The sequence below is a fragment of the Aythya marila genome (genome assembly GCF_965140915.1).
Source record: "Aythya marila genome assembly, chromosome: 1".
NCBI classification, from domain to species: domain Eukaryota; kingdom Metazoa; phylum Chordata; class Aves; order Anseriformes; family Anatidae; genus Aythya; species Aythya marila.
In genome coordinates, this window is record NC_139042.1 from 148,869,121 (window position 1) to 148,930,068 (window position 60,948).

The 60,948-nt window shown below is 42.2% G+C and overlaps 1 protein-coding gene and 1 long non-coding RNA gene across 2 annotated transcripts; both read right to left on the bottom strand.

Annotated features, from left to right (window-relative positions):
* Positions 1–803: 803 nt before the first annotated feature.
* LOC309891866 lies at positions 804–6,268 on the bottom strand. Its single transcript, XR_014319559.1, has 3 exons — positions 6,202–6,268; positions 4,944–4,994; positions 804–938 (listed from the first exon to the last, which is right to left on the bottom strand). It is a non-coding gene; the product is annotated as an uncharacterized lncRNA (long non-coding RNA).
* An 8,876-nt stretch (positions 6,269–15,144) lies between these two features.
* LOC309878259 (phenylalanine-4-hydroxylase-like) lies at positions 15,145–55,657 on the bottom strand. The gene is made up of 13 exons (XM_082760541.1): positions 55,539–55,657; positions 51,075–51,182; positions 41,161–41,344; positions 34,866–34,954; positions 32,641–32,708; positions 29,669–29,865; positions 29,084–29,219; positions 27,436–27,505; positions 24,552–24,608; positions 23,436–23,531; positions 22,946–23,079; positions 19,803–19,918; positions 15,145–19,063 (listed from the first exon to the last, which is right to left on the bottom strand). Exons 1-13 carry the CDS (start codon positions 55,578–55,580, stop codon positions 19,020–19,022), a joined length of 1,341 nt encoding a protein of 446 aa, XP_082616667.1. The 5' UTR covers positions 55,581–55,657; the 3' UTR covers positions 15,145–19,019.
* Between the last annotated feature and the right edge of the window lie 5,291 nt (positions 55,658–60,948).

Sequence of the window (60,948 nt, forward strand, 5' to 3'; positions counted from 1 at the left end):
TCATTTTCACTCAAGAAGAGCAAGGAGGTTTCAAAGACAGGCTTTCTTTAGTTGTTTCTTTAGTGTTCAGCCTGTGGCTTCATAATAATAATGCAGGCTCTCTTTCTCTCCAGCCCTATATTAGCCTGCCCACAACTAACAATGGGTAGGTCAGCCCTGCAATCATATAGATTCTTCTACCTGAGGCCAAATCTTCATGCAGTTATAGCCTAGCACCATGACTTTTCTGCTCTCCTGCACACTAGGTGCCAAACAGTTTAGACTGGTATGTGGGGTCATAGGGACAGAAAGAAGCAGTGGTGTTGCAAGGAAGCTGCTTTTTATTGACTAGCAGGACCTCCTGGAAATTGTGTTCCTCTAGCACATGTTGCCATCCTGTCTCAAGCAGCAGGAAAAAAAAAAAAAAAACCAAACACGTGGACCTGAGAGGTATTTACCTGTAGTTATGTTTGGGTCTTACTTACAGCTTAGTTGTAGAAGTGATACAGCAAAACCCACAGAAAAACTGTATGCTGAAGTCATGCTAAGAAGTGAGCTACTATGGTATTGGAATTAGCTGTTTAGTGCTACACCAACTGTAGTCACTGACAGAACAAACAAACTCAGTCACGCCTCGGTCCCTAAATATGCCTTGTATCAATGTCTTACTAACAGTCACCTTGCATGAGGGAAGTCCAACAGCTAACCAGCTCTGGTTACCATCTTGTGTCCTCTAACACAGCTTGTGTGTACATGTGGTGTACATAAATATTCAGGAAACTGTAGAATAAGCCATAATTCAAAATGACTGGCCTTTTAAAAATCTGGAGACATCCTGAAGTTGAGGTATGTTGTCCTCTTGGTAGCCACAGTATTGCTCCAACTGCTGGAAAGCATCTAGGTATTGTGTGCAAGCATGAGTAGGGTAGAGGCTGCTCAGCTTCTTGTAGACTTCTCTCCTGAAAAGCAAGAGCCATATAGCATGACCCACCACAGTAAAGTATTTTTCTGCTCTACCTACAGATCCAGAGAGACATGGACCCCCAGCATGAGTCTAAAAATGTGAGCCTGGGACACCTGGTGCTTGGAAGATGAAGTACGGACAGATGTAACTATGCTTGGGGCATTTTGTTTCACTTTTCCTTCATAAGGAGGGTTCTGTTCCACAAATTTGCTTTATCCCTTAATATACCCTAATTCTAATTAGGTTTCTAATACTGGTTTGGAAACATTGACTAGAAATAAAGGTATCAGAGGCACCACAGGAGCCACAGAGAGAAAAGTGAAGCTGTGGCCTTCTGCATTATACTATTTACATGTGGAATAAGTCAGGTATTTGCTCTCTAAATGAAAGTTCAGCTTGAAATGCTAGTCCCTCTACTTCCATGTCCAGCCTGACTGCTAGCCCTAAAAAATCACATTTTCTGATACTGAAGAGTACATTTGTACAGGCAAAGAGGTTCACACTGTTGCAGTTCAAAATGTCTGCCATGAGCTACGTATTTGAAACACATGACAACTTCTTGAAGCATTTAGCCCATCATAAGAAAGGAGACAGGCTGAAAAAAATTGATGTAACCATATTTTGTCACAGGTTTCAAGCCTCTTTCAGACTTGATGGTGCTTGGTCCTAGAGCTGTGTTTTGGAATACATTTAGCTGTTACAAAATAAACAAGTAGTAATAGGATGGCCAGAAACTTATAGAAATGGCTATTTTTGTTCAGACATAGCCCTAGGGTGTTAAAAATTTTATAAACATTGTTTTATGAAAATTGAGATCATTTTTGGAAGTGCTGTCTATGGAAAATGACCTTTTGTTGTTTTTGTTTTTATTTTTATTTTATTATTTTTATTTGTGTGTGTGTGTGATGCTATTGTTGCTATGGAGGTGATAGCCAGTCTCTAATGGCTCTCTCCATTTGTACAAATGACTTACACAGTGTGGGAGTAATGAACCAGAATGAAAGGAAACAACATAAAACAAAACAAAGCAAAAGTTAGGAGGAATAAAAATAAAAGAACAGACGGAACCAGTGGCTGCTGTCACTATTGCAAAAGCCGCAGGAGACTGGGCCATTTCCATGGAAGAATTAGGAAAAAAATAGGATGACTAGAGTTCAAATGTTGCCCTGCCTTATTCCCCATAGAATACTACTGACTTCAGTGGGATTGCATAGGATCTGAACCAGTACACAGTTCAGCCCCAGACTGGAGTCTAAAGAGGGCAGGCTTGTTTACACTTCTGCACATATGGTCTCTTTTATCAAAGTATCACTCTACTGTTTGTCCAAACATTGTCTACCACAGAAACATAGACAGTCTCAGAGAGTAGTGATGAATTATCCAAAGTCAAGCATCTGTCCTTTCTAAGTAGCTCTAAGGCAATCATCTAAGTTTACTCCAAAGTCAGTAGAGAGTAGCAGATATTTCCAAAGGACAGTTTAGCTTGCGCTAATATAGTGTTGATGTCTTACCATGTGGAAGTGCTAGTCTGGCTGTAAAGGATCTTAGCTCATTGGCCACCTTTCAGAAAACTGAAGTAGAATGAAAATATGACTACAGTAGGTCTCTCCTATTTATAAAAACAACAGCAACAACAAACAAACAATAGTAGAGCCCAGGAATACATCTTCAATGGGTGTTTGGGGCAAACCACTACCAACAACAACAAAAGGAAAAACAAACAAACAACTAACAACAACAACAATCTTCACATGCTTAAGTGGTAGTGACTCTGACCCTCTATGGGGATTTGGTTCTCTATCATCACATTGTTTTCAACATCCATTGTCTCCACAATCAGAAGACCATTAAGCTGCTATTTGAGGGTCATCCAGTCCAGAGAGGGAAAGAGAAAGTTTTGAAAGTGTGGGCTATGCAACACTGCAGAAATAAGCTTTCTATTGAAGGATGGAGCCAGTCACATGAAAGACTTCAAAGTCAATGCTTGTAGTTTGCATAAATACCCTTATTCTTTTAGATAAAAAGTGGTACTTCTCTGCTTTTTTTATGAACATGTGACAGGTGCATCCCCATAATTTTGGTTAAGATTCTCACTTTTTCTTGTGATAGCTTTTACCCACAAGACATCTTCTGTGACTACTTAGTTTCACAACCTTCCAAGAGTGCTGCTTAAAAACACAAACTCAGCTCATCTCTACCCTCTGTTTTCTGAAAGTCATATTTCTGCACTTGATTAGTTTTCATTTTTATAACCATGTTGCTACAAACTGAAGGCATCCAACAACTCTTCAGAGTGAACACCAAGGGAATTTTGGTCTGTGCTACAAATTTCCCTTTCAATTGCACTGAGCTCAATTAAGTTGTGCTGTAATGCAGCTGACCTCAGGGCACAGCCCCAGGGAGCTGTGATAACCATTGAGAGGTCTAATTTTGGAAACAGCTTCACATAACAAGACAACCTGGGTTGCTGGGACTGGTTGTTTGGGGAAATAGGCAGATACTGCTTTAAAGGTCTGTTCTGTTACCACAGTGGGACTAATTCTAGGTGGAGAAGGGCAGGAATGACGGAGGTTGGCAACAAAAGGGAAAAACAGGAAAGAACACAAAATTAAATTTTCTTAAATATGACTTTTCCACACACCATCCCATGCCAAGATTGCTGGCTGGTGGTAGCAATCATGAGCATGACACTGACTATCAATCTTTGACAATTGAAAGATGCTATAAAAACTTATTTGAGCTTAATAAAAATGTGATTGCCTGGGTGAGTTGGATGCAAGGTTTCTATGATTGTGGACAACACCCCTCAAGCTTTCTATGGCACAATAAATTTTATTTAAAGTAAAATAATCATTGAAAAAGATGGGATGACCCTGTGGTTGAGGTCCTGGCATGAGAGATTTAGAATATGGATTTAATTTCCAGCGTTGACATTAACTTCCTGTATAATTTGGGGCAAATCAGTTAAGCTCTCACTTTTTCAACTCCACAGTTAAAAATATTGTTATCACTGTCCCCTTCTCCCACCTTTAGGCTAACTTTCCATTTATGTTGTAAACTTATCTGAACAAAGACTCTATTATGTGCACATATGGTACCTTGCACAATCCTGGGGCCCTCCTCTTAATTTGGGGCATTTGGATATATTTCTGTTTGTATTATCATAAAAATGTATAATTATTGCCCCTTACTGAGAGTTATTAAAGAGTGGGAGAAAGTGGAAACTGAGGTATATGAGATAAGAACTCCCCTTTCTTTCAGATCTACCACTAATTTCATGTAAAGTCTGCAAACATACTGTGAATTGAATGAATGTTTGGCATTTTTTTAAGTGGCAAATCTTCAGGAGAAGCAAAGACCTAATAAAGACATGCTGCACCCACGTAAAAGTTGCCCATCATTTCATATGACCTCAAAGACAATGAAAATAATGTATTCTGGAAGGACACTCCAAAGTTTCCTTCACCGTCAGTTCAAGAGAATGACACTTATTCATGTTAACAGCAAAGAATATTTGCAGAAGAACAGTGAAGGCTGGTCTGTCCTATTAATATTGGATTAGCCACATCCTGTGAGTGAGCTGCTATTCCATGAGTGGGCACTTTATCTTGGTAACAGATCTGGAGAGGCAATAGTTCTGTCACCACCAGAGGCATGATTAATTAGAAGTCAATTAAAAGAAATCCAGGGAGGAATCAAGGTTGCTCTTGAAGGTTAAGATATTCTACTAGAAGCTCCAGGTGTTTTGTAACTTTTGATATCTTGATGTGATTGGCAGGCAGGGAGATGGTCAGGAAAACATGTTTTGCTCTATAAAGCAAATAGTTAGGGCCAGCCTAGAGAAAGAGTTTCTGCAAAACAAACGAGCAAAAGGAGTAAAATCATGGAGTAAAATTTGAGGTTTCTAAATGTGTCTTCAAAATAATTGTCTCATATTGCCTGTCCTTCCTGACACTGCAATGGAATGGCCCAGGATTCAGAGTTTAAGTAACAAACTCACCAAGTTGCAGTCTCCTGTGCTGTGTACTCAATGCGAGGCAAAGGGTCCCCTCTGTAATGAAGAGGAAATAATGCATGTTTCTAAAGGAGTTTTCAAATTCAGTCACACAAAGATCACTTCTTGTCTTGGTAGACTCTAATGTGTGTATTTTCTCCCCTGTTCAGTGTGGGGAGGAAACAGAAGAACATGGTAAGAAAGGGAGCCATATTCTGCTTCATAGAAGAAAAAAAAAACAGGCCTTCAGGCTTAACCTTATCACCGTTGAAGGCAATCAATCAACCTCCTTACATTGCATGTCTGGATGATCCATCCATGAGGATGTGATCAGCACAGTATTATCATCAAACTCATCAGCAGAGATCTGTCCAGGCATACACTGCATGCTTATCATTTAGTCCGCTGATGAAAGGTCTTATCTCCAGTTCTTCACTATTACTTCTCCAATAGTTCAGTCAGTTCAGTCTGTGCTCTTGTGCTGTTTTCTGCTAGACTAGCTGTGATATATAGTGGCAATGAGAAAACTATAGTCAAATAGAATTCTCTTCAGATCTCCTGACTTGGAAGATTTTACCATTTCTTGGACACCATGAGGCTGATAATCTAACAATTTATTTAACTCTAATATGTTCTAACAATTTATTTAACTCTGCCAGACAGCAGTGTGATTCTGAAGTTTCACCCAGAAAGATGAGAACACTTTCAATCATGCACATGGGAGATTAGAGGTTTTTAGGCTTTTTCCTCTTTCAATTAGAAAAGACAATTGCCCTGTAGCCCTGATAGCATTTCTTCAGTTAGGGAGATTTTGGTTGGGGATGGTAATCTACATGGACTTGGCCATTTTGTCAAACAAATATAGTAGTAAATTTATTTTCTTTGTCAAAAATATGTACTAAAAATTTGCCAAGGAATGTCCTAAAAATTGTTCCTCATAATTCCTTGAAAAAGATTAGCCTCATCTTAGGAGCTTGTCCTAGAAGGAACTGCAAGATTGAAATGAAAGACCTATATGGAGAAATTACCCCTTCTAACACACTGAATGAGATGTGAATACAACCCTATGACTTTTAAGATGTGTTTATTGTGTTGTGAGAAAAGTCTGCATTGTATGGAGGTAATGTTTCTATGTCTAAATTCTCTTTTCTAATAGATATCCCGACTGATACATCACTAAAAGATTTAGGTTTCCCTTGCACATGAGAATGTCTGAAAGCACACAGTGATAGTTTAAGTGCCTCTTCAGCAGTCTTGTACTTACGCTCTGTAATTATAGGCAAGGTCAGCAAAGAATGCCCTCCGTTTCCTGTACTCCAGGTCAGTGTATCCCTGAGTTAAAACATAATTCAAAAAAAGTTTCACATTAAGAGAGATTTCTGGGCATAAATAAATATGCTGGCAGAAGCATTCAAAATAACTAGGCCTCAGTTAGGTTGTTTTCTCTGAGGCAATGAATCTTGATCCTTATGAACAAGGCAAGCCAAAGTCTGCACTCAGTTACATCCATGACATTTTGCTGAAAATTTTGGGCCTGTGACCAGAAAGGAAAGTAACATGGCTTGGTAGGAAGGTTTTGGAGTTGTTCATAAACACTGCATCACTTATCACTAAACTTAAAGTCAAATTTTAATGAAAATCACATTAAAAAAAAAAAAAAAAAAAAGTAATTGAATTGGAGGTGTCTCTTCTGCTGGGAGGGAATTGAGTCTCCAAGGCATTGCTCTCCTGTGCTAAGCACGATGGTTTCAGTACTGGAGTGTGATGTGCATAATGGTACCAAGCCCAGTATAACCTCACCAGAGAAAGTACACTGCACCTGCACGGTGCTCTGCACTTTGGAAAAAGAAGGGGTATTCATTGGCTAGAAATCAGTGGAGTCACCAGTGAATCTACGGAAAGTATATGTATTCATCTGAATCTCCTTTTGCCCATTTATTGCCATGTTATAATAAAGGCAGATTCAGTGGTGTCTGTTCAAAAGGGCAGTTTACTTATTAAAAGCAATAATTCCCTCCCCTCCCTCCCTGTCCCACCTCCCCTGCAATGTTTACTAGAAATGGAGTTTCAAGCAGGGGTCTCCAGCTATTAAATATGAATAGACATGTGGAATCAAATTCCTTTGAATTTTACATCATTCATAATAGGAATAAAATCTGAAATCTGGCACTGTATTACTAATATAACTCATAAAGCAGCGTTGATCAACATCACTGTACAAATATTTATTATTCTAAAATATTCAGAACTTACTGGAACCACTTTACATTCTACAAGCCAACTTTCTCCCTTAGGTTTATTCACATAATTTTCAGTGTAGCAATAATACCAGTAATACTGCAGTTAATGAGTATTGTGTGCGTGAATCTGAGCAAAGAACTGGATCCCAAGAGCAAGTTTATTTTTTGTCATGTGTTATGGAAAACATGGTCATTCAAATGCCACCCTTGCTTGTCAGTAGCTATAATGTGTCCATGCAAAACACATGAAAAAGCCATTTGGCCAGAGTCTTGGTGCTATGACCTCTCAGCTTTGTCCCTGCAAGAGGAGCCTCCCCAAGGAAGCACCATACAAGTGTCAGGGTGCCCCAGCAACTGGTGTCATGGCTTTTCCAGCCATTAAAGAGGCAGTAAAGAACAAAGCAGAACTGTTGAGATGGATAGCCTAAACTGCCTATTCAGCAGTTAAATGTATATGCAAAATCTCTGCTGAGCCAGCTGTGGACATTAACGTTTGGTACTTTTCTTTAACCTGTCCACATTGAGCCATGGTCAGCAGCACAGTAACTGAGGCTGACTTGTGCCCCTGCCTGGCACAGATGAATGATTTCCAGTGCCCGAGCTAACTTGTTTCAAGTTTAGGTATTTCTACATTGCATCGCATTCTGCAGTGGTGACTGATCCTCACTCAGCACTTCAGTAACTCTACACCACTCATGCTTTCTCTCACCCTCTTCAGTACTCACACCTTCTCTTTGGTAAAGTAAAAGTAGAACGTAGATGGATTCAAGTAATTCCCAATGTGTATTCATTAATCTCATGGGAAACAACCTCAGAGATAGCTCAGGAAAAAACATAGGCAAATACTTGGAAGATTTCTAACAGAAAGATGCAAAGAAGAAAGAAAGATAGAATCACAGAATCATAGAATATCCTGAGTTGGAAGGCACCCACATGGATTATTGAGTCTAACTCCTGGCTTATGTCCTGTTTAAGCATGATATGAAGCTCTCCTAGAGATTTCTAGATTAATAAGTCAAAAATAGGAGATAGACCAGATTTTTTTATTTATTTTTTAAGCTACCATACAGAGCTGTACATAGGTAACAATATAAAGATAGTGCAGGGTACTAAAAGGGTCTAAATAGAATTCAGACATTTAAAGAAGGGAAGGATGAAATCACATAGATTCCATTAGCATCCATCTAAATCTTCTTTGCACATTTCAGCACAAAGCCTGTGTTTTTTCCTTTTCATGCTTCACTTCTACATGATGTTTTGCAGAACACTTCACAGCAGTTCCAAGACCTACCTTGGCAATCAGCAAAAGGTCCTTCAGATCGCCTTATTTGTCTGTACCTAACTCTTATATCTCATCTATGCTATTGCTAGTTGTTCTCGGTATTTTGTCTTAGAATTATCTTCACTGGAGAAAAATGTACTCTCCAGTGCATTTTTCATCTTCCTTTTCTATATTTTCTGCATATGGCAGGGCTAAGATTACATACATGTAACTGTTATGAGTAAAGCCCTTTCTGTGGCCCATTCTTAACCAAAACCTACTGCCTGAATCCAAGGGAAAGCCCATCACAAACATTCTAACAATATTTTGCAAACAGAGCAGTATCCATAAATACTGCCAAAATCCTGGTTTCAAAAACCTTGGGAAAAGTCAGATATAAATAAGGGTTTTACTCTTTGAAACTTGTTTCCAATTTAAACTTCAGGTGCTTATCTCAGTAGGAATCACTAGACATTTTGAGCTTCTTCAGTCACATTTAAATCTCAGTTCCAGTATTTTGTCCACGAATCAGTGCTGCCATGTATTTATCTTATTTTCTGTCTAGACAATGTTTGCAAGTTTAAGCATCTTACTTCTCTCTGCGGGATCTGAGGATCTGGTATTTATTAGTGACTAGCTCTTTGCTGCTTGTCCTCATTACCATCCACTGTACATCTGCACTTGAATGAGATTCCTGGCATTAGCAAAATTGAAAAGGCAAATATAAAGTGTTTGAAAGGTTGAGGCATAAAAAACACAAAACATGAAAGGGTGGGGAACTTGACTGTTAAGTGGACCAGTTAATACAAAGTGGGCATAATTCAAATATAACGGGTGAAATAATAAACAAGAGATTTTTTTTAAACTAAACAATGAAAGGTAAACACATGCTAAAGACTATATTGCATAGAAATGACTGTATCGTGTGCCTATTGTTAATGCTATTTGCTTTGGAGAATCAAAGCCAATAAGTTTTTCTCATTAGATTATTCATTCTGAAATCCTAGACTCCACTGAAAATCAACCTTTATCTGGCCCCTTTTTGCTGTCTTTTCCTGGGTATTTCTTTACTTCTAAAATTCTCAAAAAAAAAAAAAAAAAACAACACACACACACAAAAAAAAAAAAAAAAAAAAAAAAAAAAACTACATAGTTTCTTTTTGAAAAACAAACCAACAGTAGCCCAGTAACCTCAAACTTACAGGGTGACTATGGTCCAAACTAGGATCGTATGTGGTGATCAGATGGTGACACTTGTCCAGATCTTGGATTTTTCTGGGGAACCAGGGCACTTAAAAGAAAGTAGAAAGAATTAAATGAGATAGGATCAAATAATTTAAAAGAGACACAGAAAATAGAAGTTATGATGAAGATTGCAAACTTTACTTTCATCAATGAATATCTAAATACTCATATGTATATCAGTTATTGAGTTCCATTTTGCTGACCAAGCTGGCAGATTGGATGAAAAATGATTCAAAATTAACTAGTTATGATAATACATCAGTTTTAATTAACAGAAACAATATTTAAAGACAAAAATATTTCATCTTAGACCTAATGAGATGTTCTGTTTGACACAGCACAAGAAGTTTCTTTCTGTGTTTTTGGTTTCAAAAAATATTTTTATCTTGCCTAAAAAGTATCCTTAAATTTTCATACTTCTAAAAGTGAAAACAGCATTTTAAAAGGAAAATGTGAACTTTCTAGAAACAAAACAAGCCAAGAAGTATCTTGACTTCATTTCTTTCCCCTCTCTCTCTTTTTTTTTTTTTTCCAAACAAAAATTAATCAAGCATTAGCTGAATTTCCAAATAGTTTACTTCTCCTGAAGAGGGGACCTTTTCTGGTGACTAAAAGCATATTTGTACAGTACCCATTTTAATTTTAGTTCAAGCATTTATAACCAATTAATTAAAAATCAGCAACAGGGGAAAGGCAAAGTTAATGCTGCTTTCTGAGATCAGACTGATGTTGAGATCAGACTGTTGTTACAGCTGAGAAAAAGCCCTTTGGGGATTGCCTGAACCTGATACTTGACAAGAGGACACCAGGTATCTCTGTACTGAATGGAATATTTAACTTTAGTCCTATTAAATTACATCCAAGCACTGCAAGTGCATAAACATACAAGACTACAAAAGTACACAGATGCTGGGAAATACCAGCTCTATCATGCTGTTATAGTCAATGCTGCAATGAGAAGAAAGAAATACAAGTCAGACAGGTTTCTTACATCACCCTTTATTTATTTTTATTTTTTTGTCTTTGTCTTTGGCTCTGCTAGCGGTTCTATATGCAAGTCCCTTGTCATTCCATTTGTGACCATGTCTCCTCAAAACCTATACCTGATCATGAGTCATCCAGTGTATATCCCCATATGCGTCTTGCCTATCCTCTGCTAAGTCCTGGGAGAGGGCAGACAGGCTAAATGAGAGGGGAGAAAGGACTGTAGCAGAATCCTTGACCTTGTTACAGAAGTGCATGCAGCCAGTAAAACAGGGATGGTGCTGACAGATACCAGTTTGACTGTCTCTGTCTTTGCTTCATAGAAGCAGAGGTAACCGCTGCTTTTCTCCACTTCTTTTGGTTGGTACCAAGTTCTTTTGAGTTAAAGCCATCAAAGCAGGGCATTGTCCCATCACTTTCCTTAAGCAAACTCCTTGGGAGTACATGCAAATGAAAAGTTCAGGCTATCTACCATATTATTGCATTCCCATCAAGTGTCTGTGGTCACTCCGAAGAGCCTCATAGCTCTCAGTTTTCTGTCCAGGTCTCAGCCCACAGTCCTCCTGTCACTGGGGAGTTTCCAGTTTCACCTGAGCTTCATGTTTTGCTGCTCTATCCTTCTCAGCTCCCTACTTGATGGAACACTTTTCTCACCTCAGTTTCACTACCCATGCCAAAATGCCCCCCTTTCTACACCATTGGGAATGATCCCAAGGTAAACAGTCACATGCTGAAGAAAAGTGAATGTATGCTCACTTGTTTTCCAGACTGATTGAATTAATACTATTAAGAGAAAGCTAAAAAACCTACTCCAAATAGAAACAAAACAGTACTAACATATGCGTATGTTTCTTACCTTTGTCTTCTCTGCCAGTTTTCACATCCTCTGCTGCTCTCTTTAAGGACGTGATAAGGATATTAACATCAGCACTATGAACTTCACATTCAACAAAAATGTCAAGATCATCAGCAGAGTTCTTGGGCTTTTTGGCTTCCCTTGTTTCAAAGTGATGGATCTGAGTTTCAAACATCTGCAAGAGACAGATGTTGATATGAGGCTTGTCAAAAGACTGAAAAGCCAAATAAATCTAGAAGCACTTATACAATATCTTTAAAAGATGACTAAAAGAGGTATTAACAAGAAGTACATGTTAAGCAATGAAGCCTAGAAATGCTCAGTTTAGAAGGAGCTAAAATACATGCAGGGCTAAACAGTAAACATAGTAGAATTACGTAGAGAGAGATGGAGATGAAAGATGGGATACTGTTGATTGTAGCATTTCATCTGTGCAGAAATAGCACATGAGTGACTGGGTAACTCTTGAGAGCCTGGCAAAATGAAAGCAGATCTATTGATGTATAATAACACCATAATCATTAAATAATTGCAAACAATTAAAAATAAGTAACAAATACAATACTTTTCTTTTGAGATATTCATTTTCACAGATGAGAGTGAGCACCTGGTAGGGGTACTTCATGTGCCCAGAATATATAATGCGTATATGGTTTACAGCTCTTGTGTTCTCTATATCTCCTGCCAAATATGCAGGAAAAATCACTGGCTTCTAACAACACCACAGTCTGAGTACTTGAAATACTGGCCTGTTTTTTAGTCATGGCTGGCCACCACAATTGCTAGAAACAGACAATAGACTGGTATCTGCTATGAACAGTTCTTGCATAAAATGATGATTCTTCTAAATGATTGTGTCTAGCTGCTTCCTCCCTCCAGAGCGCTATCCTCCATCTAGAGAGGCCAGTCAAGCTCTCTAAGACTCTGAAGCACAATAGGGACAAGAAGGAAGGGAGAAAGCAGACAGAGGCATAACTCAGGGGCACAGGCAAGCAGAAGGACAGCAGTAAGAGAGGGGGAGATGCAGAGTAGGAGAGGTGAAGGCAATAGGGGCAGAAGAAGTGGGTCAGTGGAGAAAGGGGATGGAAGGTGAGTGGCAGGGTCTGTACCTCAAAGACTTTGGCTGCCCTGGAGAGCTCAGTCTTCCTCACATTGCAGAGGGTGAGGGTCAGGATGAGAGTGGCTCCATCATCCTTGGAGTCAAGGCTGCCTTGCCTGTTCAAGGATTGTATGCTGCGCATCACCTTCTCCTTGCTGGCCTCTTCCCTTTGGCCTGAGATCACCCCAAAGTCAGTCTTCATTGGGAGCCAGAACAGAAGACTGCAACTGCAAGATGTTCAGTGAAAACTTCCTGAGGTTGTGTGTAGTTCTACCAGAGTAATGGCTGGGGATTGTGATGGGACTGGAGATGCAGTGGGACTACGTGGGTGGTGAGACCAGAGCTGCCAGATGGCAGTGATGCAAGCTGGTTCCTACTGTGTTGGATGTAGAACCATTTATGTCAGCCATGCCAGACACATCAAGGGAAACTGCCTGCGTAGGATCTACGTAAGAGCCCAAGATAACCCCCCTCTTCTGGATAACTTCAAAGCAGGACCCTCCCCCTCTGTTTGAAGGTGTCTGCAAGCCATTCACTCCCGGAGATGGGCTCCTTTGAGGAGAGGCAATTAGCCTGAGTACCATTTATTTTTCCTAGTCTGGACTGCCCTACACCATTTCTCAGATAGCGCTTCCTCCCCATTCTCTCTTATCTCAATGGGGACCCATCTGCATTGGCCATGCCCCCAGAGAATCAAACAGGCTCTTGCCCCACTTCCTAGTCCAATCCAAGCGGTGTCCCCTTTGCACTGACATAATTGTGGGAGTGCCAGAAAGATCTATCTGAATCAAAATCAAATCTCATTGCCTACTTCCGAGCTCTTCCTGCCCACAGGCTGACCTGTCCTTCTCTAGCCCCACATAGGCTGAGTGCAGTCTGCCCATTAAGCTGGCATTTTAGCTGGCTTCCCAAGTTATAGCGTGCCCCTGTGAAAGTCATCTTGTAGGCCCAAAAGGAAGGCCAGCCACTGTTTTGTCCTCCCTTCACAAATGGAGCCATTTTCTGTGTGATCCTTAACTGGTCCTGGATGGGTCTCACACCTCAGTAATGAATTTCTCTTAGCTCCTCCCTGGCCTGGGAAGTTAAATATGACCTGGAGACCATGGCCACACTGCATTTCTCCTTAGCCCATGAGGCCAGGGAAGACCTCAATCCTCCTAGCTATTCCCTGGCCAAGACAGACAAACCCAGGGCGAATTTCAGAGCACCATGCCAGGAAGGCAGGTCTCAGCGTCCTCAGGAACACCCGTCCACCCAGACCTAGGGAACCCTGGGCTCTGCAGGGTGGATGAGTGCCAGCCTGGGAAGCAGGGTCCTCACAGCTGTGCATGGCCCAAGACCAGGTGCCACAGGGCCTGGCACTGCCCACGGGATGGGCAAGGCTGGCCACTGGCTGAGATCCTGAACCCAGCCAGGCTTCAGGATCTGGCATATTCGTCTGACATGGGCTGCCCCCAACGCTATACCCCTGGCCCTGCTTATGTCCCAAGGAGGCATGTCAGAGAGGTCTGTGCAGAGCCCACAGAAGCACCGGGCTTAACTGCATCTGTAAACCAAATAGGATAGGGAAGGTGGGGGGAAGAAAGTAGGCTTCAAGGGGGGGGAAAATGCTGTTCCCACACCCGTGTTACCATAGTAGAGGTGGCAAGGCTGGGCATGAAGGAGCTGAGACAAGTCTGACTGTCTGAATCGACTGGGCCTTCCCCAAGGAAAGTGGGTTCATGCATCCCCACATTCAGGTCACAGACATGGCACAAATGACAAGTGGCACAAGCTCTATTTTTCCAGCCTTTTTCCTGAGTCCTTGCACTGCAGGTGAAAGCCCTAGGTCTTGAGATGTATGGCTATGGCACTGGTCACAAGCATTAAGAGGGCAGAACCATCAGGCTCTTATGGTTGTCTTAACAACCTAGTGTCAGAGTCCCATATCTCCATACTTGTACAACATGAAGCAGAATGGTCCTGTGTATATGAATTGAGGTTTCTCAGTAGACCCAGACTGGCGTCATAAGCCTTAGACAGTTAGAGCACAATAAACAAAGCTTGCAGTGCAGCTTTGTAGCCCATTGCAGATCCAGCACAGAGAGATGTGTGTCTCAAGTGGTAACATGTCCTTCCCCAGCCAGTGGATGCTCTACTGCCACCTTGGATCCACACTCGGGACAGGCCCAGAAAGGCTCCATACATGGTTTCCTGGTGTAAGTCAGCTTTTCTAGGACATCCCATTGCCAGAGTGTTGGTTTCAGCACTTTTGGGGACCTCTAGGAGTACAGGAGAAGAGGTTTCAGGTTGAATGTTGCAGTTTAAAGGGCTATGCAAGGACAGAAACACAGTGTGTCCCACAGGGACAGGCAGCTTCTCCTTGCAGAAAGTAAGTCTCTCCAACCCCAAAAGCCAGTGGGTTTATCCTCTCCTGTGCCCTGAGAGGGAGGCCATGGCTGATCACCACAGACAAGCTGTCCATTTTTGAACTGTTCCCATTCTGGATATCTCTACCATGTATGAACACAATGCTATTCATATGAGTTGGATGTGGCATTAACATTTATTTTTATTTTTATTTAGGTTAATTTAAATGGTTACATTTCAACATTAAAAAAGTTTTCTCTGCCAATTGCCAGCATGGTTTGAAGAGCAGCAAAGCGACAGGCTTTAAAAGAATGAACTCCTGTGTGCTCTTCCTGTGCTTAACCCCTCTTTCAAGATTTTCTGCATCCTTTGAGGAATAAAACATCCCTACTGCAAGGCTGCTGTCAGATCTAGGCATCTTAAGATGCCCAGAGGAGACCACATCCCTATATAACTTCATGCTGATGACTTCCTGCCTCCAACACCATCACTGGCCTTGGCCAAGGTCACTGTAAAGGAAGAGGGCCTCATGAGAGGACTTCTTTGGTTACCTGAAACAAAGCTTGGAGACAAGGACATTAAGAAATGTGAGCATGGTAGGACAGAACTGAGGAAGTTTACCTAAAAGGTAAGCTTGGGATGGGTTAGTCAGTGTAGCATACAAAGATGTACAGAGTATGCAAAGGTAAAGTAATATGTTACTGTATATTTCTTGGTAATTACACACATCCTGGGACTTTTTTTTCAAATCTCTGCTTCCTGTTAAAGCTCCATGATCTTGTCAGGATGAGTGAAACTCAGTCACTGCAGGTTAGCCTTTTTTTAATTGGAGCACACCTCAGATGGTCTTTCTCTCTTCCCTGTGTATTTACTTCTGATTAACTTGGGTGTTTAACTTACCTATAAGATTTATATTGTCCAGATAAATCAAAGAGCATTTTGCTATACAGTTTTAATTTTCTTTAGCGTGGAAATAAGAAGTGGCCCATAAAGAAGTATCATTTTAAATGAAATTTACTTTGTATTATTTAAAGCACATTAAAACTGTCATTTTTCTTCAAGAAAATCTATTCTCAGTATATGTCCTCTACTTTTCAAATACTAAGCATTTAACTTTTTCTCATCTCTGAGTCTTTCTGAACAGCTATGTGATGATGCTTTGGCTGAGCTATTGTTCATTTACACCTGCATTAATGGACTCAGAATCAGACTTGTGTCATCAATGTTCTTTAACCATTCCACCTGCACAAAAAAGACAATCATGAATCCTGTGTTCTTAATATTTCTATAGATTTACCACTGCTATCGTGCATAACAGAAATCAAAAGCAGAGGAGCTTGGAAAGCTGCCTGTGGATTAGTTTGAAAGACTTCACCCTTGGGATGAAATTGTCTTTTTCGGTACAGAGTTACCTTATGGGTCCTATTATATAAAGAGAGAAAAATATGGGTTATTTTCACACTGAAAATACATGCCAAGAACTGAAAATTCTACATAGACCTTGTCATGGGAACAAAAAAAAAAAAAAAAAAAAAAAAAAAAAAAAAAAAACAGAAGAAGAAAGATACAGAGATAAAAAAAAGCTTACTTCAAAGCACCTAAATGATTCCATTTTGCATAAGTATACTTCTACAGAAAAGGTTTCCAGCTGGTATCTATAGATTAATGTTATTAGCCACCATAAATATAATGGAAACAGCTGTACTTTCTGTCTTCCTAGAGGATGATGCTTACACTGAAGCTCCACTGATTTTCAATCTATAAATACAAGAGTAGTACAATAGTAGGTACTGAACTTATGAATTTTCAAATCCCCCTTCATCTTTGGATCTTCTAACAAAAATATGACTCTTGAATCATGTTGGCATCATAATGCAGTACTGTTTCAAGGTGGAAATACTGTTCTGCATTTCTTTGGTCGATTTAGTTCTAATATACAAGTGCTGATCTCCTTTCTTCAACTGGGGAGCTACAGGAAGGTATTATACAATGTGGACCAGTCCAAGAGAGCATTTAGCTGTCTTGAATGAAAGTTATTGGAGAAAATACAGAAATAGGCTTCTGAACATCAAAGGTCTTCTATCTCTATGGCTCATCTGGGTTAAACTAGAAACACTCTTGTTTCCATTTTCTGCCTCAGTCAAGCTATACTCCAGGCAGAACAAAAGTGCTTTAACAAAAGGAGATTAAAGCTCAGGTAGGGGAAGGGAGGAGACTCCAAAAAGCATAATGATTGAAGATTTGTCTTGAATTATTCTGTCTGTGAATTTGAATACATTCAGATTGGGGACACAGGCTAACCCGTGTCTCCTATAGCGTTGGTGGGGACTCTAGCCACAGATAAGGTGAATTAGGAATCAGAAGGCTCTGATATCTTCAGCTGCATTAAAAGACACAATTCTCCTTCATTTCCAACAGGAAGGGTATTGTTATCCACCTGGATTATGAGCCCAAAAAGTTTGGAGATACCTTGCAGCAGTGCTGAATAAAGCACCCACTCTCAGGACACATACTATACAAGGTAACCTTCACACCTCAGCTTTCCTCAGTGAGTAGCTGAGTAAGTCAATTTAGAGAGCTCTCCCCTTTCTGTCAGCTTCTTGAATCAGCTCTAAGACAATTATGTTACACAAGGTTACAGCCATCACAGCTCTAAGATTGGGCTAATAAGGCCTTGATGACATGCTAAAACTTCTGCATGTTTTCTTACTTGCACAGAGTATTGGCAAAGTGACCTAGCATCCAACAGCAAGAAGCCACACAGATGTGTCTTTAGGTAACTGTTCTCTGAAAAGGCCTTTTTGTGGGTACTGTACTGAGGCATGGACCCCATGCTCTGGATAAGCAGTCTCAGTGCCTTGCTTAGGGACTCCATTCTGCAAATGGCAATGCAATGACAGAACACAGCATAAAGTATTCTTGACCTACACAGACCTTTTGGGGACTAATCATTGTGCAAATACAGTATATTTGTGTGTGGCAATACATCTTTGTTAATGAAGCTGCAGTATATTTGCTGTTTTTTCTACTAGCATCTATGCTGTTTATCAATGGCAACATCACACTTCTAGAAAAAAAAAAATCATGATAGAGGTGCTCATGTGTAAAAGCAGTACAGTTTCACCAAGGGAAGGTCATACTCTACAGGGCCAAACAGCATGTGTATATTCCCTGAAACAAGTAGAGTTTAGGATTTCATGGAGAATATGCACAAATATAAGGGACTGAGGGAAAGATGAATGTGAGAGAAAAAGGGTGGATTAGTCAGTGTTAGATATTACCATCCAGTCACTGTGCCAGGTGTGGTAATGCAACCCCATGTCTGCAGCAGATTGTAGTTCTGCATGGTGGACATCTCCTCCTTCTGCCAACCTTTGGCACAAGAGATACGGAGAGTTTCCCTAGATTCCTAGAACTAAGTTGATGTTTATGCTTTAGTCAGAAAAAAAAATGGATTAGCGTCTGAAGGCCAAAAGAGGCAAGGGTCACCTGCAAATGTCTCTTTCTCCTTTGAAGACAGGATGAAGCAGTTGGGGTTGTTCGGCCTGGAGAAGAGAAGGCTCTGGGGAGACCTCACAGCAGCCTTCCAGTGCCTAAAGGGGGCCTGCAGGAAAGCTGGGGAGGGACTCTTTGTCAGGGAGTGTAGTGAAAGAACAGGAGGTAATGGCTTTAAACTAAAAGAGGGTAGGTTTCGATTAGATATAAAGAAGAACTTCTTAACTATGAGCATGGTGAGGCACTGGAACAGGTTGCCCAGAGAAGCTGTGGATGCTCCATCCCTGGAAGTGCTCAAGGACAGGTTGGATGAGGGTTTGAGCAACCTGGTCTAGTGGGAGATGTCCCTGCCCATGGCAGGGGGTGGTCTTTAAGGCCCATTCCAACCCAAACCATTCTCTGATTCTTTGTCTGATAATCTGTGATAATTAAGATATATGACAAGCATTCAAGCAGTACACAGGAAAATAGACTGAGGCTAAGTGAAGACTGGTATTTGTATATGGCAGCTTCTATACTGTAGCTGATGATTAGCATGAGTTATAGATAATCTTCATTTTATCTTCTGAAGAGCATTGCAAAGGATGCCCATCTCACCTGCAAAGGAAATAATCACAGTAATTAATCCTACAGTTATCCCATTTCTAAAACCCCTGTATATATTTAACATTTATATTCATTCCCTGGAAAAAAAAAAAAAAGTAGTTGAGCAAATAAGTGCTGGATTGGACACATTTATGAGGGTCATAATGAAGTACAGATTTTAAAGTCAGTCCTTCACCTTCATCAGCCACACAAGGTTGGCTTGCAGGAATAGGAATGCTCTTAGCAGGCCAGTCAATATTAAAAATATTCCACATCAGAGAAAAAGCTAGAATGACAAAAGAAAATATGACTAAGCCAAGCTTTCCCTTTACTTCCTTGCTGAAAACAACTAGAGCCTCAGGTCAGAATCCATCACCAGGCCCTCTGGCCTTTCCTAGCACCTCCAGTAAAACTAGATATTTCAGATCACAGAATCACAGAATCACAGAATTTCTAGGTTGGAAGAGACCTCAAGATCATCGAGTCCAACCTCTGACCTAACACTAACAGTCCCCACTAAACCATATCCCTAAGCTCTACATCTAATGTAACAAACTATAGTCAAGTGGAAGTGCTGTTTGGAAGTTTAGCTAGAATTAGGAAGGAATTTTTGCACCATAAAGGAGATGTTTGATGACTGAATTTGGTCAAGCTCAAAGCACAAAAGGCGACCAGACAAAATCTGCTTTGTGGTTACTATTTCTGATTCAAGCTCTGAGGAATTCAAGCTAACAAATGTATAGTTCCTTACTGTTGATGGTGTCAGCTAAATTCTTCAGCTGCTTTGCATTGTCCAGGACTTCAATTCTCTGGGTATAGGGATTGTACCGAACAGAGAAAGGACGAGGGATCGTCTGAGCAAATTTCCTGAGGGAAAATACAAAAACACATGCAAACCTGAAAAGCTCCTATTTTCAGTAACTCTCTTTTTTTGGTTGGTATATGCATTTGCTGGTGAGGGTAATAAGAAAATCTGTGAAAGGAAATAACTGAAATTCCTGCTGAGTGAGCTGAGACCTACAGCATTCTGTAACATGCCTGAATGTTCATTTATCCTTACCACCTTTGTTTTTCCCAAGCAGGCCTAATTATGCTATTGGCATGTCAACACTGTTCCTGATATAGTCCAACTACATAGCTACTAAGATTTGCCAAACTTTAAAACTTCTTTTTCCTTTCAGGAATGCAAAAGATAGAAATCCTGATCCATGTTTTCAATTTCTGGGAAAGCAAGTACAAGTATCTATGCCATTCTGGCATATCATGGAGCAAGCAGACTTAATTTCTGGCATTGTTAGTAGAGGCACACAGGTCATTGCAAATATAGGAGATAGTCAGTAGAGTGAAGTTGCAGTCTTGCCACTCCTTATTCTCAGCTGCAAAATAGTTAATTCCACTGCAAAAGCAGTAAGAATTCAGTATCTTGGGAAAATACTAATTTGCATAACCACAGAACTGTAGAAAGGAAGACTCTGAGTGGGAAGAGATGGTCAGAGCTATTGTTCCAGACTCCTTGCAGACCCCAGCAGGATACTGGCTTATATATCTGCTTCAGATTACTGAAGTTATTGCTGAAAGAGGAAGGAAAGCACGCAGGAATTGATTATGGAACCCCACTATACAGGCTGTGACTCATCATGTTAAATCCCATAGGCCCAGAACAGTGGAATATGCTGGATGCCACCTCCACTTTGCTCCTTCAGTTTAGTCCTAATTATTATCAGCTAAAACTCTTGTCTCAAACAGATTTCAGTGTGAGCAGGCCACAAGGTGTGACGGTAAAAAAAAAAAAAATTAGGTTGGCTATGATGAAAGTGTTTTTCTAAGGGGACAGATCCACTTTAGAAGACAGTCTTCCTAAATCTCAGCTGAAAGTAAGATTCTTATTAGGAAATGAATTTCTTATTAGGAGATGAATATCTCAATATGAAATTTCCAGGTCAGCCTCGGAAGAATTTTTCAGGGAGATTTTCTGTTACACACACACACAAATGTGCACCCAGGCATAACCCGCCAACACAGGCATTGAACCAACCTGTTCACCTCTTTCAGTTTAACCAGTTCTCCAATTTGATCTTTGAAACAAATAAAGAAGACCCAAGATCCTTTTTATAGAGCAATGCAACATCTTACGTTTTTTTAAAGGAGCTTGCTTATCAGTTCTTATCAGTTCATTTCAGTGAGAAGAAGTACACAGAGAAGATAGAAAATGTATGCAGGATATTAATAGCATAAACCAGAAGAGAAAGCTATCTTTCTCAAGTATTGGCCCAGAGCAAATGGTAGGAGTAGGGGCTGTAAGATTATGATGACTGAGGAAAAAGCAGAGGAGGTAGCTAGGAAGACCCAGAAGCTGAGGAGCCTAGGACAGCAAAATGTCTTGGGTCTTGGTATGTGTTCATCTGTGAGAGAGAGAGAAAGAAAGAAGAGATGGCAGGTCTGAAAAAAGTCCCTCTATGGCATCTCATGTGAAAGATTTGTTGAGTGTGAACAAGGCAAACCCCCAGTGGCTTGGCTAACATCCAGAAAGAATGTTGTTGTTTTTAAACAAAAATAGAAATATTGCTGTGAGGTGGAACCCAAGCTGAACCACAGATGCAGTCTGAGCCAGTCCTGTTTCAAGAACCAGAACTGAACCTGGGCCATTACTTCAAAGTCTTGTTGAACTGGAACTGAATTTGTGTTTGAGTCACAGATGACTGAAACATTTACTGTGTAGCCCTGTAGGCTCGTAAACACACTGCTGGTAACAAGCTGGAGGCTCTGTATTAAGCTAACAACAGAGGTCTTGGGTTGAAGGTTATTAGGCTGGCTTGGACTTTTTTTTTTTAGCTGTAATAGCAATTGTCTAATGACCATGTAGCTATTACCTAATTTGTTTTAGTTTAGCTCAATTCTGAATAATTGTGTGCTATAATGCCCACTGTTAATAATTTCTGTATAGGCAGGAATACCACGTAGTTGTGCTGTATAGAGTGAACTAAGTCTGGCCCTAAAGTAATAATGAAACATAAAGAACTACTGTCATGGGCTGATAACAGGCCTTAAAGGCATGAGCATAGGATGATGCTGTGGTCCCTGGGCTATCAGGCTATTAGCAACTCTCCAACTCCCCACTGGTCAGTTACTCATAGTAACTTAAGAGCTGAGGAAAAAAAAATAAAGACCTACAATAATATTTATCATACATTTGTAAAGTCAGAAGTAAAACATATTTTCAGAACAATGTAGAAAAAGATATAAAGAATATTAGAGAACATAAAAATGGCCCTGAACACACCTTGGACTCAGGAGGAAGAAACAAAGCATCAAGAACATCAACACCTTCCTCCTCCTCAGAAAAGAGAGACAGAAACTATTTTCATTAGTATCACAGCTCTGCCCTGAAGACCTCAAAAAATGCTGATTACTTGACAACTCCACCCACCACCACCAGACTGAAACCATTGACTTTAGGACACAAAAGAAAGTGTAAGGGTGGGCATAAATTCAGTAGAAAAGGAGAATATACTGGGAGATTATTTTTTATAACAAATTTTAACTATAGCAATGTTAAAGAGACTTTTTATCTGTTAATTAGCTTTGAACCTATGTGTTACTATCAGTGCAATTGGACTTATTTTATTGGACGTATTTTTATACGTATTTTGGTTATACTGATGAAACTCAATTAGGATAAGCAGAAATTCTTGGCTTCATATAAAAGGCATGTTCCTTTCATTCCCCATAACAAAATTTTTAGTGTAACAACTGCTAAGTCTCTTTGAGCACTGAAGAATTTATTATAAAGCCTCTCAAAACAATACCTGTCAACTCAATACCTGTTATGACAATGGGTTCCATTGTGTTTGCAGAGGTCGAGAAATTGCATCATATATGGAATGACTGGATTACCTTAGCTTTTCTTTTGCATCTTTAAAACTTTCAGCAACAAAGTAGACAGGCTGGAACTCAGTAACAGGGTACTTCTGCACAGCAGTCTTCTCCAGGACAAGAGGCTGAATCTCAGGTTTACTTGATAAACAGTACTATGAGCAAAAGGGTAAGAAGTTTGTTTCAGTTTAAAAGTGCTTTAATTTGCTGTGAAAGAAAGATAGAGCTACTGCATACCACCCAGTTTCTCAGAGGGAAGACTTGCTGCTGTGGAATACCAATGACACAGTGACTTACTAGGAAAGAAGCAGCTATGAGCCCTTTGTCTATAAATACACTGACACATCTATTAGGTAGAGCACTTCAGTGAACTATGACATTATATGCTACTTGTGAGCCCAAAGTGTGAAGGAAAATAAGGGTTTGAACATATGTGGAAGAGAAAATTGAGCAATTATAAAAACTCAGTTATGAACAATGTCTCATCTTCAAAATGTTTTATAGAACACACCTGTAGCTCCCCAAATGAAGACAGCAGCCCTGCACCATATGCCTTTAGTGAATCGCCTTCCTTACATAGTCCAAACTCCACTGTAAACCAATAAACCTAGAAAGAAATTTAGAGAGAAGCATATGATTCCTTGATCAAAATGGGCAGGGACGCATCATTGATTTGAATGCATTTAGAATTTGCTTTTCTGTTTCAAATATTGCAGTGTGTCAAGTATCAACTGCATTAATACAATAAACATCCTCACAGACTGAAATTCTTCTTCTGGAAGGGCCACGGTGCAAATTGAGCTTCCTGACAAATGCAATTGTGTTTTACTGTGCTTACATTTGTCAGCAGAGCAGAGATAATGAAACTATAGCAATAAAATTTCATTTGGTCTGGCCAACTCAGTTAAGTTTGAACCTTTGATTATATAAATTTGTTTCCTGTTTTACACAGAGGCATCTAGCTGCAGCAGCACAGAGGGAATGAGCTGTTAGTGCAATAGAAGACATCATTGTGTGGCCTACCTTGACTTTTTGGTCTGCTACTATGTGTTTGGATACAAGGATATGTGCCCTGCCTCAGAAAAACTACCTCATCTATCAGAAACAGCAAAGATGCTGCAGTACTCTGCCAGGTGAGCTGGCACTGGGGACACTAATCTCATAGGCTAATGAGATCACTAATCTCATCTAGATTGTTAGATCACTAATCTCATCTCTCTCTCTCCTGATTTTCATTTGGAGTCGCAGAGTAGGATTCAGGTAAAGCATTAATTTATCTGCCCAGCAGGGCAGAAGAAAAGGAACACTAGCAGGTAGAACAGCTAAGGAGGCTGTCTCCCAAAATTCACTGGGGGCATGTAGTAACATGTAATCTCCTCTTGCCTAATATGTTTGTGCTGGAGGAAGTCTTGTCTGGCCCTCTGTGTTTAATCACAACTGTCACTTTGAATAAGTGGTGCCAAAATTATTTTTCTTTAATGTAACTGTTTCAGGGTGGGGTTTTCCAATTATGGACTTCACTCTGTTCCCATTCAACTCTATGGGAGTTCTATCAGTGACTTCAGTGGCAGCAGAATTAAACAACACAGGGTGCTTTGGAAAACTGGGCCCTCATTTATTAAATTACCGTAGCAAGTTTCTCGATGAAATCATCTGGAGCTCCCAGAGATGCCAGTCCAATTTCCTGTAACAATAAACCATTATTCTTCAAGCCATTTATTGCAAACATTCTTCCTGTCTTGTCTTATGTAATTTCTCACATTTTAAATGTTACCATCACTTATTACCACACACAAATGTTTACAGGACATATTCCTATCGTGCAACATCAATTTTAAACCAGAACTCTCTCCAGAAATGAACAAAAGGGTCCTGCCTAAATGTCATTTACAAGGCATAGTTCTTTGTGCTTGGTACAAAAGCCATTGAAGTCAAATAAAATTCTCCTTTTGCTTTGACAGACTTTTGAACAAGCCCACAATGCACACCCAAGAGAATGATACAGTCAAAAGAAGATAAATCAATCACATCCATACTGCTTAAATATTTATTTTTGCTTTGATGGGTCTGGATTGCAGGAGGTTTCTTGCAGTCTTGAAAGACATGTTTGTTTATTTGTGTTTTTTTCCTGAATGACAGGGCATGATTTGAAAGAGCTCATTCATACCTTGGGAGGTAATAGAAACTTTCCCAGGAGGCATGCTATAGCTGGATTCAGAAGCTACATGAGACTGTATATAACCAGGTACCTTTCTCAGTTTGCTCCCGTGAGGACTGCACAATGTAAAATCAGAGCCCCCACCCCCAGTACCCTTTCCCAAACCAAAAGCATTAGTGCAGCTATTGTCAAATATGTCAAATCCCAATAAGCCAAAGTGCAGTAGGGCCTATTTTGAAGGAATCCCTGGTCCTGGGGAAATGCAGAGCCCGCAGTCAATACTGAGTGCTAATAGCTACAGCAGGTTAATTTCTGTTTTGTGAGCAGGTTGTTACATAAAGGCTATGTCCCTTTCTTTCCCTTCTTCCGTACTTCCATCTTTCTGTCCTTCTTGACCTCCCATCCTTCTATCCTCAATCCTTCTTTCTGTCTTTATTTCTGTCTCTCTTTGTCTTTCTCTTCCTTCTTTTCTTCCTTCCTTCCTTCCTTCCTTCCTTCCTTCCTTCCTTCCTTCCTGTCTGTCTGTCTGTCTGTTTTTTCTTGTTTTTCTGGTAAGATGCAGCCTAAATTTACTCCTTCCCTGAGGTTTGGCTTCTTTTCCAGAGACATTAACACTAGCAAAGAGAAAGCTCTTCTCCAGCCGTCTCACACATTTGCAAATGGGACAGTTCCTCACTTGACATCCTCTGTGATAGACTTCTCTGTGACTTCAACAGAAAAATAAGTAAATAAATAAATAAAAATTCTTCACCTTCCCTAACGTTTGGGCTACAAGATGGTGCAATAACTCATTTGAATCATGAGCCATTTAACTTTCCCCAGAAGGATCAACATCTACAGAGAAGGTTTTAGATGAATTCTTTACAAAGGATTTGCCTGTAAAAAACAACCCACACAAGACAAACGTTTGGCGTATAGGTACATAAGTTCACACATGTGACTTGTGTCTAGATTTCAAGCAGTAAATAAATCCTGATTCACAGCCTTCATGACATCAGCTGTTGTCATAAATGCAGCAATGCTCTCCCCTATGTTCCGGTTTGTTTCTTTACTACTCTTAGGAAGCTACCAACTGCAAACATACAGCATTTGAATGGAATAGAAACATTAAGGTTGGAAAAGACTTCCAAGATCATCTGGTCCAACCATCCTCCTACAACCAATATCACCCACTAAATCATGTCCCTAAGCACCAAGTCCAACCTTTCCTTGAACACCCCCAGGGACAGTGACACCACCACTTCTTTGGTTAACCCGTTCCAATGCCTGACTGCTCTTCTGAGAAGAAATGTCTCCTAATTTCCAACCTAAACCTCCCCTGGTGCAACTTGAGGCCATTCCCTGTAGTCCTATCTCTAGTTACCCGTGAGAACAGGCCAACCCTCAGCCCCCCACACCTTCCTTTCAGGTAGTTGTAGAGAGCAATAAGGTCTGCCCTGAGCCTCCTCTTCTCCAGACTAAACAACCCCGGTTCCCTCAGCCACTCCTCACAGGACTTGTGTTCCAGACCCTTCACCAACTTCATAGCCCTTCTCTGGATGTGCTCCAGGGCCTCAGTGTCCTTCTTGTACTGAGGGGCCCAAAGCTGAACACAGTACTCAGGGTGAGGCCTCACCAGAGCAGAGTACAGGGGGAATATCACTTCCCTGGTCCTACTGGCTGCACTATTCCTGATACAAGCCAGGATGCCATTGGCCTTCTTGGCCACCTGGGCACACTGCTGGCTCATGTTCAGGTGAGCATTGACCAACATCCCCAGATCCTTTTCCTTTGCACAGATTTCCAGCCACTCTGGCCCAAGTCTGTAGTGCTGCATAGGTTGTTGTGGCCAAACAGCAGGACCTGGCACTCAGCCATGTTGAACCTCATCCCATTGACCTCTGCCCATCAACCCATCTAGTTTAGGTTCCTCTGCAGGTCCTTCCTACCCTCCAGCAGATCAACACTTCCTCACTTCCCTACAGCTTGGTGTTGTCTGCAGATTTATTGAGGGTGCACTCAATTCCCTCATACAAATCAACAGTAAAGATATTAAAGAGGATGGGCCCCAAAACCACCCCCTGGGGAACACCAATGGTGACTGGTCATCAGCTGGATTTAACTCCATTCATCACCACTCTCTGGAATACCTATCCATGACAATCTCAGATGACAAAACAGAAAGGAAAATAGCTAATACCATCTGCTATTTGGAAAAGGAGACTCAGTTGACCTCAGTCATTCTTAAACAATAAGCTTAAAGGTGAATTCCCTCCACACCATCCCATCCCTTGTAGCTCTTATTTCATCCTCTGAATTGCCTCAGCTCTGGTGTGTTCAGTTATAAAAATGGCATAACTGCTGAATAACTTACCTGAGAAAACTGAGCAAAACTGGGGTCAGCAAAAAGAGGCACATGTCCTAGCAGCTCATGGCAAATATCACTGCAGGAAAACATGACATCTGAATAACTTTAATTTAGGCAAAGTCCAGCCCTAGAGTCCACGTATAGTCAGGAGTGCAGGGCATGCACTCCTATCAGCAAATAATGCTCAGAACTCATGGGCAAACATTTTTGCTCTAACTTGACTCTTGTGAGGTCAAGGTTTGCACTCTCAAGGCTTTTTAGAGGTTTTATCCTCACAGATGCCTCAGAGGAAGGATGGTGTATTATTTGTTTTCCTTTTGGAAGAAAACTGTCCTTTCAACTGTTCAGGAAGATATCATCCCACCAAAGGAAATGTGCTTTTCAATCTCAAGGGCAGGAAATAGCTCTAAATGCAGTTCAGGCAACTAAGACAACTCACCATAGTGTCAACATACACCTCAGGAGCTCAACCCCAGCCCCTGTTCAGGTCCAGAGCCTCACACTAAGAGATGGGAACTCACTTTTCCTGGGGTAGGACTCTTTTCACTACAAGTTGAAGTTGGCAGCTGAACAGGTGTGTTTGGGGAAGAGCTCACCTAGGGACTGCTAGAGTTTTCAAAGACCCTGAAGCAGTTTAGTGAGACAGAAAGGCAAGATGGATGAGACGCTCCCAGGAAGGCAAGGTCTGTGGAAGACTTCTATAGGGCAGATTTGAAGAGCAGATATTCTTGAAGAGCAGACTTTCAAGGAGATGTATGCCCAGGAGAACAGCCCAGTCAATAAGAATTAAACTGGGGATTTGAGAGGCGAGGGACTCAGAGGGAAAGATGTAAGCCACACTGTGAAAGATGTCATTCACTGGACCTTTCTGGAGACAGTGCAAGACTTGCAGGCACTGCATAACAGCAGGGGCTGTGGTAAGGCTTTCCACTCTGCAGTCAGTCCCTATTTGCCTGGGCGTTTCGTGAGGAGAGGAGAGCAAGGCAGATTTCAGTGTGGCTTTGTACAGGATGGGAATAGGTTGAAGAGACACAAACAGAAAAATCGGAAGAAAAAGGAGTGGAAAAATGGAGGGGAAAGGGAGACTGTGGGAAGAAGTAGAGAGAAAAGAAATATTATAGATGGGGAGGAAGAATTGCAATAATATAAAGCAGAGGAAGAAGATAACTTTTTTTTTCTTTTTTTTTTTTTTTAATAACAAGTGGAGAAGGACGGGGACAGACAGAAATATTACAATATAAAACCAAAAAAGAGAAGGGGTCACTGATCTGGGCTTCCCCTATCTTGCTGCCAGAAGCTTGCTTGCAACATGTTGAGTCATTCCTGCACTAGATTTCACACCACTGCTTTGGGTGTTAATAGCTAAGTTAAATGCTTTTGTATGCTGCTCTCCCGCCTCCCAGCCACCACACAAGCATGTCTTCAGTTAGTAGAACTGTCTGATCAATCCCAGAAGAACTTGCAGAAGAGGATACAGCTTACTAAAAAGACTAGAAATCTTCCAAAAATGTTTTCAGAAGAGTGCAGTCGCTTGGCTGCTTTCCATTAACTGTTCCCAAGAGTGCTCTGGAGTCCCACATGGTTATTATCAGTTGGCCTGACCCTATTGCTAGTCTGCTATGACTTTATGTACTTTCTGTGCCAAAGTACTTACGGCTCTGGTGTGTACATAGGTTTTGATGCATGGCGAATATACTGTGTAGAGTGAAATACTCGGAATGCCAAACCAGCCAAGAAATCCCGAGAGGAGAGCAAGCCTGCAACAGGACGCAGGCGAAATCCAGTGCAGGCTGAAGAGACAGAAAGGTGGCATGTTAAAAGCAGCTGCTGTACTTGATTTATCCTTATCTGGACTCCTCACAGTAGAAGAAAGTTAATTGTTTTCTTTGCCCTCACTATGTTTTCTATGCCCTCACTATATGAATTGAGTTTAGTTGTGAAAGAGCAGGGAATTTTCTACCCATGTGTACCAGCATCATAGTACCTGAACATCCATACCAAGGTATTTCTGAAAGTTTTCAAGAGGGACCTGAGGCACAGGCTAAAGAATGTGCCCAAGTGCTCACACAAAGCCTACAATTGAGCAGATACTGCTTGTCCATCTGTGAAAACACCATCCCAACTGACAGAAGAGGCATGCTTATATATATATATATATATTTATATATATATATACACACATGTATACATGTGTTTTGTTTGTTTGTTTGTTTGTTTGTTTTATATGCTTCAAACTTACTCTGCAAGAATTTTGAAATATCTTCAAGCTGGGGAATGTTATCCTCCCGGTAGCCACAGTACTTCTCTAGCAGTGGGAACACATGGTTATGTTCATAACAAGCATGAGTTGGATAGAGACTCTTCAGCTCCCTGAAGACGGTGCCCCATGTTTTCTTTTCTTCTTCTGTGTAGGTGACTCGAGGAATAGGTTGGCCACTGAAAACAAATATGGATATTCTCCATAGGAGTGACAGAAAAAGTGTCCTATGCCACCAGCATCATACTCAGGAGCTCTACATGGGCTGGTCAGGAGCTGCTGGTGCAGGAAGGGAGATGCCTTTTCTTTGACATGGAGGTGCAAAAGGAGTCTCACTTGCCCCTAGGCACTGACTGAGAAGAACTCTACCAACCTCAGGTGCGATACTGGCCTTTAGCGAACCCTTGCATTACTGTGATACAAATAAATTAGTGCTTATTTGTCTTATCAAGACATTCTTCTAAAAATATTCTCTGGCTGATGGTTTCAATTTCTTTCCATTTCTAACCATGGAACAGCTGTTGTATTTCTTGCTCTAATGCACACTATATTAATTGTCTTTGTTACAACAGGGAAACCACCAGCTCCAGAAAAGTCTGTTTCATGGCAGTCAGAGAAATTCTGAGCTGTGCTTTATGCTGCAACAGATGCAGACTTCAGCCAGTTTGACTCTTTTTTTTTTTTTTTTTTTTTTTTAATTGTAATGAGTAATTTTGTGTCAAATCCCACCCTCAGGCCTCCATGTACTTAGCTCATGTTGAAGCTAGCACGAATTAGACAATCCCAAGCAATGTGTTTTGGCCTCCTGTGAATAGTCAATTTCTTAGCAATAATGATAGGGCCATAGGTGAATCCAACAGCTTTGAAAAATCAAAGGGTTTTAAGTAACTTAATAGGGTTAACATCACTGCTGGAATAATGCCGGAGCTTTCCAAGCCCCAGAGACCCATTGTTAAACTATCGATGACACCCTACCATCTCCCACCCCCTCATTTTCCCCTTGAGCCTCAGGGCAGCTCCTCTGGAGTACCATAATTTTCTGCATCTCTGTATCAGCCCTTCTTTGATTTGTGGAGCTTTAAACATCACATTGAATTACGAGGATTGCTTGGGGATTTTTGTTCCTATAACACTCCTAAGTAATCCTAAGTAATCCTCAGCCACCTTCCAGAGCTACAGGGGAAAATTATTGGCTTAAAAACTTTTCAAATTTCAATTAAAAAATTGCAAGAATAAACAGGGCCAGAAGCTAAGGAAGGCAAGAAGAAGGCAAAAAGAAAGAAGGCAAAAGAGCAAAGGCAGAGAGGAGCAAAGAAAGCAGAGAGACACAAACAGGAGGACAAAAGAAGTGCAAAAGAGGGGGGACACAGAAGAAGATTAAATTGATAAGGAGAAGTGTGAAAAAAACTGACCACAGACCTACCTCACCTTTGTAGCTGACTTCACAAGCTATGCATTTTGCTTTTTCAGATACTTTCCATAATGCCTCATAGTTTTGATTGTCCCTCTCTTCCTGCCCAGTTCTCTGTGCCCCTGTCTCTCCCTTGCAAGAGACACTCCCTTGGCCTCTGCTCGCCTGCTGCAGACCCTGTAAGTCATCTGCCATGTGTAGCACCCAGGGCAAGAACATTACCCATTTGGTTCTTCCTGAATCAGCATCCAAAGTCACTGAATACATGTACTTTCTTTCCACAAGACCCAAAAGCCCAAATGTGGGCTTTCACACTCTGTTCATTACTCTGTTACTGAAAGACCTTATTGAAAAGTCCAAGAACTTCACAGAGGTCCAAGCCTGTGTAGCCTTCAATGCGTCTGAGGATCTGGATATCAGACTAAATATTAAGTAGTTGTATCTTGGAATATAATGGTTTCATCTTCCTAAGCTGGTTTGCTGGTTTCAGGTTGAATACTGGAGGGGGGGTGGTTTAGAAGATGTGGGTATTATCTTATTTTTGTTTTATTTCTCTAGGATTTAACTAAAGCCTACAAACTAGAGACTAGAATTTGCTATCTGTTAAGCAGGAAAGGTAAATGTTCTATGGGATACATATAAGTGGAAACTAGAACCATTCATATTTGGCCACAAAGCCTTATCCAATTTTTTGAGCCACAAAATGGGCTCCTGACTTTTTTCACCTGACTTTTTTCACTTTGCATCAATCAGACCAATTTTGTCTCATTTTATGAGCATTATGAGCTTTTTGGCTCAGAGACTATCTTTTCATCACAGTCCTGTGCGAAGTGGATCCCTAAATGTACAACATATGTTACCTTATCCTTTGCAATCACAATTTTTACCAGTCTCAGCAAGAGTCAGGCCCAGTATTACTGATGTAAATGTGTGAGTGGCTCTGGGAGCAGAATTTTATCTCCTCCAGATTTGATCACTGAAAGCAATCAAGCAAGCCTGTTCTAAATGAATTTATCATCTCTATTCATTTATTTTTCTTGGGAAATGAGAGCCCAAATTGCTGATTGCAGCTGGGTCAGACATGATAAAAGTAGAGTATCAGGCACTGGATTAGCATCAGAACCATAAGTTATTCATTATTTTAATAGTGCATGCAGCTCCTGCTTTAATGTAAATGATAGGCACTCCTCCCCCAGTCCCAGTTTAATGGGGAGGATACCAGAAGCAGCTTTATTCAATGCTCAGGTCTTTGTAGTAGCAACTGAGTCTGCTGCTCAATTAGACAACAAAGCCAGGAGAAGAGGGGTGTTGTGGGGAAAGAGGGGAGGCAACGTTCTCATCTGAACGTGTGCCTGCAACAATTTACTTTTGTTTTACTGCTATTTGGGGATAAATACATGAACAGGAAGATTTAAACACATGCCAGAGAAAAGCCAGCAGCAGGAGGATGCTTGTGGAAAAACAGGGACTGCCAGCAGGACATGAGCCCCAGGAGAGAGCAGGAGATATAGGCTAGCTTTTTGCCCACACACTGAGCACTCACTGTCTGTAGTTGTAGGCGATATCTGCAAACTCCTTCCTCCGGGCCCGGTACACAGGATCTTTGAACCCCTAAAGAGAAACAGTGACATTCATTCCCCGTGTAAGTGCAGGTGGTAAACAGCCTTCCTCCTGCTGAGCACCCTTGGGCATGGCTGGTCCAAGGGAGCAGCAAGCTGCCTGGGGAGCGACAGAAATGTAGCAGGAGGTGTGGGAAGCTGCCTCCATCCTGCCTGGCTCCCCTACACCTGGCTTGCAAAGGGCACTGCTCCTTCCCTGTCTGCGGGGCAGCTGTTCAGCTGCAGCCTCCCAGCCCTTCTCACCCTCAAGCCCTTTTGTTTTGTCATTTCCAATTGCTACGAAAAAGGGAAACACTCTCCTTTACAACACAGGCAGGGTGCTACCACAAGAGCAATGCACCATATAAACAGCCCTCAGATAAAGACGCCCTTCTGGTTTGTCATGAAACTTGTCGCAGTTGCCAGCACAGCTTGGCTGGTCTAAAGAAGCAGAGCTAAACCATATTAGAAACACACTCATCAGTTCAGGCAGACCTTTTAGGTATTTTTTTCAGCATGAACAATATTTCAAGGTGCTTGTTTTCAAAATGTTAGAAGAATGGTAAGCACCTAGCTAACCAAAAAGCCCTATTAGTGCTACAAAATCAATCATTTGAAGGGGAAATGATTACTATAGAGAATGTGTAATAGATTTTGTGGTTGTCAGTTTGACCTCTGCAGCTAATTATCTGTATTACCAGAGATAAGAAATATAATCTGTAAATCTTCTCCTGGAATAACCATTCTCCTGTCCCAATGTGCCATTTAGTATAGGTTCCTCAGGGCTAGGAGTGTCTTCACCACCTAAAGTAGAGAAATGTCCTTCCCAGATAGAAGACAAATAGCAAATAGAAGGCAAAGCAAATAGCAACAACTCCGTGGGCACCGCTTCAGTTCATGAATGCACCTCAGAGGTGCATGGCACAACAGGACTGATTGGCCACGAAACACAACCAGGTACAGGAGATAGCTAAAGCACAGTGCAGATCAAAGAGTGCTAGGCAAACAAAGGCAGCCAATAGCCTAAAAAAAAGCACTGTCCTGGATTAACCTGGTATTTGTGGTTAAATCCCAACACAGGCTCTTTTAATTTATTTCTTTCTGCACACTATGTGCTGTCTTGCCTATTTACCCCAGCACTTGGGCTTCTTTTTAAGGTAACCTGGATAAAACTGCTCACAAAATAATTCTAGGAACTGAAGCAGAGATGCTTTATTCCTTTTCATATCTGTATATATTATTTTTTTCAAATACAGTCTTGGTCTATTCCCACATGACACACAAGGGGGCCATTGACTCAGTGTATCTCCTTTCATTCTGCCTTTCATACGACTGCACTGAATATCATGAATCATTGTATATGATACATAACACATCTTGAATTAAGCAATAGGTAGTGAATGACTAATCACCTCATCTCAATTAAACTAATAGCAGCAATTTTTGTTGCGCTGCATGTAATTTATTTATAATCATCCTATCTCAATTAAACTAATAGCAGCAATTTCTGTTGCTCTGCGTGGAACTCGGTGTGTTTTGACAAATGAAAATAAGTTGGTGTTTGCTTGGAGAGGGAGTAGAAGCAGCAAGTATTCTTGTATTTGGAAGAGCTGAAAAACCACTGAAGTAATTTTTTTTTATCAACTAGGCCAGCAAACAAAACTATCTGACACTACCATTTAAACCACAAACTTTTTGAAACAGTGACTTTTCCTTTTGTTCTTTCTCACCATACAAAAATCATGACAGATTTAACAACCACATAACAATGCACAAGCTCGATAGTTACCAACCACGAAAAAGCACTCTTCCTATCTCCAGGATATAATATGCTGCTCCTGAAGTTTTTGTTACTAGTGATTCACTGAGTCTGAAGTCACCATCAGAGCCATGCGGGAAAACCAGAAGTGTTCCTGTGGTGGCCTTGTACTCTGTGATGTCTGTGACTCTTCATGTCTATTAGTATTTGTTTAAATTAAAGCAACTTTTGGTCTGCTCAACTTCGTAGCAGGGATTGGGCTGATTCTAACCCTAGAAATGTGGTACCTTTCTTGTCCAAAAGCCTGAGACTTAGTCGGCTATATTTGTCTTAAGGAAGAGCAAACGTAAATCAGAAGAACATCAATCCCCAAACTAGAAACATGTTAAAAAGCAAAGCTCTGTTTCTTACAGGATGGTCAGCATCCAGTTCTGCTCCATAGCTTAGAATCTGATTGGCAAATCTGTCCAGCTCCTGGATACTTCTTGGGAACCATGGTACTGCAAAACAGAAAAGAAACGGAGACTGGTATGCTTCTTTGTTACTTGGTTAGGGACCTCCTTTTGGTCTTTCCATTTCTTCATCATAAAAATAAATATGTAGGGGTCTAACTTCTGACAGCATTGGCCTTTCCTTGTAATAGAAGGCAAGAGCAAACCCTGCAAATTTTCTTGAATTTGTGGCTGTTTTGTGCTGTTGGAATAATACAGAGCATCAGGAATGTCTAGCCTTTGGCACAGAGCTGGTTTGTAATGTTTATGATTTTCTGTTTATTATTCTGCTTTCTTGGCTTACCCAAACAGTATTTTTTCCAGATTATCCTTGCTTTCACAGTAGCTAGAATCAGCCATTTCAAAGGAACAGCAAGAAATCCCACAATAAGATGAATACAAGACTATTTGACCCCCTGAAAATCTCTTTCTAAGACTTACTTGGTGGGCTCACTTAGGCTAGGATGATGAAATAAAATTATATATGTCAGCCTGATAACTCAGACTAGCATTGTATTACTGCATTTAAAACTTGATTATTTCATTTGATGTTAACTAATTCCTGCACACAGACTTCATTTGTCCTTACCTTCTACAGGACACCTAGGATTTTATAGCTCCCTGTCATTTCCTCCATCTATCATCCTTCAACCTGGCTGACACTTTGCCTATGTATTTCTAGCACAGAAACCACAGCCTGTTCTTGAGCACTCTCATCACTTCTACGTACTGCTTCCAGTTCTGCCATACTTTTGCCGAGGAACAGGAACAGGCCCGTTTAAAGTTGCACCCCATGCTCAGGCCCTGTAATAATGTTCCATGTGCTCTCTATACCATATATAAATCAACTCCATGTATCATGAAGCTAATAACACCCAATGCTCTGTTGCTTTAAGCCCAACGTCTCTCAGAAGTCTATAAATAAAATGTTGGCAATTCATTTAGTGACTTTCTTGTGTGAACAGGGGTGACTTGCTCAGGCAGAGCTAGCAAAACTGCTCTTTGCTCTGTGTGGCTCTGCTCAGCTGGGAGCACTGCCTCTGAGCCCTACCTCCCTCCCCATGTGATTTGTGTTTTTTCCCAGGTGAACCTGATTCCTAGGAAAAGCTTCCCTCTGAGGATGGAGTCCTGGAGCAGTCTGCCAGCAGCTGCTACACAAGCTCCCCACAGTGCTTTGCTGACATGGCTCATCCTGGACCCTGACAGACCACCTATGGGATAAGAGGATAACTCTGCCTCCTGGACTATTCAGCCTTGCTCTTTCTGCTGCACGTCACAGCACGGAGGGTACTTGTGGTGCTGTGTTTCTGTGAGACACCTGCACCAAGGGGCTGGAGTGGCATGGGGAGCTCCTTTTGTGGCCACAGCTCAGCCCCACACAGATGGCTTGCTCCCCTGACCTGCTGTCCCACCACCAGCCCGGCTCCAGCCAGCCTGGCTCTATCCAACGCTTCTGCTGCGAGCCATAAGACTCATTTCCAGCAGGCCGGGCAATGCAGGGGCCTCCCCTAGCTCCTTAGTCCTTTCTGCTGTGCCTCCCCTTCTTCCTCCCAGCAAAAGTGGGCTTTGGTACCTGCTTTCAAGCTGCACAGCCTTCTGCTTTGCTCTGACAGACAGACCAGCACAAGTCACTAGATGGCAGCAGCAGGCCCAGGAAAAACTTCCTCAAGTGACTGCTGAGTTTATTGCTAGCTCTCTTAGTTTCCCCACCTTGCTGTTAGTAACCTTCCTGCACCTCCAGCCCCTCGAGTTAAAACAGCGTGAGGGGGATTAGAAAAAGGGGTGTCTGAGTTCTAGAGAGGATTCAGTAGAGACATACCTCATGAATGATGAGCCCACCCTACCCTCTTGCCCCTATTTTCTGTACACACAGCAGGGCAGGGGGTTCATCTCCCAGCTCTGGCAGTGGCCTTTACATGAAGGTAGGGGGATTGCTTCACTGCTTTGTGCTTCAGACTCACCACTGCCAGGGAAGCTGACACCCACTATCATCAGTGAAGCATCCTGATAAATGTTTTGGGCACTGGAAAAAAGCTGTCTGAGAGCCCACAGCAAAGCACTTGTCAGTGTTCAAGTGAGGAATCACTATTCTCAGGGAAGTATCATGATCTGAAAGGTCCAGACTGTGCAGACAAACCAGTGGAGGCTGAGGCCTGCAGTGGATTTCAGCAATGATATCTGTAGGGATTTGCTGCCTGGGGTCAAAAAGGTCTAGGTGGGCAGAGTTTGAAATATTCCAGCTTCAGGAAGCCATAGAATAGATGTATAAGAATGAATTGTTTTCATTAAACATATTTTATTCTTAAGCTTCCCAAAGCACTTGGTGCAGAGGTTGTGATAAACTCTGGGACAGACTGATGCACTGTCAGTCTCAGACTTGGAGATGGGTGGCTTGCTTTTCCTCTATGTAGGTGCAGCAGATTGTATAGGTACTGGACCTATTTTCAGCAGATTTCTGCCCACCTCCCAGCCCCCCCAGACACTGGTGATAGCTCCAGGAGTGCTGCTCTGAGAGCTGCTCTGGGTGAAAAGGTGCAAGCTGTAAAAGAATCATGAAGATTCTTTGTGCTATTTGCACCAGCATAGCTGGACTTTAGTCCTGAACATTCTCAGCTCTTGTGGCAACAAGAATCAAAGATGCTGAGCATAGCCCTGGCCCAGCCACCAAGCCCATACAACCCTGGCAACAGGCACCAGGGTGCAAAAGAGCTACTGCATCCTCTGTGTAGTTGTGGTGTGCCGGGAGGCTGACCCCAGCCCCCCCTGCAACTATTGAAAAGATCAAATCAAATTATCCCCTGGCTGAATCTCTCCCATATTTTGTTTGCGACATCCTCCTCCAGCCCCGTTCACCAGACTCGCTGTCTGTCTGCACGGCCATTAATGAATTGCCAGAGCAAGCTGTTGCAACACTGGGCCTCTGTGAAGGTCCGAGGAGCAAACGTGGGCTGATCAGTAATAAATATTGATTTGTCTGTAAGTGAAACGGCAGCATTTATGAGATTGTGCTGGACACCCAAGTGGTGACCAAATTACCATGGGGTCAAATGCTTAGCAGAATGCTAATAAGCCATTTATATGAGGGGCAGCAAAGCAGGGGCAGTGAGGACTTCTGCAGAACTCCTCCATTTGGACCATTGTGAGGAGGGTCAAAGACAGGTCTATGCAATTTATAGCAGTTCAAGGCCCAGGTTTAGCCCTTTTTTAAACAGTCCCAAATGCTTTGGCCAGCCTCAGGGTTTAGCAAACAAGGACCCTACAGAACATCAGCCTCCAGTCTGTCTCAGAAATGCAATAAATTGTCTGCATTTGCCTAATGCTACAACAGAATAATATTTAATTATTTTTATTCATGGGCTCCAAGTGGTCTGCAGATATCTAGCTTGTTTCCAAAAAGAGCTATGAAGAGATGCACTGTGTTTTCAGAACAAATCTTCCCATCTCTACAAAAGGCTTTTGGCCCAGTGACTGCTAGACCACCTCGAGTTCTGAAATTACCTTTGGATTTATGGCATTTTGCTGGCCTGCTCACAGCTAAAATTATACTGTCAATCCAAGCCTCCTATTTGTAACTCTTTGGGTTTGTAAAGGGAAACCAAAACTATATTTTGTTTTTGAGAGAGTAAAGACTATTAACAAAAAAAAAAAAAAAAAGAGTGTTCAGGTTAAAAAAGAAGGGGGGGGGGAGTTAACAACAAAGTGTTAAAGTTAACAAAGTGTTGTCATTAACACTTTGGCCAAAAAAGAATACATGTATGTTTAATGCTAAGCTATTCAGGAGGGAAAAGGCCAGTAATTTCCTTTGACTTTCCGCAAAGCACTGCTTCAGGAATGGCACTGTGTGCTTCCTATGGGAAACTGAGTAAAAGAAGAGGTTTTGTTCAAATCATGAGCGTGAGCTAAGTGAATCCCTAACAAGGAAGGACTGAAAGCATCTTTAGGCAGTGGTGAGAGAACTGGTCCCATGGGACCCCAGACTGGCTCCAAGAGAAAACATTCCCAGCTTTACCTGCCAACCTATCAGAGCATGAAGATATCCCCATGAACCATCTGCCTGAGATTTTGCTCCCTGGAGGTGTATTGCTCTCATTCTGTGCTTTGGGAATAATATTTCACAAAAGCATGTCTGTAGATTACAACCAGATTTGCCAGGAGGATACATTTGAAAGGCAGGCTGACCTAAAAGGCACCATGAGGCCTATTAATTGTTAATGCCATCACAGATAAAGGACAACATCTTACCACTCTTCCTACAGTTCAGTCTGCTCCCATTTCAGTCTGCCCATGTAGCTGCCTCAGCCCAGAATTTGCCACCCACAGTTCATCCCCTAAGCAGTGCTTCTTTGACCTTTTGAATATGGCTCTTTGGGGATTTCAGTTTGACTGGACCCTTACTACCCATGAGAGAAGCTGAAATTGAAAGAAAAAAAGAAAAAGGAAAAGGGTAAGAAGAAATATCAATCTTCCTCTCTTTCCTTGGCAGTAAGTTGCTCCCACTTTATGCTATTTCTGAGTTATTGGAACTAACAAACAAACACAAGTTATCCTCTCCAACGGAAGGGGATCAAGTCCCTTTCTGCAGCACTGACAGGATAATCTAACTCAAAAAAATGCTTTGATCAACACAGTAACATGCAGTGAAACTTAATCCTACAGCAGACCATGGGAGTTCTGACTTCTGTGAGGTCAGAATTTCAGTCACTAAACCTTCCTGGCTGATATTTAGAGCTGCATCTCTTTCTGACTCTGGCTTCTGTTTATATATAACTTCAACGTCTTCTTAACAGTAACTAGAAAAACAAAATAATGGTAAATCCTGCTAGGCCCTGTAGATTTCTCCTGGAAATAAAAAATCCCCAAAAAGAAAACGTCTTTGATTTGACATGATCATAAATCAGCTAATCAACCCTTTGTCCCTCTATCTCATGAATGGAGAGAACTGACTCCAAAGAGTATTTGCCTTCTTCTTTTTCATCTTCAAATGCAATGTCATGGGGAAGACACAAAGGAGATGGTAAAAGGATTACCAGCACTGATCTCACAAAGGTATTAATGTTCTTTCATGTTGTTCCTAGGAAGGAAGAGGAAGATCCAGATCTAAAGTATTTAAAGTCTGAAATCCTATTAAAATCACATCTGTTATCTGAAGAGGCATTTAAGTATGTCTCAGACTGGGTGCTGGGCAGCCACCTCTGTACCAAGCAGCCTCAACTCCATCAAAAATTAGGAGTGTGGACAACTCAGAAAATCTTATTTCCATCCAAAGGCAGGATTACTACTGGTCTCCCCAGGATTTCTTCCAGCAAAGAAGAATTATGGTCCCACTGAAGTGGGTGGCAGAGCCTCCCTAATTTCTATAGCAGGAGCGAGGGGGATCCCCAAGCAAAAACAGTGGAGATGTGGACAGTGTTGGACTCGCGTGCAACTGTGCACAGGAGAGCAGGGGAAGCTGGCCACTGCTGGGGACTTTTCCTCCCCTCTCAACTCAGCCCAGAGGTTCATAGGCCCCAAAAGGAAGGGTCTTCAGAGGCCTGCTGACAGAGCCCATGAGACTGAAATTGGAAAGTAAATCCAGGTGTTCAAAGGGTGTACCAGCCCCAGGGAGCACAGGAGGGTAAGCCCTCCCCTTGTCCCCGGAAGATGCATGGGACAGGGCTCTTGTCACCTACGCTACACTACAAGGTTTGTGCCATGGTGATTTGTGAGGTCCCAGAGACATTTGTTAAGGGGGAGGCACTGCAACAGTCAGGGTTTTGCTGTCACTTTTTGTTTTGTTATGCTGCCCTTTGTCAGCAGATCCTACCAGAGTAAGGAGAATATGGAAGGTGGCTGGACTTTGAAGGAAGGATGCATTGAATAAACAGTTTGTAAAGAGTCAGCAAATGAGCAACAACTGGTGTATCAACCCACTGCAATAAAGCAGTCTTTAAGGGACTGGGAGGGGTGTCAGCAAAACAAACAGATGAAAATATAATAGTGTAACAACTGTTGCCAGGAGACCTTGTCAAAATCATGGCCAAAAATGGAGAATGGCAATTTATATTGACAGAAAATCTCCATATGAAAAAGCTTACAATATGGACAAAATAGACAGTGGAAGGGAAACTTAACCATATAGGTCCAAAAGTAACTCCTTTGCTAGAAGAAAAAGAAGTAATTTAAGTATGTTACATAAATATTCCTTCTCAATATTATCCTTGCCAGTATATGCTTACCGGTGTCCTTCTTCTTGGTTCGTGAAAGCTCATGCACCGTTGCACCAATATCATTTCTCAAGGACTTGATGATCTTGTCTAGTGCTGGCACATTCTTGCCTTCCAAATTAATGAAGAATTCATATTCATCTTTGTTGAGACGGGAAGGCCGAGACTCAATGTGTGTCAGGTTTATACCTTTTTCCTATGAGAAAGAGATCTTGGTTACACAGGGTTTGGGGGAAGAAATGTGACATACAGGCTAGCTAAAATTCGTGTCAGTCAACAACCCATACCATACAGTATAAATAGCTCAAAAACAGAGACTTTTCTCTGGTAGCCACTGGACTGAGGATTTTCAGAACAGGGCGAGAGATGAAAAGGAAAACTGAAAAGACTTACCCCTGTGCAGAGCATTAGCATAAGGACCATTTCTACACAAACCTTTGAAAAAGGTGACAGCAGGATACAAGTTGCAAATAGGCTTTGTATTGTAAATGGTGACACCAGTACTGTGAGTAGATATTGGGAACTTGTCTGTGTGGACAAGAACATTTCCACTGGATCAACACAAGAAATAGGAGTTTCACCTTCTTATGAGAAAGTGATTGCTGCATTTATGAGCATCTTTGAAGAAGGTTGGAAAAGCAAGGAGTGGGCCATCCTGTGAGCTAAGCTTCTGCCAAGCCACTGCACAGTCACCTGCAAAGCCACCTGCACACACCTGTGAGCAAGTATTGGGCAGAGATCAAGCTAAACAGGGATCTGCACCAAAAAGGTAGCCCATGGTTATGGGGAAAAAAAAAAAAAAAAAAAAAGTGTGTTTTAGGATCACAGAATCACAAAATTGCATAGTCACTGATGGTGGATGGGTCCTCTGGAAATCTTCTAGTCCAAACCTCTGCTCAAGCAGGCTCCATGAAAGCCAGTTGTTTAGGACTGTTTCTAGCTAGGTTTTGAATGTCTCCACAGTTAGAGACTTCACTTCATAGCCTTTCTGGGCAACCTGCTCCAGAATCTGGTCACTCTTAAAGCACACACACAAAATAAATACCTTTTTTTTTTTTTAATCACAGAAAGTCAAATTCTGTCTCAACAAAGATCTTCACTGACAAGCAGCAGTGCCTCCTAGCTCTCAAGAAAGGGACTATTGGCAACCATAGCTGTGACAACCATGGCCTGTTGGAACCTGACTTCATTTGCTGCTATAACAATGAGTAAAGCAATAGGTAACTAAAAATCATATTCACCCAGTCATCTAAGTGCAAGCCCAGGAAAATAGAGCTCAGTTTAGCTAAACTTCTGAGGTTTTCCTGAGCACTGTAATTCGAATATAAAAATATTATTTTTTTTTTCTTTTGAGAAAAACCTTTTAAATAGATTTCAGTCAGTGCTGACCTTTCTTCAGGCTCCCACTGCAGCTGCAATCTTGGCTGGGTCAGTCCTTCTGTCCCTCACAAGGAACAGTTAACCCCATGAGGAAATTTTGGTCTGAAGAGCAACCCCAAAAGTGCCAGAGGAGCTGACACATGGTGCTCAGCAGCCCTGGAAGAGCTTCTGTTTTGCTGCTTTCAGGCTTAGGAAGACCCTAACCTACATGGGGTGAACTGACAGTCCCCACTGGTGTCAGTGTCAAAACTCTACAGTGAGGTCAAGATTTCATCCATGAAGAAACGCTGCAAGGATCTATTTGTGACCTGCAGGGAAGAAAGAGGGAGCGCTTTTTTTTTTTTTCTCCCTCTAGCTTGAGCTTCTCAAGCACTTTAAGGTTTTCTTTGCTGCTCTCAGTGCTTGCACAGTGCAGGGGGGCATCTGGCTATCAGCAGCAAAGGCCTTATTCACTCCACCACAAAAGGCAGTTTATTACTTGGTAGGAAACAGCATGCATGTCATTCCTCTGTTTCCTGAGTGTCGCACGCTACAGATGAACTTAAATTGTTTGGCTAGATACCAATACAATAAGTTGAAAAGGTCAAAAGCGCATTCACCACCAACTGCTGCTCTTGAGAGATGCTGTCCTCGTGGGGCTGTCTGCAGGCAGAGAATGGCTGTCACTGTGCTGGGCCCCGAGGACAATTTGTTTTAGGCCTCCAAAGCCCCTTTTCACAAAAGAACTGTGCATTGTACCCTCAGCTTGGTAAGGCACTGGGTGGTGGAGTGGCCGGGAGCTGGAAGCTCAAATGACTCCAAGCTGGAAAGCTTTGGGCAGAGTGCAGGCATGGAGGGGTCCCAGCCCCTTCAGCACAGCCGTGCTGCAGAGATGGGTGCAGCACCACAGAGCTGGCACCCATCCAGCAGAGCCACCCACAGAGGTGGAGAGTGGGCACAAAACGCCCCCCTGAGCAAAGGTTGGGCCAGGCACACCTAAGAGGGGGATTAAAAAAGAACTACAAAAAAAAAAAAAAAAAAAAAAAAAAAAAAAAACAGGGAAGACGGAATTATGTAGAGAGTCACCTCTTTTTTTTACACCTGGGATGAATACGATAGCTTTCCTGCAGGGTGTGAAGCCATTTCAGCTGGTTATTCAGGGAGTGCTTGCAACTCAGCAACATGCAAAACTCTTTATCTCTTTGTGATGAGGCTTCAGGACATAGAAGCAGAGCAGCTGAAGGGAGAACCCTTCTGGTGACTGTTTTTAAAGCAGGAGTTCAGCAGCGTACATCCCTTAACTGGTGCTCTCACAGAAGCATGCTCTCATACCCTGCGTATTGCTAATAAGCAATACCCAATTTCAAAATATTTACAGTGGCTCTGTTACTAGCGTTGCTTTACAAATCTCAATTTCATTCTAGTCCAACTACTCCATCTAGTGTTTAATCTTCATAGCTTCACATTATTCAAAACTTGTATCCTTAGTATTGCCAAATCCTGCAATTGCATCATATTTCTCACAGTAGTCAATGTTTTATTTGAAGCTCCAACCTCTAGAGCCAAATGGTTACCATAGAAAGGTGGTGGGGGAAATTTTTAGTTTATTTGCTTATTTTGACCAGTTTTCAGTCTCTCTGTGTTTTTAGGAGTTTGAAATCTTAACAACATATGTCCTCAAAAGACAGATAAGAAGTTTGAATTTATTTATTTGATGAGACTCCATGATTTCTGCGTTAATTTCTGTTGATGAAACCTAACTCCAGGTGTTGGAAGATCTGGCCTGTCACACATTTGGGCTTTGATTTACATCCAAACTGTTAACACTTCTGCCTTTCCTATTTTAGAACTGGTAGAAATCAGCTGAGCCCAAGGCTTGAGATTAGACATGCCTTTGCTGAATCTGACCTATTTTGTTCATCACACCTGCAAAGAACTTGAAGCAGGTTGGTACTTCCCTGTTTCTACTTAGGTTTATGGACTGCATGAAGGGTGAGTCTCTTGTATCCTGTGATGCAGCCTCATACCTTCTGGAGTGCCTCTGAGCAGGTAGAAGGGTAGTTAGCTGCTCAATTTGTATTTAAGTAATAGTGTGAACATCACAAAACAGATTCTGCTTTGAGAACTGAGAGAACATTTAGGAGTAACACTTATCCAAGATCACAAGGGTACAGTATTGGCAGACCCCTTGAAGTTATCAGAAGTCACTCCAATTTTCTTGCTTTTTTTTCTTAAAACCTGACTCCTGAGGGTAACAATTCTCAGCTTTCATTATTTGAATATCCACATTCACTGTGTCTCTTATTACTCCCCATTAGAAAAAAAGTCTCAAGACATGCTCTCAGAGCTAAAAAAAAAAAAAAAAAAAAAAAAAAAGTTGAAACTAAGCCTGTTTTGTGCAAGTCATGATTTTTCAATGACAGGGTTTAGCCATAGGGATGTTGATTCACAGCAGAGGTAATAGAAGACCTTGGGGGAGATTTTCCATTTCCCTGCCTACCATTCCCCAGAGCTGGACCTCAGCCTTGGCTCCCTCTCAGAGGCCATGAAGCAACTCCAGCTTCTTCCCCAGATTATGGAGGAAGTGTCTTGCATGCAGCAGCAGCCACACAATGGCAGTAGATCCCTACACTACAGATATTATGCTACATCAACAATCTTGTGCAGGTCACTGGCAACAAAAATTGACTACTCCCTCTAAGAGATTAATGGCCTGATTGCTAGACAAGTTCTGTTTTCACAGCTACACTGGGAAACTCTGAGTGGGGACAGGTACTTCCTAAAAATGTTGTGGGCTACTGGTTCCCATGGCATTTTTACATCCTTTTGTTTATGCATTACTAAATGCTCCTCTACATGGTTGCTGAAACTAAGCAGAGCTGTGAAATGCATCCACAGACTGTTTATGTGAGTATTGTCATTGAGTAAGTTTGGCTTCATCAGGATACCCACATTATTACCAGATGAATAGCAACAGTGCTACAGCGCTGTTAATGAACATTCAGTGAAAATTTTAATGAAATCTCCCAGAACAAGGATTTACTCACATTTCCTGTTACAATAAATTGATGTCTTGTTTTAACCCTTACCACAGACTAGTTCAGTGCTTCCAGAACAAGACTTTCAGAAGCACTGGTAGAAACTCAGTGCCTAATTTTCATAGATCAAAGAAGTTAGGAAGTCACAGAGGTGCCTTCAGCCACAGTTTCCCAAAGTAAAGACCAAGACACCCATCATGTTCAGCTTTACTCTTCAAGGAACAGCTTCTCAGCTGAACATAAAGTTTCCCCATCTTCTCCCTCACATCTGCCATGGTCTTCACTTCATGAACAAGCTTCAGGAGGCAAAGGGACCCAGAGGGGACCCTGCTAACATATGGCTCCAGTGGGCAGCTGGCCCTTAGTATCCATCACTTCTCACTTCTTCTCCAGCCCTAAAGTTTGCTATAAGGTGTTCAGCACAATAAAGCCACAAAATGCCTGGAGTGGGACAAACAAAAAAGCAAACAAGAACATGTGGCACCCCACAATCACATAGGAAAAGGGCACTCCTCTCTTTAAAATCTTGTCATATCAATCACTGTATCCAGGATCCCTGCTCCCCTGGCCTAGGAAAGAGGAGAGCACAGTGTGAAAACATTGATTTGAAGCACTGAGTTTAGATGTAGTAAAGACAGTCGTAGCTGTGGCTTATGCACACTGTGGTGTAATGGCATGCCTCGCGTGTTCACCTATCAGTGCAGACACCTCCAACACACCCCCTGGCCAAAGTGACTGCCCGCCTCTCCTGATTTGGAAACAAAATGCTGCCGAGCCAATACCTACCCAAGGGATGAAGGGATATCTGTCACTTTGGACTTTCTGTTGAATAAAGTAAGCTACAATACAAAAAAAAAAAAAAAAAAAAAAAAAAAAAAAAAAAAAAAAAAAAAAGGCACAGTCATCTTTGCTGGCTCTGAAAGCTCAGAGTCATGTTCAGTGCAGGCTTTAATCCCAGCCAGTCCTCCCATGGTGTAGTAATTTACTCTGAGAGTAAGAGTTCTACCTGATGCAAATCAGCAGGGCAACTTGTGAGCTAGAGCCCTACTGACTGGAAGTAGCACTGGTGAAGGCTGGACCTTGTACTGAAGTCCTTCTCTGTTCTTGGGAAGGTCATGTCAGTGAAGAGGAGATGGAAGGCTCCTGTGTGATGATGGGTTGAGCAAATATTTAATATTTTCCTACACAGTGTTTGACATGTACTACAGCTGAGATGTCTGCTACTACTTGTAAAATAATCATAAAAAAAGACCTCAGAGGAAAATAATGTTTTTATAAATTCATGTGGAAAAAAAAATCAACTCAAACTAAGGGCAATCCTTTTTATATATTGAAATGCTTAGTTCTAGTTTTTGTATATTAAATTTAAATTTGGAAATACTGATCTTTTGGCAGAAGACTTTTTACTTTTTTTTTCTTTCAAAATGGACTTTAAAAGAAAAAAAGTGATCTCAATTTCAATAAGCTTTTATCACTAGAGAAAATAAATATTCACATCAATTGTAATCTTATCTTTCAATTTTGATAAGAACCCTGGAAGATTTCGGTGGGGGGAGGGAGGGTTCAGGGGCTTACACTCTGTAGCTTTCTTATTTCTCCAGTGAATCAAAAAACATAACTCCACAATGACTATGATTTGTCTTCCTGATTTTAAGCATGATATTTTGTTTATGTTATGTTCTGTGTCAGATAGATGTTAATTCCAGTTTTGGATTCCTAGCTACCATCTTCTGTAACACCATAACTCAGACAAACAGTGTATGGCTGCACCAAGCAGTGCCTTAGTTTACAGTCAAATTAAAATAAGGTCGGCATAAGGGCTCTGCTGATGGGTTTATGCTGTCTCTACAGCCACTCTCAAGCCCACAAAGAGGACAGATTTTCCCAAGCAGAACCCATAGGGAAGCCGCATCCACACTGTGTTGGATAAAGATTATGTATAAAAAGGCTTTTCAAGTGAAAATAATTGGGTTTAATTATTTAACCAAAACGCAAATCTTTACCACATGCCAATATACATACAGAATAGCTAGAGTGAAAGGAAAGTCGATTCAGTATTAATGATTTGTTTATTGCTAGACATGACTGAGCTGCTATTACATCTGTTTTTTCTTTTCAGAGGTTATGCATAAGTCCAACACTGAAACACAGTAGAGAAAATGAATAAAGAATAAGAGGAACATAGACATAATAAAGAAGATTTTGGACATAAAGCCAGCAGACATAAAGAGCTCAGTACATGGAGGAGATTCCTCAAGGAAAAAAAAAAAAGAAAAAAAAGAAAAAAAAATCCTTCAATCTACATAGTCCTCACTTTAGCCACAATCTTGAGTGTAAGTGGGACCTCAAAAGAAAGCAAGAGTTTGGGTCTCTGAGCAAAAAGCAGATGTGAGAACAAGTGGCACTCTGTCAGCTGCATGAGCAACATTGAGGGATGTTTGTGCAGGACAAATAATAGATTATTCATCAAAACACAGTGAAATTCCCTTAAGTTTGATGTCACAGTTGTAATTCTGGATGCAAGTCTGTGCCAGGTGCATGTGCTCTGTAGCAACTGGCCTTGTGCCTTCACCTGCCTGCATAGGCGGCTCCCCTACCTTCAGTCCACCCAAAACAGGGGTTTACCCAGTTCACTGGGCTGTGTTTGGACACCACTTCCTTCTCTGGGAGTTTTGCCTTCTGGTTGAACGTGGATTACATCTGAACTGAGGAGCGGCCATGGTGCTTGATGTGCCACTGGTCCTGGGCCCCGTTATCCAGGCCTCCAGGCCCAATTGCGGGGCAGGGCTGTAGAACAGCACGGTTCCCCTCGGGTTCTTGCTCCAGTGGACACCAGGATAGGAGCTGATGCCTGGCCCAGTGCAACCTCAGCATGGAAATGGGGCATGGGTTGGTGGTGAGGAGGTATTCCTGCATCCTGGGCAGGGACACAAGAGTGACAAGTTCTCCCAGAATAGCAGGAATTTTGCTCCAGCTGGCAAACCAAGGTGAGGATGAACCTCCCCATGTCCACATGAAGACTTGCTTTACAGAAAGGCAGCCTGGCTTCTGCTAGCACCATGAGGTCTCCGCTTTGTTGAGTGTCTTCTCAAACCCTCATGTGGCAGTCTGGACCTTGCTTCTGTGCCTTCTTTGCTCTCTTCAGAGAGGATTTCTTTTCAACACTTGCATATTTAAAGTTCTTTTAATTCTCTGCATTCCCCCCTCATGGCCCAGAGTAGTTCTGTAGGCTGTCTAGAAAAAAGGCAAAATCCTCAAAGAGGAATCCTCAAAGCACAGGAGGCACGGCCCTTTAATAATTCCCAAGTGCCAGCTGGGAGGAAGAAAGGGCAGAGCCCTTCTCTCTGCCTACATTCCCATGCCCGAGTGCCCGGAGACACCCCAACAGCCCAGGCAGCCCCAGCTGTGGTCAGGACCAGGGAGGGTCCAAATTCAGCGTGTGCGGCCAGCCCTCAGCCTCGGCACAAATAGCTGTGGAGGTACGTCCCTCTGCAGGGACCAGCATCTGTGCTGCTGCTTCCACTCTGGGGAACAGTCTGATCGTATTTTGTGGCTTTTGTGTTTTGTTTCCTCCTTCATGTGGCTGTGTGAGGCAGCAACAGCCAAAAGAGACACATCTCCTCCCTGTGCCACCCCTCTTAGACTTACTCGCCACATTTCCTCAGGACAGCGCCAATGTGGTGGCTGTAACCCAGGGGACAAGGCTGGGGTCTCCCTCTCCAGACAAGCCCACCAACAGTGGGTCCGGACCAGCTCCTGTAGCTAACCTGGTTCTCACAGATGATTTTGTCAAGCAGGAAAGGGATATAAGAAGAAAATCTTCTGGAAGTTTTCTGCCTTGTCCCCATTCTTATCTTCCTTTCAGAGCAGAGAGGGCATCACCTGTGTATCACCACCTTCCCCGGCTCTGCTGTAGGTGCCTCAGATCACAAAGTCTGTCCCCCTGAGACACCATGGTCATGGCCCAGCCAGGAAAGGGTGGAGGTTGTCTCAGCCATGTAGGCTCATCACTTACACACATGACAAGGTCCATCCATTTCCCACCAAGATTGCCAACAGAATTCAAATCTTGCCCAAGAGCACCTATGCCAGGCCTTTTGCAACCTTTGCGCTGGGGGAGGCTGCAAGTTGGCCCAGGAAGAATTGGCCTCATTGGGATGGGAATCTACCTGTCCAACAATGCAGAGCTCCTAAACCTGAACTTCCATCCCCCCTGTTGCCATCAGAGTTGCAGGGGAAAACCATGATTCAGCTTGCCTAGTTTGGGTACCTGCTTTGGGGCAAGAAGAGTCACATCCTAGATGCAGCTACTTCTCTCCCTCCTACACCAAATCCCATACAGAAGAGTTGGTAATAATTTGCTTAGTAGATGGCAATCCATTTAACAAGAAATATCAACAGCCTTCCTTAGTTCATTTACACCTACTGTCAACATACAGACATTTTGCGGGACTGTGTTACAGTAGTCAGTTCACAGCTTTAGACCAGCTCTGCTGTCATTAGCATGAAATCTCCTTTATCTTAATGATTCAAATATGGCCTATAACTCATAATTATTTTCTGTTTGTACTAATAGTGCACAAATCTTTCATTTCCCAGTCAGTTCAGTTTATGAATGGAAAGTATGCAGACCACAACTTATTACACTGTAGTATAGACAGAACTGCTTTCAGGCACAACTATCACGTGATGATGTTTGTTTTGTTTTTTTTAAAAAAGTTGCAAAACCAATATAACAGAGTGTGGGAGCACAGAGTACACAGCTGTATGTGTTGCAATACAAGCATGCTGAATTACAAGGATTTCGTGCTTTTTAAACAGCATCCATGACATCTGGGAAATATTTCTTCAAGAATAAATAGGCACACAATGTCCTGAAAGGTAAATGTCTCCTTGTTTCCCCCAGAGCTTTCCAACTCAGCCAGTACAAGTTCATGAGTTCCTTGGGAGTGAATAAACTGAAAAATGCTGTCATTTTGGTGCTGTTTCAGAGGTACCCTCTGTGCCCTCTGTAGAAATACCAATACTGGAAAGTGGTGAGTTTGTTTATATCAGATATACTGAGGTGGACAATAGCTATGAGGACAGTTGCTCCCTCCAGTAGAAATGCTTCATGCCCCACAGCTCATGTTTGGGTTATATTTGCCTTTCTATACTATACATATACCTACCCAAATGCCAACCCCAGATTATGACCCGATTCACTTCTGCATCTTATTCTGGCAGTTACAGTGGAATACTTCCTTATTAAATGTAGAAAAATGCAATTTATTTTTTTTACCCTTGTGTCAGTTAAAGGTGAAGGTTTTAATTTAAAAGCTAGAAATCTAACTTTTCACTTAAAAAGGCATCTTGAGCTCCAGGACTTTAAGTGATTTTAACTTCAGAAAAGATACAGTTCCTGTTTACCCCATTATGGCAATGAAATGGGATTAACAACGTGATGATAAACACCCTGAGCAAATGTTTCTGCAATGGAAAAATTTAAAGACACGGTCGGGTCTCCTGAAAAAAAAAAAAAACATTTACCTCAAACGTGCGCAGAACTTTAGCCAGTGCCCCAACTTCTTCTTTCAAAGAGAAGATCAAAGAAATAACACCATTTTTATTTGAGGGCTCTTCAATATACATAGATTCCTGAAAGAAAAGAACGAGAAAATCTTTAAGTTCACCCCAGGAGCCAGGTTTACCTTTCTCCACCATCATTTTGCACTGAATCAGTGATGTAGACAGGACATACAGATGCTTTCAGTAGGAATCAAGGAATTGTTGCTTCCAGGGACAGCTCTGGGGCTGCTCTTATTTATCATGGTAGAGGCACAAAACCCATTCTTGGAAACTATGTCCCATGTGTGAGGAAGGTATTCAAAAATGGGGGAAAAATAGCCTAACTCCATTTCAGTGCTGTGTCACTTCTCAGGTATACCAAGCTCAGGGAAAACTGGAAACATTACTGTACTTTGGTTTCAGCTATGGTGAAAGATCTTCAAGCTTCATTTTCATTAATGCTCAGGATTAAGAAGAACAAGGTAGATTAGCTCTGTGCAGAGATACAGGCCATGATCTGCATTTCTCTTCAGTTCTGTTTCCATCTTCCAGGTAACATCAGGAGAGGTGGTATTCACAACAGGGATACGGAAATTGGTTTAAAAACAAAATAAGATATCACCACCACCCCCCAAAAAAAGGAGGGGGAAGAAAATGCTATCACAAATTTTAATTCTTCTGTAAATCCTGCAGTGATTAAAGACTCAGAACAAGACATGTTTTCATTTATGTTTGTTCCTGACTCTTACTGATTTTCTGCTCTGCAAATTCCAAAACACAATTTCCAGTACTCCCAAGCAGGAGGAATGTTTGTTTTAATTGTTTTCATGTCTTAATATGTCTCTGTACATGTGTTTCACAAAATCTTGGTTACGTACAGAAGAGCTATTTCACCACTTTAGGAACAGGAAACTCAGTCATGGAGTGGGGCCAGTTTTTCAAAATTACCTGAGTACCTGACATGGAAGGTAACAGCCTGATGATTTCCAGAATTGCTTAACTTTTCCACTGTCAGCATAAATGGGGTAAAGTTGTGCCAGAGGAGGTTTAGGTTGGATATTAGGGAGAACTTCTTTACTAAAAGGGTTGCTAGGCATTGGAATGGGCTGCCCAGGGAAGTGGTTGAGTCACCATCCCTGGAGGTCTTTAAAAGATGTTTAGATGTAGAGCTTAGGGATATGGTTTAGTGGAGGACTTAGTGTTAGGCCAGAGGTTGGACTCGGTGATCTTGGAGGTCTCTTCCAACCTAGATGATTCTGTGATTCTGTAAATCTGAAGCACAACCACCACAAACTTTTGGAAGTCACAGTAAGATCTTATTTGTGTGTCTGTGGCCTTGGGCAAATCACCCCTGGATGGCATTTCAAAGATCACACCAGACATCAGCAACACAGAGGGTTGTAACAGAGGCTGATGTAACAAGTCCTAGGTCAAGGCCTGACTAAAAGTATCCACCCTTTCAATTTTTCTTTATTAAGACCTACATTTTCAGTCAGAGTTCATCCCCGCTTTAGCTATTGCTAAATTTAACATATAAATCAGAGCATAAAGAGTCTCAGTTCCCAAATATTGTCCTTAGAAATAGCAAAAGCAGTCTTTGTAGCAGACAGATTAATAATGAAATCCAGCTGCCCAAAAGCCATAAAACTCTTGGTGGGACTACATTTTCTGAGGCAATGTTATAATGAATTGCCTTTTTTTTTTTTTTTTTTTTTTTGTAAAATAAATAATTCCTGATTCTTCAGGCTGACTTTTAGGCTGCTGCTAATGTGAACATTCATTGCTGGAGTCTGACAACAGATTTTTCCACCTAGTTTTATTTCCAGTGGTCACACAAATTATCTAAATGATTTCCATCCTTACAGGGAAACTCTGGTGGGAACTGTAGTAGAAAGATTGGTCTTATGGACCAGAGGGAAGATTGTCACCTACTCAGCTGTGCTATGTCTTGGAGTATCTCCCTATTCTCTGGTTTCTCAGCCAACCAGGGAGCTGGCCTTGCTCTTAGCTGGTAGGGACCAAGAGGAAAAGCAGTCAAGAATGGTGCAGCAGCTGGCTAATGAAAGCCATTTGACATCTGAAGCAACCACAAGGGTTGACAGTGACAGGAGTCTGTCAAAAAGCAAACAAAATGTCAGTAGCCTGAAAATTTTATTATAGTTAGTGTAACCAAAACTGTCATCTGAAATTGTGGTCCTGCATGGCTTTGCTGTTACAATTTCTCCATCTCAACAAGTTAAATTCACCCTAAGGACAGAACTGAGTTAAGCCAGTGTCTGCTTAGTGGACCAAGAATTTGGTTTTCATGGTCTGCTCTAGAAATGTTTTAAAAGACTTGTAGTCACATTTTTTAAATGTTCTTGCCAAGGCATGCCTCATGGAGCAGCTTCTGTTGCAGGTTCTCTTGACTCTGTGTGACAAAGGAAGAATTTGTGTTTTGAACATTGGCAGAGGATATAATACAAGGCTCAAGTCCTACAAGGTAATTTTGATATTAATTAATCTCTTTATACAGTGATAGATTCTCATTGGTCACTAGCCTTGATATACTGAGATCAGCCACTTTTAGGCTATTCTCACTCATTTTCCCACTCTTGCAAATTGGTTTATGTTGTGCTAAAAAGTTGCAGAAGGCAGTAGGCACTAATTTTGTAAACACGGTGACAATTGCTTAACATTTTGCACATCTGCATGTGAATGTAGATCACTGGGATGGTCTTTGTACAAAAGTCAGTGCATGCCTAAATCTGTCCAGAGAGGTGGAGGCTTTCAGTGCAAGATGAAGACTAAAAGCGTTATTTTCCTGACAGGTACGCAGATCTTATCGATATGTATGGAGGCACTATACATCAATAGACATTGGAGCCAACGCATCAACACAAATGCAGGCACTCACATCTATTGCTGAGCTTTTTGTCATATATATGCGTATTTTTTAACTGTTGATCATGGCTAATCTGTTCTCAATCCTAATTCTAATTTCTTGTCTCTCAATCTCTTATATAGAGATGAAATGCAGCTTTGGGACAATTCTGTTCTTTTACTACTGTTATTGTGATTAAGAGTTGAACAAATCGTTTCATTGTCATTGAAACACTGTCTATATGATATGCATGTGACCTATTAGTGTATAAGAACCAGTTGACAAATACAGACAACCATTTCTGGACCTAGCAGTCTCTTACATCAGTGATGTGTAGATGCAGGGACAGTTTGCCTGAGTGCAATGCAAATCTATGTTCTTAATTAACTACTTCACACAGAGACTGATATTTCCTTTCTGACACATGGCAGTTTGGGAGGTCAATAATACAGACCTGTCAGCCTTCAAACTCATTTCTGAGTTGTTTAACCCTTCAGTGTGAATTCCAACACTGCTGAAGCTAGAGGAAGTTTTTTTCTGTAGTTTCAGAGAAAGTGAATAGTATACAAAATAGTATAGAAATAATAGAAATATAGAAGAAAAAAAAAAAATGAAAAAAATATTTCAATGGAAATAAGATTCCAAAGTTACTCTTAAAAATTGAACAAGTTTCCAAGCCATTTAGAGTCCATTTCTTAAGGTAGCTAGATGCTCAGCTCCCACAGATCTCACTGGGACCAAACAATTAGGCAACTTGGAGAAACAGCAAGGTGGAATAGTAGCGTATCCCTAGGGGAGTTCAACCTCAGCACATGAAGCAGTAGGAAACCAGGCTTCCTTGGTTGCTCTGTACCTAAAAAGACATGTAGGAAATGAAGCCCGTTTTTTCATATCTTCCACAGCTTGTCCCCAGCTTCAGAGGCATTGCACAGGACAGAATTCGGTCCTAATAATTAACCAGGCTGGCCTCAAATTATGTCACTTGCTCCTATATTATCTATAGTGCCTGTAATCGAAAGTCATGGGTTTCAGTACTTTCCTGTATTTTCCAAAATAAAGAGTTCAAAGTAAGTCAGTAAACATCCAGGGAAAAAAAAAAAAAAAAAAAAAAAAAAGGAGCGGGGAGGGAATATATGTCAGAGTGCTAAAAGTTAACAAATAGCTCCACCAGAAGAGCACATAATTTCCCTAAACTAAAGAAGACAGCTTGTTCTCGTCACACAGGTTTAAGAGACCTCTAATTATTTGCTGGTCTTTTCTGCTGCTTCTTCTATTTGCCATGTACGCAAGGATACATTTACAGAGGTCCCCTGACCCTGATCTGTTGTCTCTCCTTCCTTTCCCCTGTTGGAATGTTTTCATTTTTGCTCTCACCACACATTTGTGAGCACAATTAACTCCAGACAAGCACGCCAGCTGCCAAAGGGAATAACGGTGGCATCCAAACACCAAAAACTGTTGAGACAGGCACATTGTTTCCTCCCATCTTGGGCATCTTAGAGAACGGGAAACAAGATTTGCAAGCATGGAGGGGCACAGAGGGACTCCCTGCAAACAGCAGGCGCACAGGCCCCACCACTTACCTGGAAAAGTTCACCGTTCATCTTGCAGTGCTGCGCGTCCATGTTGCGGAGGCGGCGATGCCCACACAGGGAGGCTGCGGGTGAAGCCTTCTGACCTTACAGTGGTGGCCAGAGCTCTGTGCAAAGGTATTTAAAGTGGAGGAAGCGAGGCAAAGCCATCCCCTCCTCCAGCTCCCTCCCCCCAGATGCTGTGCCAAGGGGGCGTTCTCCCTCCACGCCCCCCACCCACCCAGCCCTGGCACATGGACAAGCCAGCCCCTTCGGTCCCCCCCAGCATGTAGCAGCTCTCCAGCATATTGTTTCTATCTGTGCCCAACGTGGACGAACGGCATGCTTTGAATTAGCAGCCTTCCTTCCCCTGATCAATGTCAGCCGCTGCTTTCATTCCTGTACATCAACGCTTTGACTTGGGTTCAGCCTTCCCCCTCGTCTGTTCCTGTGGCTGTGTGTGTGTTTAGTGACTGGTGGGTTTCCCTTCCATGTGATTGGAGATCAGATGTTCTCCAGGAACCTGTCTGCATGCCAGACACGGGGCACAACTCAGCAGCAGCTGGACTGTTTGTCTTTTAGTGAGGCCCTTTGGGCTGCATCCAAGAGGTCAGAGAGCAGGGGACAGCTCTGCACACCAGCCACTGGAGACAACAGAGACCCAGTATAAAGCATTAAACAGGTGTTAACTTCATGAACCTTTCTCTGGGATATGGAACTCAACATGGGGAAAGGGAAGGAGGTAAAGGAAGAAAAGGAGCAGGGAGGAGACAGAAGAAATGCAGAAGGTGCGCATGTGTTTTTAGGTATGTCAGCCATGGAGAGCTACAAGGGGAAGAGGGGGAACATGAATGAATTCGGAAATGGTTAGTAAAGGGTTAGTACAAACCAGCCAACACTTGGATTGGAAAGAGTCACCAGAGAGACTGAAGGAATGAAGGAAAGTTATAGCCTGATACTAGAGGGCAGGTGAAAAGAAAAAAAAAAAAAAAAAAAAAAAAAGAGAATGATCAAGGTCTATTTTGTTATTTGGAAGGTTGAAGTTTACACTAAGACAGTCTATGTCACAGCAGGTAATCTTGCTGCATTTTTCTGATGAAGATAACTTCTGTGGAACAGAAGAATCAACCCTTCACAGTTATTTGAGCCTTGAGGGAAATTCTACCGCATGCTCCAGAACAAATTCAGACTGGTAAATTTCAACCAAGACTTGCCATGAATTATTTGTAGTTATGAAATCTGATCAGTAGGGAGGCACTTGCAAGAATCTTAGTCCAAACCCATGTTCAACCCTATGATCATCAAGTCAGAATCCAGCCCAATGAAATTATGTACTGTATGATGTACATCTGCAGTAACTCAGAGCTTTAGACACAAAACCTACATTTTTCAGAGAACCTTCTTGTTTGTCCATCCTATGGGCATATGCACAGGTAGAAAGTGACTTTCTGAGATGAACTGCAATCCTATGTTATAGGCTAGCATCAAGGTAGGCAACCAAATATAATAAACATGTGCCACCCTGGACATTGCTGTCACCAAAGCATCAGGCTGGGGCAAGGAGAGGTGGTGCAGTAGGTGAAGGGCAGGTTGACCTTGCTACCAGTATTAAAACTACTGCTTTTGAACTGTTCAGCCAACAGGTTCACTATGGGAGGCAGCATTTTGTGTCCTGTGTTTGTGCAGCACCCAGCACAGGTCTGTTGATGCCAGGGACATTGAAGGCCACCTCGCAAAAAAAAAAAAAAAAAAAAAAAAAAAAAAAGAGAGAGAGATGAGGATGGTGATAACACTGATTATAGTAGTCCCTGTGTAGGACAGGACAGCTTCCAGTAACTGTTCTTGTTTGCTTTTTGCTTTGCCCACATGCCGTGCCTCTCTACATGGTATGTTTTTCAACTAGATTTTAAAACAGATACATGTCCTAAGTCTGAACAAAACAGCTATGTCAGCAAAAGTCATAATCTTTTTTTTTTCAATCATTTGTGCCTTCCTTTTTCTTTGTTTTTCTCTTTCTACTAACCTTTGTTCTTCTTTTCCTTCTCTGAGGCTTTCACATGCACTGAGTCCTTTTCCTTTCCTCCATCCCTCTCCTCTCCTTTTCTTATGTTTTGCACTTTCTGTTCACTCTACCTTGACAATAAAGACAAAGTAAAGTGAAATACTGGATACACTAAATATTGCTTGTGCTAAATCCTTGTAATTTGTTTGTTGTTTTTGTTTTGGTTTGTTGTTTTTTTTTTTACGACTCCTCCCACGCTCTGTTTTTTCTATTTATATTGCAAGCTTATTTCTTACTCTTATTGCTACATAATCATAATGATATCACTAGTGTGTTGCCACTGGTTCACTGTTTAATCAGCCTGGACCTTCAGAAACTGCCAGGTAGCAAAAGGCATTGGCTGAGGGTAGCAAAGCTCCTTCTTGCTAGGAGGAATTCCCAAATTCTCTTGTTCTGGAGCAAAGTAGTGTGTGAGTTTGTGTGTGCGTGCATGCACAAGCTAGCATTTACTCCAATGCCATTGCAGCATGAACACGATTGCATCAGTTCTGGTTACTTTGGACCATTTCTGAATCCAGATTGCCTGAGCACTCTTTGAAGTCGTAGTTCAGCCTACCAAGTGGAAGTTCTTTGCCCTGCCATGATATTGCAAACTGGGATTTCCCACTTGTGTTTCAAGTTGTCCCACGGCTCTGGTTCCACAGCCCCTGGGTGAGCACCTGAGCCTTGGGCTCTGCTGGTCCTGCTCTGGGCTCTTGCTGCAACACCGTGCAACCCACTCCTTCCCTTCCAACCATGTGCAGGTAGGCACTGCTGTCCTGCATTGCCTTCATCTGAAAACACCTTTCGTCACCCAGAAACACATGCCCCACACACAGCCATTTCTGGCCGTGCTGCTCAGCCACAACTAAAAGGGCTCTTTGCACTGAAACTTGGCTGGTTCCCTGGACGGCATGCTGCAAGTTCAAAGGGCCACAGACTTTGGCTGCTTTTCAGACTGCTTTCTCCCCTTTCTGCCTTTAGGCAGAGTTTGGAGAGCAGCATCTTACCCGGAGCTGAGTTTTTTCTGGCTTGGGCAGGGATACGAGGACACCGGGACTATCCTTGGCCTGCGGCTCCCTGCAGGTTCGGGGTGTCCCCATCGGGCTGAGTGAGCAGTGAGCGATGGAGAGGGGCTTTTCTAGAAGCTGCTGAAAAATTCCCAAATGATGGCTGAATGAGGATGTGTGAACAAGGCAGAGGGGTGTCCCAGGTCGATATTCCCCATGGATTTCCCAGAGGTCTCCCGGTGCAGTAGCTCCCCTTAGGCACCAACCGAGCCTCCTATCCTCCCGCCCTCCGGCTGCAAAACCTCCGGGCCATGTTCCCCGCTCCTGGCAAGAGCCGGGCTCGCCGCCCGCTCCTGGAAATGCCTCATTTCCCTGCTAGCCCCGCTTACCCCCGCGGGTGGCCGGGAGGTGGCACTGTGTCCCCGCGACAGCGACCGACGGGTCGGGGAAGGGGATGCGGACTGGGATGGGGACTGGAATGGGGACAGGGAGGCGGCTGCACCCCCATGCCCCAGGGGGGGGTCCGCCTCCCAGGCTGCATGACCCCAACCCCTCTCCATCCCGCGGACTGCCACCTCGGAGGGGACAGCCTGGGGAACCCACCCCTACCGCCCTCCGCTCCTCCGTCCAAAATTTTCCTGTCCAAAAAGTGTGTGTTGGAGGGGTTGGGCGGCGTTGGGGGGGGGGGGGAGGAGAATGGGGGGGGGGTCAGCCCGGTGTGATTTATCCCGGCCGTGATGGACGCGGGACGCGTGGCCGCACAATGGGGCCACCGGCGGGCCAGGGGCAGCGCTCGGCGGGCGTGGGGCCGGGGGGCGGCAGCGCCCTGCGGGACCCGCGGAGGGGACATCGGGGACGGGGACGGGCTGGGGTGGGCGGCTGGGGTGGCTGCTGCTTTTTCCCCCCCCGCCCCCCGTTCCTTTTTTTTTTTTTTTTTTCTCGCAGCCCTATATGCAAACTGTCACTTCAGGTTAGCACAAGACCTGATGTAGCTCATTAGCATGAGCTGTATCTAATATGCTTAAAACCTCTAATTATTTATTATGCCCTAATTGGCAGCCCAAGAAATGTCTCCAAAGTGATGAGGGTTCATCCCAAAGCGCCTTTTCGAGAAGAATTCAGCAGTGTCCCTGGTCAAACGTCATTTTTAATTCTTCATCGGTGGTGCAGGCTGTATTCCTCTGGTAGACGATACACCAGAAAGCTCCTGCAACTTGCTGTCCCGGGAAGGAGCTTCCATCCACCCTGGGCAGGACGGGCAATAATTAGTCACCAACATGTTTTAATGCTCAAAGTCCTTCTTTCTTTAAAGGCATGCTTAGAAAGAGACATTTAAGTCTATCAAGTATGCAAAAATGTATGCAGATGCTCCTTGAAAATGGCTTACCCGAAGGAATAGTCACCAGGAAAAAATCACTTTCCTGCGTCCTAAAAGTAGGAAAGTTTTGAAAATTATATTCACATAGAAACTGTTTCAAAATAAGTTCACCACTCTGGGGTCCCCCACCCCCTCCCCTGCCTCCTAATTGCCTTTTTTTTTTTTTTCCTTCCAAGTCTGTATTATGTTTCTTTGGGTTGCGCCAACTATTTATTTATCTTTATTCTTTCCCTCTTTCTTTTCATTCATTATTCTCTCTCCCTCTCTTTTTTTTTCCTTGTGTGTGTGGCTTCTCGGTCTGATCTGTAGCTTGTTACCACCCACTGCACGCTCTCTCCTGCAGCCGAGGTGTTTCTATACAAACTTCAGCGTCCAGTTGTCATATTAATTATTACACTGAGTAATGACTGAAATAGTCAAAATAAGGGGAGACTCAAGAGAGCTTTTTCTTGCTGCTCAAAGATTCAGCAAAGAAGCCTTGCAACAAAGCACTAATTGGTCCCCAGAAATACTCTGACAAGGCATGGAAGATAGGTTTCATAAAGCCCAGCAATTGTGAAGGGGAAAAGATCCTTGAATAGACCCCACGCTTCTTTTCTAAACTCTCTTGCTGAGCAAAAAATGGACTGCTTCTTGAATACTGGACTGATCTTGAATGCTATACCCAGCAGAGAAAAAAATGCACCATTTATTGTAAGTTTTTTTCCAGCTATTCATGTGTTCTATGTGGAGAATAAGCTGGTTTTGTTTACCATGAAAGACCTTTTACTTTATTTTCACTCTTGGGGGGGAAGCTGGAAGAAGGGGGGGGGCGAGGGGAGGGAGAGAAACACATGTGCCCAAATCCAGACGAGCTGCCTACTGTAACAAAATGGAGTGTAACAAATCCTACAGAAGTCCCGAATGTATCGATTCTTTGAAGATCTATATAGATTAACGACTTTCGTTCTGCCTTTCCAAGACAGCATTTAATCATAACGTAAATGGCCTTTA

Excerpts from the sequence above, each read along its gene's own strand:
- LOC309878259 (XM_082760541.1), bottom strand. The coding sequence starts at position 55,580 with ATGGACGCGCAGCACTGCAAGATGAACGGTGAACTTTTCCAG. Across the intron at positions 34,955-41,160 it reads AACCAAGAAGAAGGACACCG|TACCATGGTTCCCAAGAAGT; the intron begins GTAAGCATATAC and ends TCTGTTTTGCAG. Across the intron at positions 29,220-29,668 it reads TATTTCAAAATTCTTGCAGA|CCTGCACTGGATTTCGCCTG; the intron begins GTAAGTTTGAAG and ends CTGTCTCTTCAG.